The 72,089-nt window shown below is 36.3% G+C and overlaps 3 protein-coding genes and 1 pseudogene across 3 annotated transcripts; 1 reads left to right on the forward strand and 3 right to left on the reverse strand.

Moving 5' to 3' along the window:
- Positions 1-11,890: 11,890 nt before the first annotated feature.
- On the reverse strand, positions 11,891-17,726 carry LOC116140920 (ribonuclease H2 subunit B). Its single transcript, XM_031426488.1, has 10 exons — positions 17,518-17,726; positions 17,380-17,436; positions 16,560-16,661; positions 15,749-15,825; positions 15,384-15,507; positions 14,736-14,800; positions 14,264-14,333; positions 12,971-13,046; positions 12,734-12,827; positions 11,891-12,495 (listed from the first exon to the last, which is right to left on the reverse strand). Exons 1-10 carry the CDS (start codon positions 17,564-17,566, stop codon positions 12,379-12,381), a joined length of 831 nt encoding a protein of 276 aa, XP_031282348.1. The 5' UTR covers positions 17,567-17,726; the 3' UTR covers positions 11,891-12,378.
- Positions 17,727-25,394: 7,668 nt separating this feature from the next.
- Positions 25,395-26,270, reverse strand: LOC116140913 (annotated as a pseudogene).
- A 14,540-nt stretch (positions 26,271-40,810) lies between these two features.
- LOC116140914 lies at positions 40,811-41,774 on the reverse strand. Its single transcript, XM_031426482.1, has 3 exons — positions 41,648-41,774; positions 41,234-41,341; positions 40,811-40,884 (listed from the first exon to the last, which is right to left on the reverse strand). The coding sequence occupies exons 1-3, from the start codon at positions 41,772-41,774 to the stop codon at positions 40,811-40,813; spliced, it is 309 nt and encodes a 102-aa protein (XP_031282342.1).
- Positions 41,775-44,043: 2,269 nt separating this feature from the next.
- On the forward strand, positions 44,044-47,868 carry LOC116140915 (TMV resistance protein N-like). The gene is made up of 3 exons (XM_031426484.1): positions 44,044-44,482; positions 44,600-44,625; positions 46,765-47,868. The coding sequence occupies exons 1-3, from the start codon at positions 44,044-44,046 to the stop codon at positions 47,866-47,868; spliced, it is 1,569 nt and encodes a 522-aa protein (XP_031282344.1).
- The last annotated feature ends 24,221 nt before the right edge of the window (positions 47,869-72,089 follow it).

A 72,089-nucleotide genomic window follows, 5' to 3' on the forward strand; every position in this document is an offset into this window, starting at 1 on the left:
TGGGCTAGAGATACATGGTTAACTTTCAGTAAGTCTCTCCATAGTTCGGTTTGCGGGCGCACTCTGGTGATCAGGAGTGTTCTAATTGCCTCTTCCGGCATGTCTACCACTTTACTCTACCCCATTTGGAATCTTTTTAGGTACAAGGTTAGACCATTGCCCTTCTCCTGATGAATGTTGCTAAGGTAACTGATTGGCATGGTGAATCGCCTCCAAGCCTAGAACTATTAGAGGTAAAGTTCAGCAAACTGGTACCATGACTGGATTGAGTTCGTGGGGGAGTCTCTTATACCACCTCTTCATGTCGCCTATGAGGGTGACTAGAAAGCAACGACATTTGGCGAGGTCAGGGACCTAGTGTAGCTCCATTAAATCGTGAAAGGTGTCAAGGTGGTCTTGTGGATCGCCTTCCCCATTGAACTTGATGTTCAGGGTTTTGAATCCAAGGGTAGGGGTGCCAAACACATTTCTTCCAGAAATGGAGAGCCAAAGGCTACCGTTGCTTGCTTGACTTTCTAGATCCGCAAATTGACAAGCAGTCTTTGCATTTTGTCCAGTTGTATGTTAACTCAGAGGTTGCCCAAGGGTGTTAGGATGCCCCTATTTTGATTGAGCGAGTTGCGAAGATTAGGTTTCCACGCATTGAGGTGTTTACAAAGGTCCAATTCAGGATCTTGTCGACTTTCCTTACTGGCGCACTTGCGCGTGACAAGGAATCATAGTCGCTCGGATAATAAGGACTACTTAAGATAAACTCCTGTGATCTGTTGCGATTTGGGTACAACCTGCTGCACTGATCCGAAACACCATGGTGACGTGGGATATCATTTTAGCACATCCACTGGGGACGCGCTTACTTCGGATGTGGGGTCCCATCTCCATGTCGGGTTTGACCGCTCTCTTGTGGAGAGCGAACGAGCTCTCGGTGGTTCATTTCTTCCACCATCAATTGTTTTTCCGAGTGACGCCTTGGGTAATCCATTCTGGGTAATCTTTTATCGATGAGTTGATCTCGCTGTGGATTGCTCGTCGTGTCAACATACTTTAGACGGCCCTACGCTTCTAGCTCAAGGTCAATGAAGCGACGCCCCGCGGGCTCGGTGGGTTATTTACTACCCGTCCCTCTCTTATGTCATTCACTTCCATTGGAGATCGCCAACCGCGTGAGTGATCTTCCAAAGCATTTCTATTACTTGTTGGTTTTCCAGATTGGATGCATGTGCATTCTGGTGGTTCTCCCCTTGAGGAAGTGGGGTGACTAGCGGAAGATCATTGGCGACCTCCTGGATATTCTCAAGGCCTTCAGTTTCTAAAGTGTCGATCTGATTAGCGCCAGTCTGACTCTTGGTCATTCTTGTCTGTTGCGCCATTTGTGAAGGGGATGAAACGACTATTATAATGGTGATGATTTTAACTGGGATTGGAAAGGACTTTGACTGGAGTGTTCAAGCCTAGAGCCTCCTTCCATCTTAAAATGTTGATGCAAAATTCCATATTGATTAGGATATTGAGATAGAAGCTCGCACCAATCATAGATACTCGATTGATTACGAGGGAACCGAACAGAATGGATGCATGATTATGGGAGAGGATAAATGTGAGTAATTTGGACAAGATTGACAATGTATTGACGAGCTTTTAAAGTGGCTCGGCCATATTGAGAATAGGGCCTACATCCACTTATTCTTTTTCTTATTGTGCTGGGTGAGTACAAGAAAATATGAGAATCCGTGGGATTAATTGCCCCCTTTTTCTCTAAAATTTTTCTCTACCCCCCTTTTTCAGGGCTTCAGTTTGGTATTTATAGGGGGTTCAATGGTAGTCATTCGTGGGATACGTCAGCAGAATGATTATTACTAACCTGAGCATGTCAGGGAATGATTACACTTAATCCCTGTTGTCCCTGTAATTAACTCTAGTTTGTCAGAAGAGACTCATTGGTTAAGAAGGCAGCTGCATGTGTAGCATGTGGCGGTCATATGTGGCTTAATAGGTTCTCCAAGTGTCACTACAATCGTTGAAGTTGTTGACATCTGGCCTGTCCATCGTAAGTTGACGCTTGTCCTTGGCAAACAATTTTTGCGACCTGCTTGGCATAATGCCCAGGCTGGGATCCCCGGGCTTCTATTGGGCTCGAGTTGGGTGTTTATTCCCGCACAACATATTTACATAGATTGTTTTGAGTTTGTTGACAGGGAAGGAAATGGTGATTGATTGTTGGAAATGGGTTGGAAAAGATTAATTTGAGCTTTATTTCTGTAAGTAGATTTTTTTTTTTTTTTTTTTTTTTGGGTTCGAACTTTATGACAAGTGGAATTATGGGGCTTATACTGAGGTTTGAAATCGAATATTACTAAGACAATATATATATATATATATATTTTCTTTTTTTTTTTTTTTTTTTTGGTGGTTTTGAACTTTAGTGATGGTGGCATTATGAGGATGGCGTAACTTTTATGTTTTTTTGGTCGGGATATAGATTTTTTTTTTTCGGGTTTTGAACTTTATCGACGGTGGAATTATAGGGATTTGCCTTACTTTTTGTGTTTTTTCTGGAAAGGATATAGATTTTTTTTTTTTTTTTAAAGGCTTTGAACTTTATTGACAATGGAATTACGGGGATTTGCTTTGTTTTTTGGCGGGATTGGGAGTAAGTGGAGGGTGGGCTAGGGTTAAAGAGTGAAAATATATAAGATTTTTTAAAAATTAATTAACAAGGGTATTTTAGTAATTTCTCAAAACCTGGGTACTAACTGATAAATTTTTAAATTGTTTTGTTTGAGAGCAGTTTGATAAAAATGACAAGAGTTGGAATTCATATAATCATTTCAAATAAATACAAGGAGGCTAGTGATTTTTACCCAAACAAAACTATAATATTTTTCTTTTGGGCAATATTTGTTGAAATATGATAATTAAAAATATATTTTTGACATTTTTCTATTTGCACAATATTTATTGAGATTTGACAATTAAAATATATATTTCAGACACCAACCCTCAAATTTACAAAATTCATAACTAAAATGAAAAAATTAAAAATTACTCCAATTCATAATCCAATCCAACATAACAATGAATATTAAAACAATTTGTTACTATATTATTTATCAATATAAAATAAATTTTATCACATAAAAGTTAAGCTAACATGAGCACCTTTGATGTGAAAAAGTAATATAATCAAATAACATTTAACCAATGTTTTAAAACCTGGCTCAGACTGACCGGTCGAACTGGTTCGACCGAGACCTGGCTAGTTGAGGCAAAAAAACCAGCATACTCCTTCTGCCCAGCTACGCCCGTGGTTGGATCGGCACACTGTAGCAAATCGCCAGTCCAACCGTTTTTTTTTTTTTTTTTCGAAAAACCGGGCCTGTTTTCAAATAAACACCATCATCCCCTAAACCCAAATTCCAGCGATCCACACTCCCTCCAACAATCCCCCCCCTATTTTTACGCCATCGCCATTTCCCTTCATATTTGCTCTGAAAATCTTCCACCGTGACTACCCTTCACGATCGATTTCCTCTCTTCACCATGGACTTCCTCCTCTTCGTCATCAACTGGTACCGAGACTCTTTTCCTCTCATTTGTGTGACTCCTCTCTTCAGTCTTCACTATTGATCTCATATGTTCATCTTCGATCTCCTCCTCTTTGTCATCAACTGTAGCTCCTCTTGCCCAGGTGTCATCGTCTCTTCCTCCCATTTGCACGATCTCCTCTCTTCACCATCAAGCTCCACCTCTCCAACGTCAACTGCAGCTCATCTTCACCAGGTAGCATCATTGTGCTTCCTTTGTTCTCTACTCCCTGTTACTTTAATTCACTGTTGGTTATGCATAGTCAAGTTGTCAATCCACCATTTTGCCATTTCTTTTGACAGTTTGCGATTTTCCGACATGTGTAATGTAAGTAAACCAATGAGTAGATGTAGCAGAAAACAAAAATATTTCCCATTGATTACTCTGATTATGCCAAGATCAGGGTCTGATATATATATATATATGTGTGTGTGTGTGTGTGTGTGTGTGTGTGTGTGTGGTGTGTATTTATATGTATATGATATCAATCCAGACAAGGATCAGAGACTTATGCACATTTGGAGGCACCTTCAAATGTCTCTAATTTACTTCGCTACCGATCAATGTAGAACCTAACGAACGATGATTCACAAGAGACAATTTGAAGAACCAATTAGGGATTTGCTAGATCCACTAATTGGCTTCAAGAATCAAGTTTGAATGAAAGAAAATCTTTGATTCAAAACCAAGGGAGAACTTGAGAGAAAAGGTGTAAGGGGCTGCCTTTTCTTTTCCTTTTTAATAAATGAAAATGAATGATTTCTTTAACTCAACTTGCACTTACATAGTGCAAGTTGTCAAAACCCAATTCCTCTAAGGAATAGACATAGGCTCCAATCCTATCCACCCTTGTATCCAAACACCCTTGTTATGGTATTTTATATTTAATTAATTATTATAATTAAAATCAATTAATATATTTATAAAATTTATATACATTTATTATAATAACAATTCATTTAAATATATGTGTACATATATTTTAAATAATCTCACTAATTTACTTAACATTAAGTTAAATATAGGCAACAACTTCAAAAAATTTAATTGCATTGTGAGATTACCAAAATACCTTTTCATCCTAAAAGACAAATACCCCTTGCACAAATGATTCTTAAATTATCTTTTAAGTGTGTGAACCATAGGCTCCTCATCATACCGGCAGTGGTAGTATCGTGATTAACACCAATTAATCGTCTCTTACACACAGACCAAGATTAGACCCAAGCAAGGCATCATGACCACCTAATAAATTCGGATTCAGTGAAATAGCTATCTATCAACGATATGGTTTCGTGCAATCAAATCTTTTCATTATCTGTTATCTCATCGAGACTGAGGTACAAAAATAATGTCAACCTCAATTATCTCGATGTGTTTGTATTCAGTTACTAGAAACATGACCGGAATAATAAATTGGATTGGGCAATACTCAATCCCACTGTGGCCACAGCTTTAGTGTCATTTCCATATACTAAATTGTGCCATGAGATAACTTCTCCCATACTCGGGGGGGACGAATACTCTGTCAATCCAACATAATCTTATATACTCCTCTATGCATTCAATCACTACCATATTGATAGTTCTAAATAGAACTACGTTAGGTAGTGTCAACATACCAATCGGTGACAAGGTGCTCTAGTGATCTCAAGTCTAAGGATCACATGCACCACTATTCGTTAGAGGATTTGTTCCATGGACATTGGGGTTCCATCTATATGGAATCCTCTTGGTTTTAATGAACTTGCCTACAGCAAGCACCCATGTGTTTCACCAGGTTATTGGCAAACAATCTTGACAAGTGAGCCCAGTCATTGTCTTTTGATAGGGTCGTTCAACACTATGATATCCTACCTACGTTATTATTTGTGTCCTTGGTCAGAATAATACTAGGGCTATAGACATTTCTATAATGGCCACCATATGTGTCATAGGCTTCTCACTATCAAAATTTGAAACACTTGATACCCTCATCACGGTTCTACCATCCTAAGGACATATATCAATACTATCAATATGATTACACCGATATAGAATATGTCTTTTATTGATTAATTAACAGTATACAAGAGTCAATTCTAAAATAATTTATCGGCTCTAGGGCACTTACTCTAACATGTAAATATGGATATGCTCCTCAAATTAAGGAAAAGTTTAACAACCGCGTGGAATGATAAAAGTAAATATTATCATTAAACCTTTGATGGATTGAAGTTTATAGATATGAATGTATTGTCGGGGAAAACTAGCCATTACCGAATCTATTAAACTTCCAGTCAAGCCAAATTAATAATGTAAGAAGTAATGAAACCATGGTATGTGCAAGAAGTTGGAAGGAAAGTGAGAATTACAAGTGTTCATAGTGTGTGATTGGAGATCAAATTATGAGTTTAATTTTCGTGATTGTAAATAAGCAAAAACATTGTTTCAGGCTCATAGTAGAGTGGTAGGAAGATATATATTACTAGTTCTTAACATTGATATATTTGATTAAACTTATGTGTGGGAGCATTTGTTTGACTGTGATTATCTATTATTTTGAATTGGTTCTTGTAACTTAGTTGGCATCATTGCAAAAAATCCTTGCATATTTCTTGCGTAATTAAAGTAAAGCAATCTTTAATTTAATTTCTTCAGTTATTTTCTTCTCTTATGCACATGATTTCTATAAATTCAGTATAAAAATGGAAATTTTTGGTTTGTTATGTTGTTTAATTATTATCGATACCAACTTATTTGTGTCGCCAGGTAGAATCAAGATTAAAGACAAAGAATGTCATCATCTGGGTCTTGTCAACAATATGTTTCCATGGATGTTTCACATCTTTTCAAGGAAGGAATGATATAGCATGGAGACATGTTCATGAGGGCGTAGATGAAAATTGGAAAAGATATTAACATGTCTTTATTTTTGGCAAGATAATCAGAGGTAGAGGTATTATCGAGTAAAACTGCATTAGCGGGTATAAGGGGGAAGTTGGAAATTGTTCTAAAGCTCCTTTTGATGTTAAATTCAAGATTGAAGAAGCACTAAATGAAATTGGGGCAAAGAACAACAAAAGTTGAACTTCGTAAGAATGTCATCCCTATGGAGCTAGTGTACAACAATTTGAGGGTGATATGTTAGATGAAGATCAATTTTGAAGAGGTTTCTCCATGTCCAGCTCCAGTTGAAATCAGAAAAGATTTGGCCCAAGATAAAAGGCGTTCATCAGCAATGAAAGTCCTTGGCATGATCTGCTGCATTACTCCCGATGGTCAAATCTCAGCCCGGGCTCCCTTCGGGAAATGGGAAAGAGCTTTCCTTGTCTCGAATTGAGAAGAAAATGGAGGAAGCCAATCCGCCTAAGACAAAGACGTTGGCTAGCTTTTTCCCCTTTCTCTTATCAATGGCGAAAGTATACCTTCACTTCTTCTTTGCCTGCTCTTGTGCGAAAGGCGAAAGGAATTCTCTCTTTCTTTCGGAGTCTCCTTCGGCGCCGTGGATTAGAATTTCTCATCGCTTTAACCATCGGATAGGAAAGACTATAAGCCTCTTCTTGCTCAGTATGAAAAAACACTCCTTGCTCTAGCGTCCAAGACAACACGCACATGTCTTCACTTCGTGAGCGCAATAGTTCATCAGAACCAATACAAGAAGTCAATCCCGTGCAAAGAGAAAACCAATACAAGAAGTCATCCTGCGCAAAGAGAAAAGGGCTTCCTTCTTACTACTTTCTCAGTGAAAAGAGCCCGTGGCTGGAAAAGGTGAAAAGGCAAACTAACAAGAGTTTCAATCAATCTCAAAATATAACATATGCCAAGAACTTCGGGTTTACTATCTCCTCAAGATTCAAGTCAGGTTGATTGAAAGACCTCATTCTTTGGAATTAACGTACCATCGTGATAAGTCAAGGGGATGGCAGGACCTAGTGTAAATGAGATCTTCGCCCCGTAAGATCGCAGCAGGGTAAAGGAAATTTGAAGATGCGCCTGGCAGAATAATTCTATGTTGAAATTGCCCTAACGCACTAGCCCAATAGAAGTTTTGATCTTCAGTTTTTTTGGTACGAGCCAGGGGAATGCACCACGCCTTAGTGCCCATCTAGAATCACATAATGAAGGGCTTCTAAAGAGGAGAGCGATATCTTGCAGCTGTTCCCAAGCAGGCTGTAACTGTAATGGATGATGTCTTGCCTGTACCCCCTAAGAAAAATATAATTATCCTTCGTTAAAAGTAGGAATATTTAATTAGATACTCTACCTAAACTACACTACATTCAAGTCCTTCTTTATGGCAGAGAAAAAAGATTAGAAATGCCTGTCCTTCTACAAAAAAAGGGAAGTCAGGGAGCGTGACCGATATGAAGGCATCACCTTACACCTGAATACAGGAGTCCTAGTGCTCCAATACCCAGTAGAAGTTATTCTTATTGCGACAGATTCTCTTTTCGCTAGTGGTTGCAGGTCAAAACCATTTGGTAATACAGCTTGCGAGTGGTGCTTACTTGCCAGTTGCGATAGGACTCTGTGCAACAACTAATTTGCGACAACCTTATTTACCTAAGTTAAGGTGCGATAGGACAGCTGTTGCGACAACTGCAACTCATACACAGGAAATATCATTCAAGAAGCCTCAGGTAAACAAGCCCCGAAGGCTAACTAAAGTCGAAGGGAGAGAAACGGAATTAAACCCCTTCTTTTAGGTTATATTCCCTCTATAGAGTCAAGTAAGAAGGAAAGAAAGGTCTTTAGTTATATTAGTCTGCCAGCCAGTATACCGTAGTCAGAAAGCTGAAAGCCACCCTTTTAGTAACTTGAGAAGGGTATTGCCAACTTTAGCCAAGTAAGAGAGGATAGAACAATCTTTCTTACCGGTAGTAGTCAGAAAGCCGAAAGCCGCCCTTTTAGTAACTGGAGAAGGGTATTGCCAACTTAGTCGCCAAGTAAGAGAGGATAGAACAGATCTTTCTTACGGCTGGCTAACCAGAAAACTAGTCAATAGAAGAGGTATTATCCCTTTTTTTTTAAGGATCTGGATTGAGTATCTGGTGGTGGCTTGGTATTGGACCACTTACCCTTATGCTTCCTCTTCTCTTTCAGACCCTTATGTGTTGTAAAAGATATGCTTCTGTAGATGCACCTATATACACAAGTACCCGACAACTTTATAACAACAGCTCAATATAGCGATTTGATACCATTGATTTATAGCAGCGTCATTCGTGACATGGGAGCTCCACTTTCAATCCTTAACGAGTTCATCTATATGAATATTATTAACCTATTGTAAAAAGGGAGTCAGGTGGACCAATTGAGGGTTGCTTTGCCTGTAAGGTAATCCCAAAAGAGAGGCTTCATTATTACTTAAAGCTATGTACCTGAGAACATAAGCAAGAAGATGATGGCAACTTGGGAAGAAAGGATCTCAGGAATACTGACCTCTTCGAGAACTATACTCGTAATGTATGCAGTGATTTTCAATCCCCTAGGGATTGTTGGCTAGCTCATAGGAAAAGTGGAATAAATTCAAGTTAAAGCTAAAAAAGATGGAGGAAGGTAAATATTACTGCGTAAAAACTTGGGAGGATGTTTGGATGTACTTTAATGGCTGATGGTTGGACAGATAATTCACATAGGTCGCTGATTAATTTTCTAGTGTATTGTCCTAAAGGAGTGTGTTTTGTGAAATCAGTGGATGCTTCAAATGTTTAAAGGATGATGGAATGGAACATTGTTCAGCTTGTTTGAGGAAATGGCTTTATGGTTGGACCAACAATATTGTCCATCTTGTCACTGACATGGAGCAATTATAAGCTACTAGAATATTGTTGTGTGAAAAATATAGCAGTATTACTTTCGCTCCTGTGAAGCACCATTGCATTAATTTGATGTTAAAATACATAGCGGGATGAATCACATAGTTAACTTTCTAGACTGCATCTAGGTTACAAAGTTTGTGTATAATCATTCGTTTGTGCTAGCTTTGTTGAGGAAAAAACAAGTTATATACCTTTACCTCTTATTTTTATAATTTACATTGTCAAGTCATATTATACATATACATTTTTTTAGTAATTTACTAAGTACTAACATCTACTGTCTATTACTTGAATAAGGTTGGACAGAAATTGTACGCCTAGGCGTAACTTGTTTTGCCACAACTTTCATTGCATTGAGCAACCTACATCAGCACAAACATGACTTGCAGTCTACGGTGACAAATAGAGATTTTGTGGAGTCTCAATATACAAAAACTAATAAAGGCAAAGCATTTATTTCCATACTTCTAGATAACCGATTCTAGGATGACATTGGTATAATTTCAAAAGTTGTGAGTCCATTGATGCTATGCTTCAAATTATAGACTCATATGAGAGACCTTCAATAGGATATGTGTATGATTGCATGTATAGAACGAGGATGGGGATCAAGAAGTTGTTTAAGAATAAAAAAAAATTGTGCAACCTTATACAACAATTATAAGATACGTTGAAGATGTTGCGCCGTGATATTCATGCAGTAGCATATTATTTGAATCCTGCTTTTAAATATACGAATATATTTTTTCCAAAAATACTAGATGTCATGTATGTTTTCTTGACACTATTAATAGTAAAGCAAGTGCATTTAAAAGGAGCAAGACAACGTTACTGGAGGAGAGTAGATTATATTAAGATCATCTAGAAAGCTTTTCTTGTGAGCTTGGTCTTCAAATTTTCAAAACTACACGTCCTGGTATGTAATAGTTATTAACTTTTTAAGTCTAACTTTTCAATTATGAAATTGTGTTTATTTCTTATGTTTTATACTTTTATTCTCAATTAGATGAATGGTGGAGGACATTTGGGTTTAGTGCTCCAAATTTGCTAAAGTTTGTAATCAAAATTCTAAGTCAAACTTCTGTCTCTTCGACATGTGAGAGAAACTGGAGCCTTTTTGAACGCATAAATACTAAAAAGAGGAATAGATTAGAGCATCCACAGTTGAATGATCTGGTTTTCACTTATTATAACTTGCATTTGCAAAATAGGTATAAAGCTTTCATCATTTTTCTTATTAATTATTATCACTTATTTTATTTTAATTGCTTTAATGGTTATGATTTTAACATTTAATCCTGGTCTTTCAGGAGTTGTTATAAGAAAATTACTTATGATCCTATTGATTTTAAAAGTCTTGATAAAACTGAATGTTGGATAGTTGATGAGAAGAGGAGGTTGGTAAACTTAATTATGATGAACTGGAACAACCATTATATGGAGAAGGAGCTATTCTTGTAGATGGTGGTGATCACCCTTCTTATTATGACTCAACAGATGCTACAGAAGGTTGTTTCCAATTTTTTAAGCAACTTGAATTTAGTAGTAACTAGTTTAAATTCAGTTAGGTTAAATGGGAAGATTTAACTTATGATTTTCTTTTTTGTTGGAACTTTTTGTAGATGATGTTGCCGATGTTAATAATGATGATGATCATTTGTCAGATGATGTGTGAACTGTGAAGATTCAATTGAGGATGGAATGATGGATTGAAGACCATTTGGTGAAGATCATTTTTTACTAGAATGTTGATCAATTATTATGTGATTTCTTCCTTAATTTTGTTATTTTGATTTGTAATTAGTTGTAATAGAGATTATATTGATGTAATGATGTTTGATAATGTCTTGTTAAAAACTTTTTATTCCGGAATTTGTGATTTGGATCCTGATTTCTAGAATTCTAGACTCTGTGAACATTAATTTTGCTGACATTAACATGCTGACATCACCAATTGAACCAGCCAGTTGAACTGGTTCAACCGATCAACCCGGGATCCAACCATCTTGCCGGGTTTTACCCCATGTCGGTTTTTAAAACATTGCATTTAACATATTAATATATTATAACAATACTTAATATTCCATTATAAAACATTACCGTTTTTCACGAAAGCAAAATCGCATGCACTCTACAACATGTTAGCAAATAACTCTGTACACATTGTCAGTTTGTCACAGTTCAATTAGATTGAAATATTTGAAGGGTTGAGATTGAATTTATATTATGTCATTTTCAAATACATTAAATATACAAGTTGCATTAAATCTCAACCGTTCAAAGTGGTTAGATCTAATGGTCTAAAAATTATGTCATAATTTATATAAAATCATAATTAGAACACTAGCATGTCACAAATTAAAATTTTTAGGTTTAATTTGTCATAACACGTATCATTAGGTAAAAGATCCATATGTGAAAGTTCATGGCAAATCCCTCTCAAGGCAACCTTGACAATATAAAAGGCTATCTAAGAGAAAAATAAACAAACTAAAGCTGATCACAGAGACACAATAAATATCTTACCTCCCATAATAAGCATAAGGGGAAAATACAATCAAACTTTTTTAACAAACCCTTAAGAACGAACATCTCTTATAAGGACTGAAGTAATGTTTAGACAAAAAGAATCATGACTTGGTAGATCTAAAGTTAAGCATGCCCCAAAGGAAACTTCTATTCTAATTCTACGTGAGTACAAACACTTGGTCAAATTTTAGGTTTTCCCTTGAACCGAATCATATACCTAAAATTCATGTTAGCATAATAAATTCTACCTCATGTTTTCGCCACTGGATGAACCTCATTCATAACTAGACAGAGCATTGAGAATGTGTGGATACAGCTCTTGAAATGGGCTCAAGGTGTTTTTGGATATACAATCTCTTGAAATGCACAAATGAGAGAATTGCTTATATAGATGTCCATGTTGAAGCAGCCAGAGCATCGAGAATGTGTGGATACAGCTCCACTTCTTCAATAGAGACATTCAACTTCCCCTTCTTGATGCCCTCGAAAACATGTCTTTGATGTTCCTTGATTCAGTCTCCACTTTCGCCTTTTTGGCTTGCTTTCCAGTTTTGGACTTCTCGCTTTTGTTCTTGTCCTGGTAAATTATAACACGTAAATAGATAAATGAGCAACAAGTAAAGAGAAGCAACAATTTATGTATAACTTCTCGTGCCAAGTGGATGCTACCCAAATATATAGAACTAAGATTCTCTCCAAGTATGATTTTAATCTGAACAAAAATCAAGGTTGTAATGGGTAAATTATAACAGAACAAATCTTAGTAATAATTCGATATTAAAGTAAGATTTTCAATACAAGGAAACCTTAGGTACCTGTAAGAGATTGGAAGACTTAAGGTCAGTATCCACTGAATTAGGAAGAACTTCTATCTCTTGTGATTTTATACTTTCCACTGGAAAATTTAAACTGCAAACACATTTCATGACACTGTTACTACAGTTGATAAGAAAGCATTCCAAAGTTGTTGAATTTGGGATCCTTCCTAGGTTTATAGGACTAGGCATGATTTCATTCTGAAGGGAAAAGAGCTAAGGAATTAGACGTGATACTTCAAATTGTCACACAAAAGCTTCAACCAAGGTTCATCTTTCATGTACTCCCCGATTATTGAAACTGCATCGGCTACTGTAATATTATCAAAAGACAGCAATAAATTAAGAGGAAAACATTCAATCATTCATGATATTAAATCTGCAACTCTTTTTACAAGCAACATCAATGCAATCAAGATGCTTATTGAACATATAAACTAGCATTACCATCAAGCATCTACGCCATAAAAATAGCTCTTCCCAGATCAGTTCAATGCATGCACAAACACACATACATCATAGACACCCATACATAACTGTATGATCAAAGATATAGTGGACTTAATCATACTTGGAGACCAAACCTGATCTCTGACACAAAGTGGTGGAATAGTTGAGAGACAGATAACAATTTGAAGGATAACAGAGGACATAGATCAGAGAGATATATATTGTTCTTTAATATTGGACCCCTGAATACAACTAGATAGAATCTCTTATCTCCAAAACTACAATTACATGGAAATTTCTATCTTAAAACTCTGTGCGGCAACAGTCTCCAAATAAATGGCCATTTTAGTGGTAACTATATTTATGAATCCATTGTGTGAAACGTTTGACATCTGTGACAATGATTTAAGGGTAGTTTACTACTAAAACAAAAGTGAACTTTTTCTTTAATAAAGTATATCTAAGCCAAATAACTTACTGAACTTTTCATTCCATATTTTACCTAGTGAGTAGCCATTGTTCGTAGACACTTATATGGCTATTAAGAAAGGTCACCTTTTAAGCTGATGGATAGACAATGAGATCAAAACAACTTATTGGCCTTCTATATCTCGCAACCAAAATGACAAAATACAAAAAACAGTCTACCAGGACATTGTTATGTGCTAATCTTGCTTAAGTACAATAACATAAACAATCAGCTTCATGAACCAACTTTATTTATTAACATATGTTATTGTTAGCTCAGAATTTTGGCTTCTCAGTGTGATCTTAAGTCACACCATATTCAAGAAAAGATATATTTTCTCATTTTTGGTTTCCCTTTGTCTACAAGTTGTTTAGATTAAATCAACAATTATTACTTTAAGGTTCGAATTATGAGTTTTGATTAACTTGTCATCAAGTAGGACAACTCAAAACTATAGATATCAGTTCATACATGCATGCTATCATGCAAATGATTCCTTTCAGCCAATAAGTTCACGGACAATTATCACCTTAAGTTCACCACTATGCTTATTTCAACATTAAAATCAATTAACCAAAATAAGGCAATAAAATGTTTTGTTAAAGCCATACATGTATCCTTCTCATCTCGAGCAGCATAGTTCTGGTCTAACACTGGAAGAGTCCCTTTCAGTTTGCATACCTGAAATCCCAGAGGCCCAAAAATAACAGAGTTAGAAGATCTCTATCTTACAAATGTATAAGATATTATAAGATGTTATAAGGTTCTGGTTCATACAAGGAAATCACTAAATCTGCATAAAAACTAGATGGGAAAAAGAAGGGCACAAAATTAACAGATAATAACGATATGTGTGCAAAATGGCCAAAAAGACTGTCAAATTTCAATAAGATAATTGATGAGAGCTTAAGAGAGATCTAAGGAGATCCATGTCATCACAAAACCAAATCTTTCATGCCACAAATACAGCTTTGGTGCACAAATAGAATTTGGTTGTTTTACAATAAAATCCAGCAAAATGGTTATTCACAATGTCATGCATCCTAATGGATTAAGGTATAGCTTAAACAGAAGAGAACAGACCTTGAAGGATAACCAAGCTAAAACCTTAGAATCGGCAAGCCTAAAGAATCTCGATGATCCAATTTCTGCACAGTCCCAAAAGGAAGAAAAGAGTGTATTTTTAAAAAGATACTACTAAATAAGAATATGTTATCTTCATTTTGCTGTATTAAACCATATATATGACCTTAATATACATTCATAAAATATACTGGAACATTTTGATGGTATCAGGCATCACACCATCAACTGTGAAGCCTCGCAAAGAGGAAATTATCTTTGAGTCAATATCAATATTTAAACTGCTTAAACTCTCCAAAGATCAAGATACAAGCAAGTGTATCTCCTATTGTCTCCTAGAACATTTTGAACTTCCAGTCTATAGAATATATTCCAAGTCAAGTATAATTTCAAATTAGGTGCAAACCTCCGAACTACATACCAGAGGTACAAAATAGAATGCCAAATTATGGATTCCTTATTAAAGTTTCCAAGAGATAATAAGCTTTATTTCATATATTTTAACCAAAGAACAAAATTCTCCAATGAAACCAGTTGCGGGTACTAGAAATTTTTTTTATATTATCATGGAATTATATACTTTACTTAACATGTTTTAGTGTGGTATTAGGTACTGTTTGTAATAGGAGAACATAGGTAGTAAGCAACCTTTGGTTTCACAGACAACACGCATACAATTCTCAGCAACAGGTAGCAAATATTGATATCCAGGGTAGCCATTAACAAAAATTATCTCTTCTAATAGCCTGAATTTCCCAGGATCATCCCCCTTCTGCATCCACTCAAAGGTATACAATTATTATTGAGAAAAAATAACTAAAGAAAAGATTGACAAAGAATGAAGCAGATATTATTTATGAATGAATAAATAAAGAACCCATATTGCTGAGGGATAGATCCTTCTAGCTGTGCATACAAAGTTCTTCCACCAAAATATTTAAAGCAAATGTCTAAAATGGATGTTACTGATACCAAGTGACAATTAAGATCACAAAGGCAAGAGATGATTGTACCTTCATTCTAGCTTCTTCAAAAAGGGGCAACATTAGGAATACAGGATCAACTGGAGTAGCAGTAGATACACGCCCATCTGCATGAAGATAAGTGAGGAATAAGAAAAACAATAAGAGGTAACAAACTGAAAGTAAATAAAACCAACTGCCATAATTTTGATAGCAAAAATTAAAAAAAAAAAAAAAAAAAAAAAAAAAAAAAAAAAAAAAAAAAAAAAAAAAAATCCTCTCAGCAAAAGGTTAAGCGAATAATTAACTACTTGGGTTCAACACCAACAACACTGATTGAGAGTTAAAAAATTAAATATAACAGGGAGGAGCAAGACAGCTACTTTGACACGTCATACAGTGACATAACACTTTCAAGCATGACTAATAACACTTAAAGTCAAATAACATAACATGAGAAAGTAGTCAACAGAACAAGATTATGGGGGAACATGTTCATAACTTAGGTCCTTAGTAGGTAGAAGCTAATGGAATCAGTAAATTATCCAACTACTTATTACACAATTATCAATACCTGTCAACCGTCACAAAGACAATAGCCTAGTTGGTAATACCAACCTTGGAGCAGGAAAGTTAAATTGTGTTCGTTAAATTGAGTTAGATTAGCATGTCATCCTTCTATGCTATCTTGTGGCAATATTCCTAACCATAATGCACATACAAACATACACACAATGTAGAATAGTAAAATGGCACAACAGGTAAACTTGTATGGTAACTCTATCTCAGGAACATGAAAATGTAATTGACTATACTGAATCAAATATTACACTTTCTATAGCCATTAGAATATGTCAACTACCTTCACAAACGTAATCACCGAGAAACCAAGACCTGTATGACTGCTTAAACCAATTAAGTTCTAGAAGCACCCCGTTGATAAAAATATAGCATGTTGTGTTTCCTGCAAAAAGATTGAACGTTTTAGAATATGCAAAATGAGAGCTGTTTGTGCATAGCATTTAAAAATGATGGTCTTTATAAGATTGTGCTTAAAAAGAGAACAAGATAAGAACTACAACATGAATGCATGTAACATTAATCGCTAGGAACCTACCCATGCTGTTTGAGAAGGATTGTGAAACATAAATGAAAGATGACAAACAAAGAAATAAGTTGACAAACAAAGAAATAATCCACAAAATTTGAGTTGTATTTCAATATTGTTAATATCTGAAAATGTGTTTAATAAACTGAGAAACCGACCTTTCCTAGGTTTTCAACTTTTACACTAGTTTCTCGGATTGTATACAAATACTGTTCAGAAAAACATTTCAACTCATTTCATCCAAAAAAATTTTTATAAAAATTCTTGTATCATTTATTTCCAAAAACCAAAAATTTTATTTAAATATGAAAGCAAAAATATATCTAAATCTTATATTCAAAAACTATTATGGATAACATTTGACACTAATTCCACTTAATGCGTTTTCATAAGATTTTCTTGTATAACTTGTTTCCAAAAACTAAAAAATAAATAAATAATTCAAATTGTATACCACAGATAGACAATTTAAATTAAACGAAGGCATGACAAGCATAATATATCAAAAGAAGGTAACAATGAACCCTAAAAAAATTAAAACAAATAAAAAAAAAAAGAATACTCAAGAAATTACCTGATTTGGGATGGCGTAGAGATAGTAAACGTCCTTTGCTTCCAGTAGCATCGGAATCTGTAATGATAAAATAAATAATTAAAATAAAAGAACGAAAGAACGAAAATGACGAAGGTAATAAGTAAAGAAAACAAATACCTGGAGCAATGAGAAGACGGGTTCCATCACAACTTTCCCACCAACCCATTTCGGAGCTTTCCCTTTGAAAACAAGCAGAGAGTAAAGTAGTGATAGCTCAAAGCGATGGCTTCCCGCTACCAAATAAAAGAAGACTGGTAATTATCATCCATGTCGACAATCAATGTGTAATTATCATACATGTACACAACTAGGGCAGGTTTGGTTTAGTAACCTGGTATTAGAATATGGAGAATGTTATATTAATAGGAATATTTAGGGGTAGTTTGGTTCGGGGTTAAGTGGTATTAGTGGGGTAATGTCATCTTATATTACTTGATTACCACGTTTGGTTGTCAAGTAATATAAGATACCAGTAATCTTCAAATACCAATAGTGGTTACTATTGGTAATATAAGAGGTAATCTGATTACCTCCATTTTCTTAGGTTTTCGCGCTTACTATGGGTATCTTTTTTTGTTACAATTTTATCCCTATTAATAAAAATTTTGGACAATAATACCCTATTTTAAAACAAATTTACATTAATATCTATTTCAATTTTACCCTTGTTAATAAAATTTTAGACAATAATGCCCTTATATTTAAATAATTTACAGACCACACTGCCACCAAGCCACCACCACCCAAGCCACCCAGCCACCACCGCCGACAGCGGGTCAACCACCAGGACACACGCCGAAAAATTACGGAGTCCCTAAAAACACTGGAAATTATGTGGGAGGTTCGATAGCCATTTTTGGCCATATTGATGGCCGAAAACGGCCATATCGGGCCAGATCTGGGCGGAAATGGCCAGATCTATTCTGGCATTTCGGCCAGGTCCATGGCCGTTAACGGCCAGGTCTGGTCCAGACTTGGCCGAAAATGGCCAGGGATCTGGGTTAATGGCCAAATCCCCGATCTGGCCTGATATGGCCGTTTTCGGCCATCAATATGGCTGGAAACGGCCATAACGAAGCCTTTCAAAGCCTCCCACAGAATTTCCTTCTTTTTAGGGGCTCCGGCGATTTTCCGGAATTGTGCGGTGCGGGCAGGCGGCGCAGGAGGTGGGGGTGATTTCGTCATGAATTAAAGTTTTTTATAAGCGGGGGTGTTTTAGCTAAATCTGAAATATTGGGGGTTAAAAAATCATTCAAAAATTAATAATAAAAATAAATTATATTAATATTTAAAATAGGGTCAATTTAGTAATTTAAATAACATACCCACAATTTATTCCCATAACCAAACATATTAATTAACATACCCACCAAATAACCAAACATATTTTCTTAAAGATTCCAGAGTATCTTCCAAGGTAATCTATCTTTCCAGTAATCCAATATTCCAGTAATCTATATTCCTGAAACAACGCCCCCTTAGGACAATATATTTTGTTGTGTGAGAATAAACCGTAAATATCTTTCAGTATAATCAGGCCCAGTTGAGAATGCTACTAGAAGGGTTCGATTTAGCCCATCTACCAAAGCAGGCCTTAATGGAAGGAACTATTGATCTTCTAAGGTTGGTCTAGCCCACAACCAGGAAGCCCAAGAAGATGACACTCTAAAAGATTTTTATGATTCTATCGAAGTGGATAACTTCAAAGATTGATAAAAATCAAGAGGATGGAGATTTGGACAACCGAAAATGTCCAACACTACTACGGACGTGTACCCAAAAAGCGGAAATAATACGGATTAGTAGGTATATTATAATTTATTAATGTCTCATTCTTAAATATTAATTTTTTTTTTATTCTTAATTTTAATATCTTTAACCCCAATGTTTGATATATTACTAAAACAATCAATAACTAAAAAAGTTTAAAACTTAACAAAAATACTCATCACCCCAACCACTCTCGGTGCCTACCAACGTTGATGCGGTGAAAGTGGAGATTTGGTTGTGAAACAATGGTGTTTCACAACTAAATATTTGGCTTTCACGGCTAGATTTGTGGTCGTTTTATGGTCATATCTTTGCCGTAAAATAGTCGTAATCTGCAATGTTTTTTTACTGATGGCGGTGGTGGCCAAATCCAACCACCACCTTTGAGTAATTTTTTTTTTCAATTTTAGAGGTATTTATGTCCTAAAACTTTGTATATAGGATAAAATAGTTAATTTGTATTTTGTAAATTGTTTTTAAAAAAAGGATATTATTGTCCTAAAATTTTATAATAAGAGATAAAATTATAATAAAAATAAGATAATCAAATAATCTTAAAATACCTAAGAAAATAGAGATAATTAGATTACTCCTATTACTAACATTAACTATTATTAATATTTAAATATCGAAATCTTAATACTTAACAATCAAATATGGTAATTAAATAATATAAAATAACATTACTTCGGTATTTATATATAACTAGGCCTGCAATCGAACCGAACATGAACGAACAGGCCCGTTCGAAAATTGTTCGATAAGCATGTTGATGGTCATGGTGTGTTCGTGTTCGAACGAACACAGGATGTGTGTTCGTGTTCGTTCGATTAACAAAAAGCTCGTTCGCGTTCGTTCATAACTCGTTGTGTTCGTTCGACTAACTTGTTCGACTAACTCGTTCGATAATTTTAAATACCTGTTCGAATAACTCGTTCGATAACTTGTAAATAATAGTTCGAATAACTCGTTAGAATACTGTTCGAATAAAAAATAACCCAACTTTCCAATTGATGCTCTAAAAAAAAAAATATGCAACAATTATAATCATAACCATTTAATTCAAATTTGAAAATAAACCAACTCTCATCTATATTTATTTTAAACAAATCAATAAAAACTCAGTGAAATTAAAATAACTAACATCATAAATAATAAAATTTCAAAATAAATTAAACAGAACAAAAATCATTCAAAACAAATTTAGTTCCATATCAAACATGACACAAACAAAAAGAATTTGTTTACATATATATTATTATCATTACATAATTATCCTAAATATTTTAAATGTTTACATATATATTTATATCAACGCGCATAAATTTATAGTGAAATGAAAATTATTGTAATATATGATCAATACATATGTGTGATTAATAGAGGTGGAAAATATGGGCCGGGTTAGGCGGGCCAACCTAACCCGGCCCGCAAAAAAGAGGGCTCAAACCGGCCGCCTTCATGGCGGGCCGGGTTGAGCCCAACCCGTCAGCCACCACCGGGCGGGCCGGGTTACACTATGGTAACCTGCGGCCGCTGGGTTGTATTTGGCCTCTTTCGAAGAGGCCCGCAACCGGGGGTTGTGGGGGTGGCTGTTGCCAACGGCCAACCCGCGGGTTGGCCCAAAAAAAAAAAAAAAAATTATTAATATTTTTTATTTTTTTCAATTACACTTTTACCTGAATATAGCCGTTTTATAGGTTGGAGGGGTCTTTTTCGTCATTTTCTTTCCCTATTTTTTTCTATAAATTGACCTAAAATCTCATATTTTTCTCACAACTCAAATTCTCCATTCTTCATATTCTCTATTCTCTCAACTCTCAAGTCTCAATTATTCATTTATTCTCTTATATTTTTGTTATCAATTTGCTTTTATTTTAATTTTTTATTAGGTTTTGCAATTTTCAATTCATATTTCCAATTTCAATTCCAAATCTCTTTCTTTTTTTATTTCTTCTACATCTTTTTTTTTTCAACTACAAGTCTACAATGGATAGATATTTCTCTCCATCAATTTCAATGAGGAAGAAAACTATTATCCTAGTCCTAGTCCGCTGATTTTACTATGAATGCAGGAGATTCAATAGTCCCGCTGTCCCAATCCCAGTCTCAGAATCCGATACACCTCAAAATATGGCGTCGATTCCAACAGCGCCCGGTGGTTCTAGAAGTCGTCCTCGTAATCGTCGTCCCGTCCAACTTCATCTCAAGCTGAGGGGGATCATCAACTGCCGTCGAAAGCGAAACAGACACACATCAGACGTTTGGGCGCATTTCGACAAGTTTTATGAGACAGAAAATGGCGTTCAAGTCAAGAAAGCAAGATGCAAATATTGTGCAAATGTTTATAAAGCTGATTCAGGTAATGGTACTAGTACTTTAAAAAGGCATGCTAATAAACCTATTAATCAAATGGAAAGAGAAACCAATCAACTCAAATAACTAATATGGGTACTACTTGGCGTTATAATTTGATGTATATAGGGAACAGTTAGCTTTATTATTGCTGCATCTGATCAACCTATTAATATGGCAGAAGATAAATATTTTGAAAGATTTGTTCAAAATTCATTTCTTCCAGGATTTAAAAGTTTTCTAAAACTGCAACTAGAAATGATTTAATAAAATTGTTTAAAATGAAATAGAATTAAAAAATAAATTCATACTTGCATATATTAGTGTGGCTTTAACTGCTGATATTTGGGGGGGTAGAGCTAAACAAGATTATATTGTGTGATTAGTCATTATTTTGATAATGAATTTAAATAAATAAATCTTTATTAGGATTTAGATTAATGGATGTGGATCATAGTGGTTTAGAAATCTATAATAAAATTATTGAAGTTTTAGAAGATTATGATATATTGATTAAAGTGATATAGTTTAACTTTAGATAATGCAAGTTCTAATAGTAAAGCTATAGAATTTTTTCAAATAATTATCTTTATATAATAATTTGAAGTTTTTTCACCAACGTTGTGCATGTCATGTTATTAATTTAATTGTGAAAAGTGGTATGAAAACAATTAAAAAAAATATTGATAGAATTAGGGAATCTTTAGCTTGGATTACTAGTAGTAATAAAAGAAATGTGAATTTCAAGAGTGTGATAAAATCAAATATGTCTCCTAGAACTTTTGCATTAGGTATGCTGTTAGTGGAATAGTACTTATTTAATGTTGATTCATGTTTACCTTATGCTAATATAATTAGTTATTTTGTAGCAAATAATAGAGGTCCTCATCATTTGGTAGAAAATGATTGGAAGATAGCTAAAGTATTTCATTCTTTTCTCAAATGTTTTTACCAAGCCACTTTACAACTTTCTGGTGTGTATACCCTACTAGTCCATTGGTAATACATGCAATTATAAAAATTTCCGAGTTATTTACAAAAAACAAAGATGATGAAATTTTACATGCACCAATAAAGGTAATGGAAAATTTTTTTTTGAAATATTGGAGACCCGTTCCTTTTCTTTATTGTTTAGGTGCTATATTTGATCCTAGAATTAAATTAGCACATTTGAAAATGGTCTTGACAATTTAAGTGAAAATTTACAAAACGAATCATATATCAATCAAATAGGAGAGGTAAAAAATAGTCTTTTCGAAGTATATTTCCAATATGAAAACAGGTATGGGAACACGCAGTCGCAAAGAGGCGAAATATCCAGAGAAGCTGTAGCAGAAGAAACAAATGAAACTTATTCTCTTGGAATGCACTGAATAGGCCGAAGAGGACCGAGTCGAAGCACAGCCTCTCTTCAGACGCACACCACCAACAACAACAACAAAAAATATGCTGTCCTCCATGGAGTCGCAGAGTAATGAACTTCAACAATATTTGGCAACCCCCGAAATGTTTTCAACAGGTCACTTTGATCTTTAGAGTATTGGAGAGCCAGAAAATGTATTTTTTTCGGTATTATCAAGACTTGCCTTGGTGTTTGCTGTTCCTGTCTCAACCGTCTCATCCGAACAAACAATTAGTGCAAGTGGAGATTTTAAATGAAAGGAGGACTAAACTTGCTCCAAAAATGATTGAAGTCCTCACATGTCTTGGAGATTGGGAACGATCGCGCCATCAAGATCAATACGAGGTTATCGACAATGTTTAATAGACATTTCAATTTTGTAATATAGATGATACAGATGAGGGAGGTCCTAGTGAACCACCCAATTTAGTTGTTTTGTAAAATGTAATTTGTAAATTAATGTCAATTATTGCACCTTTTTTCTTTACCCAGTTTTCTCCCATTGGGTTTTTCTTGGTGAGGTTTTTAACGAGGCAATAATTGTTGTAATTCTTATTTTATTTTGATAAATGAATAAGTCTAATTTTTCTTATATTACAATTATTGTATTAAAAATGAATTAATATTTGAAATGTTAACAAAAAAAAAAAATGAATTGAATTGAATTATTGATATTTGAAAAGTTAACTAAAAATAATTATATTATAATTTTTTATTTGAAAAGATAAATAAAAAAACCAAAACAAAAAAAAACACAAAAAAAAATATAAAATCGGGCTAACCGGCCCGGACCGTGCCTAACCCGGCGGTTAGGGCTGGCGGGCCGGGCCGGGCTGGGCCAGCATCTTTCCCTTAATTGGCGGGCCTAACCCGGCCCGCCTTTGTTGGCGGGCGGGTTGAGCCCAGCCCGCCAAAACAAGTAACCCGCCGCGGGCGGGCCGGGCCGGGCGGGTTACTTTTCCACCTTTAGTGTTAATTTGTTATATATAAATATATATATTATTACTGTCTACATATAAATTTTGTATCAACACCCATAAATTCATAGTGAAATGAGGGTCTATATAATATATGATCCACATATATGTGTAATTAATTTATTATATATAATGTATAATTGTGTATATACAAAATTATTATTATAATATATAATCATAGGTTAAATATGTTATGAAATTATCAAAATATAGGTCATCATTATTTATTATCATTACATAATTATCATAAATATTTTAAATGTTTACATATATATTTTGTTCAACACTCATAAATTTATAGTGAATGAAAGTCTATTTAATATATGATCAATACATATGTTTCATTATGTCTACATATATTTTGTATCAACACCTATAAATTCATAGTGGTATGAGGGTTTATTGTAATAAATGATCTATACAAATGTGTGATTAATTTAGGTTTAATTAAGCTATTATATATTAAATTTGTTATACTATACATCGCTTGATTATACATATGTTATGTTTATCAATTTACCATACATATTATTATTTTTTAATTGAAATGCTATCTTATAATATTTAATTATTGATTACATTTAGAAAAATATGAAGTATTAGTTAGGATTACTATAATATATCACTTGATTATACAATCTTTATGTTATTAAATTTGTCATGCCATGTATCATAATAATTTATACTTTTAATTAAAATGTTATAACTTATATATTTATATGATGACATTTGTAAAAAAAAAAAATCCAAACATATTATATAATAAGAAAAACAAAAGTATCATAATATTTTATATTGATTACCATTAAAAAAAAATTCATCCAAACTAAATCAAACATAATATAAAAATGAAAAAAAAAATTAAATTATATAATGCATAACATGTTTTTTGAACATAAACGAACGAACAATCGAACGATTGTTCGCGAACGGATGGATTAGTCGAAAGTATAGTGTTCACGAACATAATCGAACGAACAACCCCTGTTCGAAAATATTATCGAACGAATATCGAACTGTTCGCGAACAAATATTCGCGAACATTATCGAACAGTATCGAACGAACAACAACGTCGTGAACTGTTCGGTTCGTTTGCAACCTATATATAACCGTAACTAAACGCACCCTTAATGTGTATTAACAAGAAATAAAAAAGAGCGGCTACATGGTATTAATGAAAAGAGAAAACAACTTTTTCCCACCAAGGTTTGGCTAAGAGCACTTTCTCACCCAAAAATTTGAAATGACAGTTTACTACCTATATCAGAGATGTTAGTAAATTTATTATAAAGAAGGGTATGATGATCAAAAGTTTGGTATAAGTAAGAGCAGGATGGTTAATTAACCTCATAAAAAAAATCAAAATTTAAAATTCGAAGTCCCTTTTTCTTTATTCTCTTCTATCCTCTTTCTCTTTCTTTTTTTCTTTATTATATCTTCTCTCTTCAATTTTTTTCTCTTTTGCAGATCGGCCAGCCGCTCTCTTTTTTTATTTTCCCTCTTCCCTCTTTCTCCTCTTTGTTGTATCTTCACTCAACACGCAATCCGCAATAAACGAAGCCAAATCCTGCTCACTTATCGGCTTGCAAGCACAGAACCTCTCATCTGCAAACATCACATAAGGCTTCCCATCTTTCACCAACTCAACCTGTCCCCCTAAGCTTTTGAAAAATGCAGTTGGCCTCGCTATACTATAGGTAAACCTACTATCCTCTTCGGCCTCTTACACCAATTCAGCCTCAAATTTCAGCTTTTGCACTCTGAAATTCAAGAAGGGGTTTTTGCACACATATTGCAGAAAGCAAAATAAAATGTGAAGCCCCATGATTTCTACCAGCAACAAGACTATTCCTTGTTGCTTCATAATCAATCTTCCATGAATATTTCACCCCACCAGTACGACTAGCAAGGCAAGACACAACAGCATCTCTTAAAACTCCTAAATTTTCCAAATTTTTCTGTAAAGTTTCCACATTTGTCACATTAGAAAAGCACACATTTGCTCCTTGTAACTCATTCAAGGTCTCTTTCTTATCATTTTTATCTCTAATTCCACTTCTTTCTCTAGCAATTGCTATAACATTAAAACCTCTATTAACCAACTCTTTCAATACAAACTTCCCAATATACCCAGTTAAACCCACCACCACAATGTTAATATCTTTCGGATTCTTGTTTCAAAATGAATATGAGCTGGTTTCAATAGTTGTTGTTACTGAAGCTGTAATGGGGTTGAATCTTTACTACTAAACTTAAAGGGCTGTGATAAATTTACATGCGGAAAGGAGTTTACATTGATTTGATGATCCAGAAGAGAGGCGACTGCCGGTGAAACTTTGACACTTTGAATGGAGAGTGAAGACATTGTAGGAAAAAAAAAAAAAAAAAGAGGAGGAAAGAGGAGAAAAAAATTAGGGATAATTTGTAATTTAATGTTAATAAAAAAATTTCAAAGTCAAATAGAAATATAAACCATATTTAACGGAAGTTATTAACATAACATAACATTGGGTAGTAAAGTGTCGTTTTAAAATTTTTTGGGTGGGAAAGGGTGGGTCAAACCCTGGGTGGGCAAAAGTCGTTTACTCTAATAAAAATATCACTAAGATTTTTAGAAGAGCATACGACATGTTTCCAATCCCATCCAAAAATTAGCAAAATAGCAAGTTTTAACCCATAGTTTCATTTATTCTAAATTCCTGCCCTCAAAGTAACATTGTTAGTGGTTGTCAAGTCGCAACACTAATACAAAGGGTGTTATTACCAAACTATCCTCCCATTTTCTTCTTCATCTCTAACCACCCAGCCATTCCAGATTCAAGATTAGGGTTTTTCACATTTTGCTGATTTTCGGCCGACTTCGGTAACCCAAATCACAATTGACACCACCTTTAGCCTCATAATCAACTCCTAACCCACAACACTCATTGATCGCCAGCGAACGCCCACTGCGCTTTTGCACAATTTCTCCTCTTTATAGCCATTTTTCGGTCATTTTTTACATCAAAAATCCTCCCCAACAACACCAAACGAACCTCCACCCTCCCTTCTGCAAAACCCCTACCTCTTATGGCTCCCCCAACTCGTTGTTTGCCACTCGTGATTTGCTTTTGTTGCCGCAAGAAAATCGCATTTTTGCTACCCCAACTATCTGAAAACAGTCGGATTTTTGGTGTTCATTTGTTGTGTTGCTAATTGAAGTGTTTGGGTTACGTTTGTGTTGTAATTTTTTGGTCGCCGACCATTCCCCCATCATCTACAACCTTGTTGTTCCTCTGTGCACACCACATGTTCGAGTTTATTCCCCAACTAAAAAACTAGAACTCCCCTCACCTGCAGCATGCTTTCGTGCGCGCCTAGTGCTAACTAGTGTGCACATCTGACTTGTGACGCTAAAGGGAGGTCATGGGCGGCAAACAATGAGTGGAGGGGGTCAGAGGAGGTTAGGGTATAGAAAGGGAGCATGAAGGTTCAAATGCTGAACGGTCGGCGGTGGCACTAGCAGTGTAATGGGTTAGAAATCATGCGGGGTTTTGGAATGACTATTTTAACCTTTAATCATTAAGTTAAAAAAAAAAATTATGTTAATTTAAAAGTGAAAATCTAAAATAAATGAAACGCTATTCTTTGGTGGAAACATGCGGTTTGCTCTTTTAAAATAATAAAAATTCTCAACTCCCTTAATGTTTAATTAGTAATTTATTAACATTTACCTTATTGATAAATATTACAAACTTACTTTTTCACTATTCATTTTATCCAAAATTTAACATAATTGAGACTTCAGTTATTTTTGAAACCTCAAGAGAAAATTTTTATTTCATTATATCTTAAGGGAACTAATGTTTATCTCTATTAATAATTTTATGTCAAAAAATTCTACAATATGTGATAATATGACACCAAATAAATGGACAAATTACTATAAAAAAAAATTAATTTAATAAATACACTATATGTTGATACAGAAATTTGCACTAACCAGCGAGATCCGATCAACCTTATCGGGATCAGAACTGATATGTGCGTGATTATGGGTAATCAGTTATGGGTAAACGAAAGTACTAGAAAATAAATGGCAAGAATGACTTTTAAAGTGGTTCGGCGAAGTTAACAATCTGCATCCACTGTGTTTTGCTTAGTTGTTGTGAGAGCTTACAATATAACTTCTAAACTAGAATTTTGTATCCCATTCCTCATCGTTTTAGAGGGTATATATACAAGATTTAAATAAAGGAAGGAGCAAAAATAAAGGGATTACAATTGATTGGGATTGCAACTCCGATATTCTTGTGATTAGGCGCTAAGATTGCGCAAAGATTGTTGTTAATCTGATCATTCCAGTAATATCTGGGATCTGAAGCTATCTAGGAATTGATTGAATGATCATTCGGGTTCTCCGCGACTAGCTTGTGCTGGGTCGAGCTATGGCTCAACGAGCTTATGCTGGGTCGATCAATCATACTCACCAAGGTCATTCTGGGTCGAGCTATATCCTAGCGTCAACCTGAGCTTGGCAGAAAGCCACACACAACATCTTCCCCCTAATGTTTGATGCTCGTTTTGGGCTTTAGAGACTATTGCTCGATTTGACGCCAAGCTCGACTTTAGTAGTGAGTCTCTGAGAGTATGCTCGATCGGGCTTCCACAATCGATCTTACATTTGGTCGATGTTCTTCACACTTGGACATTATTACCTACGCCATCTGTCAAAACTCAGAATACTAAAAGTCAGGGTATACATGTAATTTTTGTGTGGTTGTGTCGCATTAAATGAATCAGCCTTTGTCAGTTAAGTTTCGTCGCGCATGGTCGATGACAATTGTTCACGTGCGAAGTTGAGACGTTGTGCAGCGACGGTTGTCATTTTCAACAGTTCATTGCACTTCATGGATGTTCAACATGTGGCCATGTCCAAGGGTTGAGATCACTCAACGAACGAAGGGCTAGGATCGATTGTGAGTCAATGGTCAAGATTGAACTTTGCGCTTTCATCTTCCATGCAAAAATCACTATAAAAGGTGGTGAATATTCAGAATAATCATTCTGAAAATTCATCCACCCTCTTGCTTTTTCTTACCATTGCTCTCTCGTCGTCGCGGTAGTCTTTCTTACAAGTTCTCAGTGCACTTCTTTAATCCAGTAAGATTTCTTTCCCTTCTTTACTTAATTTTCTAACTTTTGTGCTAAAGAGTGGCCACTGTAGTGGCCACATTGGTTGTTTTGAGATTTTATAGGGTTTTTGGGGTGCGTTTTCAGCCGTCTCGGGTGTTAAAAGGGTTTAACCATGGTGGTCGCCAGTGTCCTGGGTAGGTCGCATGACTTTGTTATGTTGCGTGAGCTACTTTGGGTGCTTGAGATGGAAGTAAATGTGGAATGATCGCCGAGTTGTTCGAGCTCTAACACATGTTCGCTTCTTTTTTTAGGTACTTAGATTCGAGCTTTAACCATGTCTTCGTCTAGCAGTCGCACAATAGATCGGATGTTCGACTTTCCAGTTGGCTTGTCAGTATTAGGGGACGTGCCCCTCGAGATATCTGAAGAGTTCATTGCCAGAAGCTTGGACCCCGAAGTTGCAGGCTTGTCTGACCGTGCTTCGATCCAACTGGCTTAATCCCCGCCATATCTATTTCACAGGCTACGGAAAGAGCCCCAATCCTCGATCACCCTCAAGGATCTTGAGCGCATTAAGGCGGCCTATGTGCCGCAGCTCAACCTGATCGCCCCGGGGGAACATTCTCGGAAGAACCCTCCAGCCGGATGGGTGGCCAATGTCGAGACTCTCCTCAAGTGCTGGGTATCCATTCCCCCACTCCCCTTCATCGACAAAGTGTTGAAGAGGTTCGACATCGCCCCTCTCCAACTGACGGCCAACTCCTACTTGATCATTACCGGGGTATACATCGCTTATATGATCACCAAGCTCGACGAGCCATTCGTCGAAGAGCTTATGCACTTGTACAGGCTCAAAAAGGGGCAAGGCCAAACGTACTACCTTTCTAAGGCGAGGAAGGTAAGTTTCAACGGGTTGATCGACGTCTCGACAAAGGTCCTGCACTAGGACTCCCAATTCTTCTTCTACAAAGTCGGGACGAGCGGTGTCTTTGCTCTGGAAGTAAATAAGGCCTTGGTCGCTCGTGTATGCGAGGATGAATTTCGAACTTGGCTTCATTATTTAACCAAATTTCTTTTCATTGCAATTAACGTCGAGCAAAACTATCTCCCTACAGTGAGCTTGTAGAGGCTGCGGCATTTCAGTGATCTTCCTGACAACTCACGCAATGTCCACGAGCTTCTTACACTTCCACACCTAAAGGCGTACAACTTTTGTAGGGACGAGGCCAGATTTTTAGTGCTATTGGAAAAAGGCAAGTTGTTGCTTGCTCGTGTTCGATTTCCCCTGCAAATTGATTGCTAACGCGTTGACGGCGGATTTAGATACCGATAGATATAGTAGCAACAGCTCGCCCTAGATGGGCTTTGACAACAAAGAGGGCTGCCCAAGGTGTTCTTTCAGCTCCTAGAAGGCTCTCTCACACTCATCGGTCCACTGGAAACCTTTCTTCTTCTTCAAGGTCTCAAAAAATGGTAAACACTTGTCTGTGGCTAAAGAAACGAACCTACTGAGCGTGGCCACACTTCCAGTCAGACTCTATACCTGTTTAATGCAACTCGGGCTTTTCATGTCGAGCAAAGCTTGAATCTTGTCCGGGTTAGCTTCTATGCCCCGTTGGTTAACGAGGAAGCCTAGGAATTTTTCGGAGCTCACTCTGAAAGCACACTTCAATGGATTGAGCTTCATCTAATACTTTCTAAAGATGTCGAACATTTCCCCCAAGTGCTCAATATGACCTTTGACGACCTTTGATTTGATGAGCATATCGTCGATGTATACTTCCATTGAATGGCCGATTTGATTAGCGAACATCTTGTTCACCAAGTGTTGGTAGGTCGCGCCAGCGTTCTTGAGGCCAAATGACATAACCCTGTAACAATAAAGTCCACGGTCAGTAATAAAAAAAGTATGCTCTTCGTCGGGCTGGTACATCCAGATTTGGTTGTATCCCGAGTACGCATCCATAAAGCTAAGTAGTGTGTTTCTTGCCATTGCATCTACAAGCTAATCGATCCATGGTAGTGGGAAGCTGTCTTTTGGACAGGCTTTGTTTAGATCCATGAAATCGATGCAAGTCCACCACTTGCCATTCGGCTTCTTAACTAGGACTAGGTTGGCGAGCCAGTCTGGGTACCTAACTTCCCTAATGAAGTTGATTTCTAGGAGCTTGTTGACTTCATCTGTGAGCGCTTGAGAGTGCTCTACATCTATGGCCCTTCTTTTCTGTCTTATGGGCCGAGCCTCTGAGTCGAGGTTTAATCTATGGCATATCACTTGAAGGCTGATCCCGACCATATCAGCATGCTTCCATGCGAATATGTCGAGGTTTTTCTTTAGGAACTCAATCAGTTTATCGACCATCACTCTGCTCAAGCTGGTGTCGACCTTCAGTATGTGAGTCAGATCCTCCTCACTAACACTTACTCTTATCAGCTCCTCGGTCAATCCCACATCAGACTCTTCTTTGTGACTATGAGGATCAATGGAGTCTTCTAGTGGTCCAGGGTTTGGCTTGGATTCTGCGATGATCATGGTCTTTGGATACAACCATTTCTGTGTAACGTTTATGGCCCGATTATAACATTCCCGTGATTCTTTAGAGCAGCTCCTGACTGTCGCGACTACCCTGGGAGTCGAGAACCTCATTGCTTGGCAGCGCACTGACGTGACTGAGCTTAAATCATCCAAGATTGGCCTTCCAAGGATGACGTTATATGTGGTCGAACAACCCACCACCAGGAATTCGACCATCACATTTCTGACCTTTGGTTCGGCCCCTAGAGTTATCGGGAGGTCGATAGTACCTTTGGGAACTAGATTGTCCTCGGTGAACCCATAGAGCGGCAAAGGGCACGCTCGCAGATTCTTTTATGTGAATCTCATTCCTCGAAAGGCTCCAAAGAAAATAATGTTCGTCACGCTCTTGTTGTTGACCATGACCCTTAATACTCTCGCATTGCCAATCTTTGCCGTGATTATAATCACATCGTGATTGTGATGAGGGGATGTTTCGCACTCGTTGACTGTGAGCCCGACGACCTCACTTTCCTGTTTGAGCCACTTGGGCAACTTCTGTTCGTAACTCATTATTCAGGGGACCGAGTCTATTTTGGCATCCCGAGCGTATTGCTCACGGGCTCGCCTCGAGCTTCCCGCTATATCTGGTCCTTCGTAGATTATGTTCACAAAGACCTTATTGGGTTTGGCGAAACCTACTGACTCGGGGTCTGCATCTGGCTTGGGATCGGGTTACTTTGTTCTCCAAGATTCTCTCGAAGTGGTTCTGCCTTAACAAACTCTTTCAAATGACCTCTTCTTATCAGTTCCTCAATGGTGTCCTTCAAAGCCCGACAGTCATTCGTATTGTGCCCGACATCCCTGTGATGCTAACAATATTTTTGCCGATATCTTCTTCCTAGAGTCTCCCTCATTCTTTCTAGAGCGGGCAACCTCTTCGCATCTCGAGATACCTAGAAGATGTGGGTGATGTCTTGAGTAAGGGGGGTATACTCTGCATACCACGGGAAAGGCTTCCTGTCTCCACGGTTATCCATTCTCTGTTTCTTTGGGAATCTGTTACGATCCCTGTTGCTTCACTCTTGGCCCCCACACTTATTCGATGGGCGATCTTGTCTCTTGTCTGAGACCCCCCATGTTGAGCTTCCGGCTAATGCCACTAACGAGCCATGTAGTAGAATTTGGTCAAGCTCACATGGTCTTTGCTCTGGAGCTCCTTCAATAGCTCTGTGTTGGGTTTGATCCTTATGATCAGGAGAGTTCGAACAGATTCTTCGGGGGCATTAGCGACCTTTGCCTACTCGTTCTGGAACCTCTTCAGATACGAGGTTAGTAATTCGTCGCACTCTTGGCCAATGTTGCTCAAGTAGCTGAATGGCATTGTGAATTATCTATTCGCTTGAAACTACTGCAAATATAGCAGGGAGAATTGTTGCAAGAGTTGATGGAGTTCGCCTTGAGTCGTTTGTACCACCTCTTGGCATCCCCGACTAATGTGACTGCGAAGCACCGGCATTTTGTTAAGTCACTAACCTGGCGTAGCTCCATCAGGTCATTAAAGTTATCGAGGTGATCTCGGGTCCCCTCTCCCATTGAACTTGCTCGTTGGTGCCCTGAATCCTTGTGGGAGCGGGGCCTGGCGAACTTCCTCCATAAAGGGGGAACTTACTATTTCCTCCGCTAGGTTATTCTGGCGAGCTTTTAGATTGTCCAGCATATTTGGCATGCGATCCATGTCTTCATTTTGGTTCCCTTGGTTGACTCTATTAAGTTGTACCTCGAGCAAGTGAGTTCGCAAGTCTGTTGCTTGTGAAGCTCCCCCAAGGTGCGCGTTGACACGCAAGGTTAAGTCATGATGGCTGGGTTGGTAGGTGTTGTCATGCTCGTCAGTGCGTTGCTCGCAACGTTGCTCATAATCGGAACATTGATCATTGGCAGAATGACGCACATGGCTCGCTTCGCAAGCCTATGAAGAGCGATCTTGTCTTGGGCATGGGTTAAAACTGGCATGCTGATGCTGGGGATACCGCCAAACTTGTCGGTGGTGTCTGTCGCCTTCACTTTCCCTCATTGGCTATTTCCCTGGCTATCGCCCAGGGTTTGTTTGCCTGCGAGACTCTCGCTCGTGCGTGAGGGGTTGCCTGCGGGGTTGGCGTCATTGTTCGCCCCCTGGCGGTGACAAAACAGATTGTCGACCTGCAGAATTCATAGCTGTTGGGGTAACATTTGTAAAGCGCGGTTGGTCAAGGTTCTAGGTGATTAGCTATTAGTTCCTCAACTCAGCCATGTTCTGTTGCATCGTCTGTGCAACCATTGTTCTGATAAGCTCCATCAACTGGTCATTCTTGGGATTTGACGTCCTTGCCCCCTGATCGTTCACGGTGTGTTGATCCGGAGGCACCAGTGGTCAGCGTCCAACGTTCTCCTGTTGCACCTCCTGATGGGCAGCTTCCATGTTTTCGTGATTTCTGGGGGTAGTTTTTGATTTAGTGAAAACCATTTTTGTCCTGGGATGGGTAAATCACGGTGAAAGTTTACTGGGATCTTTGAAATAGCGGCGGAGGCCCTCCTTCTAGCGCCAAAATGTTGATACAGAAATCTGCACCAATTAGCGAGATCCGATCGAACTTGTCGGGATCAGAATTGATGTGTGCGTGATTGCGGGTAATCAGCTATGGGTAAACAAAAATTCTAGAAAATAAATGGCAAGAAGGACTTTTAAAGTGGTTCAGCGAAGTTAACAGCCTACGTCCACTATGTTATGCTTAGTTGCTATGAGAGCTTACAATATAAATTCTAAACTAGAATTTTGTATCCCCTTCCTCATCGTTTTAGGGGGTATATATACAAGATTTAAATAAAGGGAGGAACAAAAATAAAGGGATTATAATTGATTGGGACTGCAATTCCAATATTCTCACGATTAGGCGCTAAGATTGCGCAATGATTGTTGTTAATCTGATCGTTCCAGTAATATCTGGGATCTGAAGTTATCTGGGAATTGATTGAATAATCATTCGGGTTCTCCGCGACTAGCTTGTGCTGGGTCTAGCTATGGCTCGACGAGCTTATGCTGGGTTGATCAATCATAGTCACCGAGGTCATTCAGGGTCGAGCTATATCCTCGTGTCGACTCGAGCTTGGCGGAAAAACAACACATAACACTATAAGTATAAGACTTCTTATATGAATTTTGAAGTTGCTTATTTATCTTTTTGTCTAAATGCTAAATGTGTATGCTAATTGAATAGTGAATATTCGCGATTATATATGTTGTGCGGGAAATCTAGAGAGGATAATTTCCTATTAGGAGAGAAAATATTTAGATTGACTCAATTTGAAAGGAAGATATTCAGATTTTTCTTAGATTTCAACTAAGGTAGCCGAAGATCATGTAACTTCTTAATCCTACATATTTGAATCTTACCTCAACTCTATCTATGTAAATGGGTGTTATATAAACCTATCATAACTTGTTTTTAAGGGGCAGGGCAATTGTTCTAGGAAAAGATTCATCATTTGTAATTCTCATTTAATAAGAAAAATAGTGGACGTAAACTCAAGATTCAAACTTGCCGAACTACTTTAAAAATTGCCTCTTGTCATTACTTGTATTTCCTCTTTAATTGTTCGATTGCTAGTTTTCATTAAATCACGCATATATCGGTTCCGATTCCACCAAGGTCAATCAGATCATTTGGGTTAGTGCGATTTTCGTATTAACAATATAAGTGTTTGAATTATCTGTTTTTATATATGGTCAACATACTAAAACTAGTTTTTTGACACGAATATTTAAAAGTATTATATAATTCTATTTTTTTATATTTTTAATTATCAAAAAATAACCAGCCTTTGAAGCTGTATACCTTTGAGTACAAATAGTACTAGTTTACCCATTTTGCCCTTTTATAAAAGAGGAAATTTCTCATTTTTTTGTAAGTTTCCTCGTAACTGGAATTGGAGTCGCGGACGTTCTCAAGCAAATCGACGACCAGATTTCGACAAGTTGGCGAGGGGAGATCGAATACTTGAGTTGTCAAGCATCAAATCAAGATGGGAAAGAAGATTATTTGTATTTTGAATTGAAAAGTTAGTGCTTGGTTTATATTTTAGGTTAGGGTTTATGTTTTTGTTAGATTTGTGTTAGACTCTTTGTGAAATGGTGTTGTTTTTGGTGTTAGAATGGCATATATGAAAGGTTCGTGTGAGGGATAGGTTGATTTTAGCTTGAAAAATGGTTTGATAATTGATTGGAATCGATCCGCAGTTGAAATCGATGGTTGCAGGTCGCTGCCCAGTCCATGCAAAATTTTTGCGCAAACTAGGCAGTTCGTCACAATTTCACACGGACTGAAAAATTTTGCACAGATTGAAAATTTCGCACAGACTGATAGAAACTTCTAATATAGAGAAGTGCTAGTCTCATAAAAGAATAAAACAATGGGTAAGTAGTTTTCTTCCCCTCATACTTGTTACAAAGTTTGATATTAGTTTAAGCTTGATAGCTCAAACATAGAGGTGGCACAAATGGGTCGAGTTAGGCGGGCCAATCCTAACTCGGCTTGTATTAAAGAGGGTTCAATCTAAACAGCCTAGTAGACGGGCCGGGTTGAACCCGACCCGCATGCAACCCTTGGGTGAGCCGAGTTGATATATGGTAACCTGGCGACCCGACGAGTTGCTATTTTGTTTTTTTGGAAATAACCCGCCGGGTTGACCCGCGGGTTGGCCGTTGGTTTGCAAATTTTTGTCCCTGCTGAATCGGATTTCTCCACTAATTAAGTAATCTACATAATATTTAATATAAATGATATTCCACTTCTTCTTCACTAATTATAACATGTGAATTAAAAGCAAGCCACATGGGTTGTCACATGTTAGGCAGTTAATCTCATAATTATTTATCCTTCTTTATAATTAAATTTTAAGGCTTGAGATCTAAAATTTTTTAATTTTATATTTTCGAATGAATATTATAAGTTGGTATATGATCACAACCCTTTATGTAAGATTTATTTATGAATATTTAAATTAAATTAATCCAAGTGTCCCAAAGGCTCTTTGTAAAATCTCTTTAATATTTCCTTTCACATGATAATTCATTTTTTGTGGAAATCTTNCACGAAAGTTCGAGGAAACTTCCTCCCGCTTAATGTGATGTTTGGAAATTCGTACTCCAGTAAGATAACAATATAGGGTGCATTTGGTTTCTTGTTTTTATTCATATTCTCAATCCTGTTTAAACGTTGTTTGATATGTTATTTTTAAAATATTAGTATATTTTTTTAATTACGTTAAGACCTTATAAGTTTTTTAATTTTTTTAAATACCCCCTAGAAAATAAGTTTAAAAACTAATAAAAATACCCCTATCTACCAATACCTGCCAGATTCCCACAACCACTACCGGTGGTAGTCAGAATCTATCACAATAGTCACACAGCCATCGGAAATAGCCAGTAATGGCCAGATCTGGCATTTTCTGGCCAGATCCACAATGGATTTTGCTAGAAAAGGCCAAATCTGCCGTCAACGATGGCTAAATCTTTGTCGTCGTTGACAGACAACGACGGCCATATCTTTGGCCGTCGCTGACGGCCAAAGATGGCCATCGTTTCAGCCTTTTCCAGCCGTCGCAGCCACAGCAGTTCGTAGATATGGCCTTTTCCGGTCAAATCTGTGGTGGATCTGGCCGGAAAAGGCCATAACGACGCGTTACAGCATAGATCCGACCGGTCTGTGTCGTAACGAAATTTTTCGGTCAGATTCCAACGGTGGTGGTCAGATCTGGCACTGTAGGTGGTGGGGGTGTTTTTGTCATTTTATATATTAGGGTCTTTAATTAAATTAGTAAACCTAAGAGCTTTTTCATAAATTTTTAAAGTTTACCTCGTAATACTCCCCTATCCAACAATCCAATATTATCCCCAAAATCTTATCCAAAATAATAAACCAAATGCACCCATAAAAGTTACAGTATCCGTTAGTTAATGACCTATCAAAACTTACACTTTGTTTTTCTTTAAAACCACCCTCTATTAATCACACAAATTTTTTTTCACCAACTCTTAGGTGGCAACACCCAAACTTTTTGCTAATAAATTTTTCAAAATTCAAAATCCATCGGCAAAAAACAGGAAGCTACCATTTAATGATTGAATCAGAGAGTTTGTAAGGTTACGTTGTGAACCAATCTTTATTGATACACTTTACTCTCTCACATTTTTTAAATTCATCTGAGCTATTGAAACACNTAAAATAATCCCAAAAATGATTGAAGTCCTCACATGTCTTCGAGATTGGGAACGATCGCACCTTCAAGATCAATACGAGGTTGTCGACGGTACTTTAATAGAATCATTTCAATTTTGTAATATAGATGATATGGATGAGGAAGATCCTAGTCAACCCCCAAATTAGTTGTTTTGTAAATTATAACTTGTAAATTAATTGTCAATTATTGCACTCTTTTTTCTTTACCAAGTTTTTATTCCATTGGGTTTTTTTTGGTGAGGTTTTTAACGAGGAAATAATTATTGTAATTTCTTATTTTATTTTTTGATAAATGAATAAATCTAATTTTTCTTATATTACAATTTTATTGTATTAAAATTGAATTAATATTTGAAATGTTAACAAAAATAAAAATTTAATTGAATTATTGATATTTAAAAAGTTAACTAAAAACAATTACACAAAAGAAAAGAAAAAAAAATTAAATAAAAAAAGGGGGGGCTAACCCGGCCCGGCCCGTAACATAATCCGCTGGGTTAGGGTTGGAGGGCTGGGCCAGCCAATCCTAACAACAAAGGTGGGCCGGGTTAGGCCTGACCCGCCAAAAACACTAACCCGCCGCGGGCGGGGCCGGGCGGGTTACTTTTCCAATATTACTCAAACATTTAGATCAAGGGATTACTTAATATAGGCTCGACAGTTTTCTTCTCCAAATGATAGTCAGTATCGGATGTTTTTGTCAAAATGTATTTGTATTTGGTATTTGAAATTGGGTATGTTCAATCTAAATTTGGGTTATTCCTCATAATATATATGTTAGCGGACATGTTAGCAAAAGGGTTTACTGGTGATTACTTTACAGTACTTACCATCTTTATTGTCTGATTGAGAAAGATTTTCCACAAACAATGAAGAGTTAGAGAAAGAAGAAATTCCAAGATATGGGGCATAGACCTTAGTAGAATTATGAAAAATGCAAGTCATCAAAAGAAAGAACACAATAAATGTGGTTTAGCAAGATATATCAACATTTGTTTTAAAATGTTTATGGACCAAGTAATCTTTTTGGCCTTGCAGGTATTGTCAAACTTATAGATTAACTGAGAAGAGTGATGTATTTAGTTTTGTCGTTGTTATTTTGGACTTGATCATAAGCTGACTTGTTATTACAAACACTGTACTAATGACAATAATCACGTAAGCTAGTGGGTTGGTTCCATGATTGGACAAGGGGATATCAAAATCATTGTTGATCCAAGGTTACAAGGAGACTTCGACATTGACTCTGCCTAGAAAGCTGTTGAAATAGCAATGCTTAGTATGTCTCAAACTTCCACGGAAAGGCGAAGTCTGGATCATGTAGTGAGGAAGTTGAGTCAATGTTTAGACATGGAGATTACTCATAAGGGAAGAGATGGGGCTAAACCCATGAAATGGTCTCTCTGAATCTAGGAACTACACTTAATCCTTCAGCAAGGTAGTACTTTCCGGTCAAGAAATTAAGACTAGGGGTGGGATAAACCGGTTNGAGTTAACGATCCCATCTTGACCATCACTTGTCCTCACACATGAATAACATATGAACAAACTGGCTTATTACACAAGACGTGACTAGTCTCGTGCTTATACTCCATATGAACCATATGCATCCTATGTTGAATTCAACCGTGATGTCTCAGGTCTAAGGATTAGTGGTACACTAGCACGATCCTATGATGCATCATTGACCACGTCCATGTGATTCATCGTAGTCTGTCATTTTTGATAAATAGTTCACTAACCATTTTTCCATGCTAATGTCTTACTGGCATACCTCTTATAATCACCCACACTAATACCATCACATGATATTCATTGGAGACATTCAGCATGCCTACTATGCAATGTTATTGCCCAATTAACATTACTTGCATAGGGAATTCTTCCATGATGTGATCTTCTCATTGGATGATCCACCAAAGCGTCTTCTTCGACAACCTTAGAATTGCTGGCGCCGTCGGAGTCTAGGATTCAGAGTGGGGTTAGCCTTTCCTCTTCTTTATGAATATCAGCCATGGTTTTGTGTATGAAAGCTTTAGGATCGAATACCTCACTCTATCAGATTTTTGAGTTGGAGTAGATTCCCTCATTCCGAGCCTAATAGAACAATTTGTGCAGCTAAGGTTTGCTTTGCGCAAACACCCTCTTTTTCCTTTCGGGAGTCAAGCTCTCCATTCTATAGAAATTCCCACGCATTTCGGATCTCAGTCTTCTCATTTTATCCTATGATAATTCCTTTATACGGAAATTAGATCCAATTCTTTGTGAAATTAAGGAGCCTTTTATTATTATGGATTTCTCGTTGGCATTTACCAAACCAATTGCAATTAAGTCATTCTAACCTACTTTCGAAAAATCACAAGATTTGAGCGGTTAATGGAGAGCACCAAAGTCATGCGTTGGACAAATCCCTTAATTCTTTGATCTCGCATTTTTCCACTTATCAAAAAAATCTCTTTCCATCACCGGAAGGTTTCAAATATTATGTTCAGTTTCTGGTCAATTTTCAATCTTATCTTGACTTGCAGATTTCCCCTGAACTTTGCCAAAACCGTCATGGCCGCCGCCTTCCTTGATTTCGCGTTATTGTCTGCCGCCGATGAAACCTTTGTACATTTGGACTACCAACCAAAATAGGTAGATATTAGATATTCGTTTCGGGGTAATAGAATCTATTCTATTTCTTTCCTAGGTGACCAACCACTCCTACCCTTGTTGCTATTTGTCGGAATTAGGGCACTGTTGTTGCCAAAAATCGCAGAGAAACAAAATGCGTTTGGCAGTCTTTTTTGGGTATATGGCTCGATTAAACGATTTTGAAGGGTGGGGGCTTGTTTTAAAATTTCAAAATTTAAACAAACGTTAATTATATTTTACCCACATGTGTTTAAATCTTATAAGTTTAACCCGTTTTACATGTTTAATGAATCCTAAGGGTATCTCTAACCCACGCTATTGCTATTTTGGTGTGAAAAACACCAAAAAAGCTTGAAACTGCTACTCCAATGCAGCGCCATTTACCGTACCAATTTGGTGCGGCTGAACAGCGCCACGCCAAATTTGGTGTAGCACTGTTCATCCACACCAAATTGGTGTGGTACTGTTCATACAATTTTATTTTTTTTTTGTTATTTGTATTTAAGTTATTTTGATTATTATTCATATTAATATTTATGATAATAAATTCATAATAATTATATAATTCAAAAAATGATGAAAAATTAAAAACAAAACTTTATTCAATGCAAATATTAAACTAGAATAACTCAAAATAAAAATTAACACTAATTTAAAAACACTAAAATTAAAAGAAAATACAACATAAACTAAAATAACTAAAGTGTTCCGATAGATTAGTTCCGAATCCTGTAAGACTATCAAAATATTGGAAAGAATTAGAGTTCTTTTGAGGTCCTTGACCTTGTTGTTGAGCTCTTTTTTGTATAATTCTTGATTGCTCATTTTGAAAAAACTCACGTAGGATTGGATCGGTTATGGATTTCAAATCCTTGAATAAAAATTTGTTATCTTCTCAATATTCTGCCAAAGGCAATTTTTTCATTTGGATTTCATAATTTTGTGCCCTAGCTGAGTTACCCTGATTGAAAATAGCAGTGAGCTGTCAATTTTCTTCAGTAATAGTTTCAAAACTGTTTAGAACTTCTTTATCATTTTTCCTTTTAAATTTTGCTTTCTTCACACCAGTGGGTCGTTGAGCTGAACTACCCCTAATATTTTCATTATTTATGTTTAGAGAATTTGACGACATGTCACAAGGCATTGATTGGGGAGACTTTCAAGTGGGAGTCTTTGATTCTTGTGATACAAACCTACCAGTTTTCCTTTGAAATACTTCTACGGCGTTAACATTATCTGCAAATTTTTCAATATCCTTAAGTATAGGCCACACATGATCAAATCTGAAACCTTTCTTGTAACTTTTATCTTGTGCTAGTAACATTTTGGCTTGAATCATCTACAAAACAATGTACATATAACGTTAAAATCAATTAGTTAAAGAAAATTAATTAAATGTAACAAATACTCACAATATCTTGCTCAGAAGCACCACTTGNTATCCGAGAGTGATGAATCCCTTGTCGATCCACCATACTCTTGATACACTTTTCAATATAGCTAACCACTACCGTTCTGATAGTCCTGAGAGGACTACGTTGGGCTAGTGTCAAACTACACTAATCGGTACACAAGGTGCTCCAGTGATATTAAGTCTAAGGATCACATGCACCATTATTCATTGAAGGATTTATTCCATAGACACTGGGGTAACCATCTATGTAGAATCCTCCAATGGGCTGGACCAGTGAACTTGCCAACAGTAAGCACCCATGTGTTGCACCAGGTTGTCATCAAATAACCTTGATAAGTGAGATCTGTCACTACTTTTTAATAGGGTCATCAAACACTATGATAGGTGTACTGTATTATCTATGCCCTATGTGATATATTGTCTAGCTAGTAATTCTTTAAGAAATATATGATAAAATCCACTAAATAACTTTTGCAAACATATATACATAGAGGTATATAATGTAACATCCGAAAATTCTAATTTTACTTCATATAAATATATACACAAAATAACTGATATACTTTAATAAGTATAAGGTAGTCTTGGACAGTGCCGCCAAACTCCTCCGCTTCTTGATGTTCCACCCGATCGTAAATCATCAAGTACCTACAAAACTATGGGGCTAATCGTCCGGATCGGAAGAGAATAAGATGAACTCATCTTATGGCGAGTCCTATTCCTAAGTCATAAAGAAGGGCTTTAGCCTTAACGGCCTTATCCATTGATTTCATACCTTGGTCTAGTCGATCATCAATAAATCTTGACTATTTTTTATATTTCTTGGGATCAAGTTAACTCTAGAGCTAGACAGTGAAAGGGAAGGGGCTTTGCTCGGAGCTCGCTTAGGTTATGCTTTGCGTGGGGCTATTCCTCGCTAAGAATAAGAAAAGAAGGGCTCTCTTAGGAAGCAATAAAGTCCCACAGTCTCCTCTATGCGTGAATCCCATTCGATGCATCTAGGGTTCTGGCTTTAATCGGAGTAACGCCTGCTTTCGATGGCAATCAAGGTCGGAAGAGGTGCTTACTGAAAGAGTTAAACACTAAGCTCATTTCGTAGATCTACGATTTCTCCAAATAACTAAGTGAGCACTAATTGCTTAGTAAATAAACCAAAGTGCATTACTATTTTTCCTCTATTACTCATGTTCTGATTTTCCTTTTCTCACTTTAATCTTTAATAATATTCTTCATTCTTTTCTGATATTCTGCATTCTTTTCTGATACTCTGATTTGCTACTTAACAACGTGCAAAGACAATGAATAAAACTGTACATCGTCGAGCACATAAGAAATACTGAATCATGTAAGTAGCATAATACATATGCATAATAATAAACTGTATTGAAAAAGAACTTTTTTTTCTTTTCTGTTATCTATATATTATGCTGTATCTTTTTCTTTTCTTCTCTGTTTCTCTTTCTTTTCTTTTTTCTATTCTGGTTTGCCGATCGGACTAGGTTGATGCATGGATTTGGAACCCTGGCCATGTGAGTGGGTACAGTCTTCATCTACATGCACTACTGATGGACTGTACAAATGTTGTATCTCTCTGCTGTGGCCGCTCACTAATGGCAGCGTGCATGTAGGTATGCTCTGCTGGGTACATTCCTCATCCACATACACTACTGACAGACTGTATAAATATTGTATCTCTCTGCTGATGCCGCTCATTGATGGCAGCGTGCATGTGGGCATCTCTGTCACTCACGGGTTCCCCATCACAACAATCTTCTTGCCTTTCTCTAACCCTTTCTTCATTAGGGTTTAGCCAACTCATGCATGCATTTTCTCTTTGGATTTTCATCAAACACTTCACAAGCACTTGCATCTACCATGTTGGCTACACTTCCACATCTCTTTAAATCNTAAAAGAAATTATTACCATAAAAGTAATTATTATTTAATAAAAATATCATTCCTAATATTTAATTAATATATACCAAAATAATAAGTGAAATAAATTAATTTTTTATTATTACCATAAAAGAAAGAGAAAGAGAATATTCTAAGGAATATATATATGTATATAGGAGGGGCGAGGAGAATGTCAATGAGTAAAGGGTATGGCTACGATGCATTCACGAAAGGTTAATAGGGGGGGCGAGGAGAATGTCAATGAGTAAAGGGTATGGCTACGATGCGTTCACGAAAGGTTAATAGGAGAGGCGAGGAGAATGTCAATGGAGAGGGCACTAGTGAGCCAATAGTGCCGGCTATCAATGCGCCGCTTAATAGTGGACCACCTACGTCTACCCAAAATGCTTCTGTTTTGGATGAGGCTGTAATCAACAAGATGATTCATGCAGCCATTACTGGGGCCTTTAGGGGGAATGTGAAAGGGAAAGGACATGAGGATGTCTTTGTCGCCTTCACCGGCAGGGCCAATAAAAGGCCCAAAAAGCAACCAAAGAAAGGTCCAAATTTTGGACCCAAGAATAAGGGCTTCAAAAAGCCAATGGTGAAGGCAGAGAAGACCAATGCAAAGGGAAAATATTTCCACTATGGAGAAGATGGACACTGGAAGAGGAACTATCCTCAATACCTGAATAGTCTGAGGAAAGGCAAAGGAAAACTAGGTACAAACCAATGTCTTATGATTGAATATGAATTAAGTGTTAATTAAGACAGTCATCCCTTTCACATTCCTCCTAAAAGCCTTAGTAATGGCTCCTAAATCATCTTGTTGATTGCAGCCTCCTCCAAAACAGAAGCATTTTGGGTAAACGTACGTGGCCCACTATTAGGGAGCGCATTGATAATCGATGCTACTGGCTCACTAGTGCCCTCTTCATTGACATTCTCCTCGCCCCTCCTATTAACCTTTCGTGAACGCATCGTAGCCATACCCTTTACTCATTGACATTCTCCTCGCCCCTCCTATATATATATTCCTTAGAATATTCTCCTTCTCTTTCTTTTATGGAAATAATTTCTTTTATGGAAATAATCAACAATTAATTTATTTCACTTATTATTTTTGTATACATNAGGACCCAATCAACTGACTGGGTCACCCTCCCAGGCTAGGTTTTAAAACAATGCTCATGTTTGCAAACCACAAGCTATGAAGCAAATTTTCTCTTGATTTTGTACCATCCTCATCTGTTATCGTTTTCATTCTGCTATTTCTATGCAAAGGGGAGGGAAGACTTAAAGGAGGGAGAAAAAATTTTCTCTCAACTTTGGGATAGATGCCGACGCTACCGCTAGTCGTTTTTCACCATTTTTTGGCGCCAAACAACTTTCCCAAATTTTCTTGTCAGCTTAGCCACCTTTACCTACCTATTTGTTGCACCGTCAGGCTTCAAAGTCATGCAATTGCACTTATACTAGCCAACCGCTCACACAACCCACTTTGTGCGTGACTATGGTTTAGGTGAACCAACACGCCCAATTCTCCACAATCGCATTGCCCCAACGCATGATTGTGTGCTACTTGATGGGCTTCGAGCGCGACCTACCCTACTACACTGCGAGCCAATGTGCCTTGACTGCCTTGCATGGTGTTTGCTTTTGTTTGTCACCTCCATGCCCAAAATGTGCTTTGTGGAGTTGATTGATTGTTGTTGAGTTGAGTTGTGGAATTGATTCTGTTTATGGAGTTATTTTGGTTTGTTTGTTGGAGTTGGTTGAGGTTGGGTTTATTTTTTACTGCCCCCCACCTGCTCGACGAAAGTCCTCACCCAACTGTATAAGGTATCGTTGTAATTTATATGAACAGTAGATGATATATTTGTAATTTATGTGAAAAGTCATTTTATTTAATATAATGGTAAGCCGGGTCAATCTGCTATTCAGTTAAAAAACCTTGAATTATGCTTTCTTAACTTCCGAATTTCAATTCGTATAAAAGTCGATGGATGCGGCGTGGTTACCATAGCTCATGCATTTATTTGAATCTCTGGAAAAGAGTACAGGATACCTGGAACCAATAGGTTCTGGTTTTGGTTCTAGTTCCGGTTCCAATGTTTAGGAACCACACAATACCAGTTCCGGTTTTGGTTCCTAAAACTCAGGAAGTAGTACTGTGCAGTTTCGATTCCGATTCCCTCTTTTGTGGCCAGGTACCCAGACCTGCTCAGCCCTAGATATAATGACATTATTCTTAGAAAAAGGAAACTTGAGTTTATTAAATATAATTTATAAATTTTAAGGATGATTTTGCAAAATTTTAAAAATATTGCAACTCGGCTTATGATATTTGTTAATGGTTGAGATATGCCTCGTCGTTTGTGTGTTTCTGAATAAGCTGTCTAGTCGTCTCGTCAGTCAGGGTGGGTTCCCTTAAAACTATCTACCCGCTACAAGGAAATCCAGTTGGGCAATCATGAACTTCACTTTAGCGCGCTTAGTACTCAACCTTGAAGTCTTTTCAAAAACTGCAAGTATCGGGAGAAACTATGGCAGCTACCTTCTTTTCACGTCCCACTTCCAAAAAAGAAAGTTTTCTGCTTTTGCGTTGAACCCCAAACGTGAAACAGTGACTTATTTAACTTGTATTTGTATATGCAAGCAGTTTGGTTGGTTTTTGTTAAGAAAATGGAATTTTTAAGACCTTTGCAGATTTTTAGACCTCAGAATGATTAAGATATTTTAAAATTTTCACTTTAAAATTTTCTAGGAGTTATTTTGTTTACACTTAAGCTATATATAAATTTTTAGATATTTTAAGGTGTATTATTAATGAAAAAAATATTTTGTACTACTATATTTAATTATGAATATATATTATTGACTTAATTTGTAAAGCACTTAGGCATTTTAACTAAAAGTTATAGAATATTTATTTTAATTTAAATAGAATTACTTTTCTCTTTGATTTAATTAAACTTACTATTGTGTTTTATATTTTGTTAAGGATGAAGCTGACTTGATAGAAAATACTATCGAATTTATTTTCAAAATACTGAATCATAAGTCCGAAATTGATTACAAAGGCCTCGTTGGAGTAAAATCGAGAATCAAGGACATTGAATCACTACTATGTATTGAGTCAAAAGATATTGTCAAATTGGTAGGAATTTGGGGAATGGGAGGTATAGGCAAGACAACTCTTGCTCGTGCAGTATTTGCCAAACTTGCAAGTCAGTTTGAAAGTGCCTACTTTCGAGGAAATGTGAGGGAAGAGGTGAAAAAATCTACATCAAATTATTTGAGTGAAAAACTTCTTTCTGCATTATTAGAGGACCGATGGGCCATTTTAGAGTCCACCTTCACTAAAGATAGGCTTCGTAGTAAGAAGGTTCTAATAGTTTTTGATGATGTGACATGTGTAGAGCAAATGAAAAATTTAATCGGAGATCCTGAGTGTTTAGGTCTTGGAAGTCAAATAATAATAACATCAAGGGATAGACAAGCACTTCAAGTTTGTGGAGTGAGTCATGATAATATATATGAGCTTAAGGGATTAATGGATAATGAAGCTCTTGAACTTTTCAGTCGACATGCCTTTAAGCAGGAGTATCCTCCAATAGGTTACGAGGAGCTATCAATAAGGGTAGCAACATTCGCTGATGGTGTTCCATTAGCTCTTAAAGTTTTGGGTGGCTTACTTTTTGGCAAGCCAAAGTCAGTATGGGAAAGTGCCTTGTGTGACTTACAGGGAAATCTAAATCCAACAATCCAAGATGTGTTGAAAATAAGTTACAATGGACTTGATTGTCAAGAGAAAAAATTATTTCTAGATATTGCATGCTTTTTGGAAAAAGCTAAAAACAAATTTAAACGTCTTCCAATAGAAATTCTTGATGTCATTCAGTTTGTCTCCGACTTGAGAGTAAGTAATCTCATTGACAAGTTTCTCGTAACTATAGAATACAATGAGATAGATATGCATGATTTATTACAACAAATGGGGCGAACAGTAGTCGAGCAAGAATCTAAAGATCCAGGTAAACGCAGCAAATTATGGCGTCATGATGATATCTATCAAGTGTTAAGAAGAAACACGGTGAGAGACTAACTGATTAATTTTTTATATTATTATAAATTGGAAAACATCATCCATTTATTATTATTAATTTTTAATCGTCATGCATCATGTACGTCCACATTCTATACTTGCTAATTTATTAGTTCCTACAGGTAAGGGTTAAGTTAGACTTGGGGCATGCCTACATTTGAATTTTACAAAAAAGAATTCCGAGAGAAAAAAAATAGATTATAATTTTATAACTACATGTTGTAATAGTAGGCTTTGACATTTATTTAAGATACTAATTTATTGTCATTTGATTGTTAGGGAACTTAAGCAATTGAATGCATCTCCTTGGATATTTCTAAAATAAAAGAGAGAAACTTGAAGTACGATGCTTTCTTGAAGATGCAAAACCTCAAATTCTTGGACTTTTACTCAAACTTTTACTCAGACTTTTACTTGGCCTTTGAAGAGGATTACTTTGGAGACTTCACGTACTTTTATTGTAGATGTTGCTTAGATAAATACGAGTGTCGTGGCGGTTTTAGCTGTCAATATTGCTCACCGAACGAAGAGAATGAGAATAAGGTTCATGCTTTGCAGGGCCTAGAATTCAGTTCATATGACATAAGGTACTTTCACTGGTTTGGATATCCTTTGGATTCATTGCCATCAAATTTTGAGTTGCAAAATCTTGTTGCGTTTATCATGCCTAGTAGCGAAATTAAACAACTCTGGAATGGTCTCCAGGTATAAATATTTATCTTGATATTCTCTTTTTTTGTAGAAAATCATAAAGCTAATCATATAATTTATGTTACTTCCTCATCTCCTTAATTTATTGTTTGCAGCATTTAGAGAAGTTGAAGCATATTAACCTTATCCACTCCAAGCACCTAATTAGAATTCCAAATCTCTCAATGATCCCAAACCTTGAGAGTTTGATTCTAGAAGGTTGTATAAGTTTGATTGAAGTTGATCCGTCAATTCAATATCTAAAAAAGTTGAATAAGTTGAATCTTAAAGGTTGCAAAAGCCTTAGAATTCTTTCCATGGACATTCAATCAAAATTTCTTATAGAACTTATGCTCTCTGGTTACTCAAGTCTCGAGATTGCTCCAACCATCACGTGTAACGTGATTGAAGTATATTTAGATGGAACATCTATAACAAAATTGCCTCGCATCGAACGTCCATCAAGCCTATTCCTCTTGGATCTTGCATTCTGCTTGAAAGTCTCTCACGCGACATTTGTGAGTTGAAGACTCTTATGTACCTTGATCTCACACCTTCCTCAAACCTCCATAGATTCCCCAACAACTTAGGACAATTAGAAGATTTGGAGGCACCCAAGCTAATTATACTGGCACAAGAGAACTACCACATGCCATATCATCTTTGAACGGTCTTAAGAGGTTACCCTTAGGTGAACCTATTCCAATCACGAGGTTTCACGACTGTGTTGGCACAATTTTTTGTCTGATCGCCAACAATTTATTGTCTTCGACCAATATGGTAAGACAGAGGTGAGGGACGAGAGTACTGACTTGGATATGTTTCAATGCTACAGTGTTATGTCACATAATGTATTCCTGACACATATCGATGAACCTCAGTTGGTTAGAAAAGAAATCCGGTATGTTACTTTTGATTTTAGTGGAGAAAATTACAATGTAAAGAAGTGTGGCCTTAAGATATATTTCAACGATGGTATTGATGGACAAGTGAAACAATACGAAGGAGATTTCAGCTTAAACGTGGAGGAGGAACCACAACCCAAGTGACAAAAATTTGATGTCTCCACCACTCTCAGTCTCTAACGAAATTGCAATCTGCTTGACTGGTGCAAAACTTTTCCCTCTAACAATAGTTTCATGCTCAGACCCATTTTACGAAAAACCTCTCCTCATTGCTTATGGTTTCCAAGTCAGAGGAGAGCTCTGTTGGGTCAAGATTTTCTTGTACTTTCGCTAAAGCCACCTCTACCATTCTCAATTTCAGTGAGCGACATGGATTGCAATTTCTTTTTTGTTTTATCTTTAGAGTGGTGGTGGTGGTGATTTGCTTGTGGGTGGCAGCTGTACATAGTGGTTTGTGATGGGTGGGGTTTAGTTTCTTGGTGAACGGCGATGTTTTGTGGTGGCTGTGCGGTAGGAGGCTACGATTTGCAGTTGTGGTGGGTAGGATGTTTTTGGAAGGGTGGGTCAATAATACTACTACCTTCTCTCACAATCCTACGTGTTGCCACTTCAATTGCCACGTCATCCAATTGCCACATCACTTCCCAAAATTTAAAAAAAAAAAAAAAAAATTCAAACCCACGTGTTAAGGGCTATCGTCTTCCACCACCGTCATTCTCTCTTCCTCTTCCACTACCGTTCAATCCTGTACAAAACCCACACGTTTCGGGCTTCGACCCCCACCAGCGCCATCTATCCGCTACCGCTACCACCACCACCGTTGGCTGTCCTCTTCCAACACTAGGTGAGACTTTGATGACTATCGGGCGGGATTTGAAAGTATTAACTTATGTCATATTACATCTCTGAAGCTAAAATTTCTTGAATTTTATATGTTAAGTACAGATAATGTTGTAACTACTTGAACAGATTTAACCAGAAAGCAAACACAAAATCACAAAAGGATTCACACACACACAACAACCAGATTTACCGTGGTTCACTTGCTCGGATATGAGCAAACTACATCCACGTTGAGCTCGAGAAACCAGCAAGCTCGCTGCACTATATTTATTTAGATTACAGAAACACAACTCAACCTAGAATCAAACCCTTACACCGATCTTTCCAGAACCTGTAATACCCTAGAGAAAACAGATCTAACACCCAAGATACACTGCAAATTCTAGTACCCTCAAATGGCCTGCAGACCAGCCACTCAAACACCCTGTTACAGATTCAAGATCAAGACTGTACCCCAAACCCTAATGGAGGCTTATTCGTTTTACAGAGAAAATAGAAAACACGAAAGAAGGGTTTCAACTGTTGAGAAAGGGACTGTTGCAATGCTTTTATACTGTTGACTATCAGACTGATTTTCCACCGTTGGATGCTCAGCCAGCCAATGGATAGGATTTGTCTTTGCTTGGCTCAAAACGACGTCGTCTCACTTAATAATAAAACATCACCGTATGAGCCCAACACTCTAACAATCTCCACCTTGATGGGTTCATCCGTGACTATAGTGCAGCTTACTCTTTATGGAATCCTTCATTGCTCTGTCACTCTGGTTTTACTAGATGNCACTGATGACGCCACATCAGTTTCTGCAACACCAAAAGACTGCGGGGTTTTCAATTCTTCTACTTCCTCTTCCTCTTCCTCTATCTCAAGTTCTTGGTCTTGTTCTTTTTCTTGTTCTTGCCATGGAAACTTCTCTCTTGGTGAACTTATTTGCGAAGACCATTTATGGCGAATTTGCTGGAAGAAGCTTGGTTTGAGCTTCTTCTTGGTCCTCATTGTCTCGGCTTGAGCTTGAATGACATGACGAGCACAACAAGTTGCAATTCTAATGGTTTTTGAACAGTTCGAGGAATGGGTTTGGGGTTCAGGAAGAAGAGGATGCAGAGAATAATATTTGGCTTCAAGCGCCATAGCCATAGTGAATTTAGGGGTGTTCAAAAGAACCGGTTGGAACTGGAACTAGTGGGTGCCCTGGATTTGATTCTGTTCCTATCCATAATCAATCGTCAATGGGTAGATTCTGATTTCAAATTTTTGAAACAGTTACTGTACGATTTCGGTTCTGATTCTTATAGTTAAGAATCGGAACCGGAACCAAGAACCAGAAACTGAGACTAATATAAAATAAAATTAAAGATTAGGGGGCTAATAAAAGCTTTTGTAGAAAAATTAATGTGAATACATTTATATTTATATTTCATAACATTTAAAGTAAGTTGGTTTGACTTTTAAGAATCTACCTTTACAAAATCATGGAGTTTGTAATTTTGAATTTATAATTTGTAATTTTATTTTTGTTAACAAGTGCTAGGTTGGGGGGAGGGTGGTATTTGTATGTTTTTAAGGGTTTTTTTCATTTTAAAAACTTTTGGAGGGTCATTGTAATTTTACAGGGTACCTAGAACCAGAACCGGAACCATTGTTATAGGTTCTGATTTTGGGTACCTAATTTTAAGGAACTGTCAGTTCTGGTTTTGGTTCCGGTTTTGGTTCCGATTCTTCAAAAAAGTGTAGGATATCCGAAATCGAACACCCCTAATAATGATGATAATCATTAATCAATACAAATTATCTTGTTTCGCTTTGACATAGGTTCGTTTCCACAGTGACTTTGTTACAGTGTCCACCAGTGACCACTTCAATAATTACACGTGTAATGTTTATATTCACCTGCCTATATAGATGACGAGCCAAATTAAATATTAATATCATCACGTTCATTAAGAGCAATTAAATTTTGATTGGATCCAATAAGTTTAGAGATTAGAGTTCAATATTATTTAATTGATTGTTGAGGGAACCTCATACTAAATCTATATGGAGGAATGCATGGTGCATGCTTAATCTTACCCTCTACAAGGGTTTTGGTTTGCCGAGTTCAACGTCTTCCTTCTTTCATTCTCTAGGTTTCAATTTTAGGTTACTTCTTCAGCATACATTAGGTTTTACTGCTTTTTGGTTTCGTCCGTGTTTAACTTGACTTCGGAAGCTAATTGAAGTACGCACACACGGTCTTCCAAATATCTCGATTAAAAAAAAAAAAAAAAAAAAGGGTATATTTCCCTTACTTGTCTTGTGGCCCAGATATTGCTTACCTGATATTCGGGCACTATTCCTGTAATCACACACCTCCCAATGCCGTTGTTGCGCAACATCCTCATCTACTATAACTTTATGCCGCTGACTTTATGCCGTCTGCACTTCATGATAAAAAAAAAAAACAATATTTGATTGAGATAAAAAGCCGGATAAGCAAAAGTGTATTCAACCAAAAAATATTGTGATATTTGGAGACACTTGTTTCAGCTCCTGCAAAAGAATGAAGTGTCATCATATTTTTGCATTCTTAAGTTGTGTAAAAATACGAGTTGAATTGATCGGAGGATAGTTCACTCACTCCGCTTGGCCTGGAATGAATGGAAGGACATATGTTAGAGTTTTAATTTAATTAAAATTATATATTTGGTCCTGCCGTTCTTATTAAAATATAGTTTTAATAAATAGATAACTATGACAGTTGTCTTTGATGGAAAGACAATTGCATATATAATGAGACAATAAGTACCTATTGTCAAGGGCTGAGATATATTTGGATTAATCTTACCATATTATTAGGAGTTGTTTGACGTGGGCTATTATTTTTCATTTGTTTGTTCTGTTAGCCTATACAATAGCCAAGTTTGTTCTTCATAAAAATGAATTTTCTCTTAAGTTTTATATCCTTTTGTAAGTCTTTTTTTGGTTCCTAATGTCTGGTTTCGAAGCCACATCGCAGGGCCTAGTTAAATTAAAAGCCGCAGTCTTCTACGTGTGTAGTAATCGCAGTATGATGACAAAGAGTTCATTTGTTCAGCCAATAGTTCCAAAATTTGATGGGTGCTGGGTGTTTCCTACAACATGCAAATGTAGCAAGTATACTAATCGCACAAGTAATAGAGTGATAAGTGAGTATCGTTCCCACGAGGATAGTGTTACTAAGTACCAAATTTTCTAGTTGAAGTCCTAATTGAAGCAAGAATAAATTGGATTGATGGAAGATTAACAAACTAAATACAAATGCAAAACCTAACAACTTAACTAATTAAACAATGCTAAAAAAAAATGCTAGGGTGTTGATTTCACCTAGATATGCTAACCCAAATCATAGAATCTATTACCCAAGTTCTAATTCCTTGATTGAAAATCGAATTTCTTAAGTTGTAAAACATGCCTTCTTAGGCTACATTTCCCTACTTATCCCTATTAAGCTTCCACACCCAACAAAATGAAGATTAATAGTTCAAAGGATTTTAAGCTTTGTGGAATTCTATCTAGATTTCATAGATCGCTAAACCTATCTCTAGCGTTTGCTAATGTATGGTATTTATCCCAAGAGGCACAATCACAAATCACTTCTCAGTCTCATTGTGAACAACACACATTTGAATGGTGATCAAGTATCCAAAAGTCATTAAGCAAAGAGATAAACACTCAATCATGAAATTAAAACTCAAAGTAAATCAATTCATATAAATTTGAATCATTATATCAAGATTACATCAAACCCTAGCTAAACAACTCAGTTCATAATTAAAAACGAAATAAAAGAACAAAAACAAATTGAATCAAGATTCATCATTGAAAAACAAGCAAAAGATGGAGAAATCTTCTCTAATTTGAAGCCTAAATCTTCAATAATCTTCTCCTTCCATGAGCTACCTCCCAAATGACGAACCAAGACCCCTTTTCTTTCCTTTTCGCTCTAATTTATACCTCTCTCACTTAAGGACGAAACCCTAGCAAGCCAAAACGCGTCGTTTTATTTTTTACATCTGCTGCAGTTTTTCGCCGCGGCGAAGATTTTTCCTCGCCGCGGCAAAGACTTTCGGGCCAAATTTGAGCATAAAAGAATATGAATCTAGAAAAGTGTTAAACATATGAATTGTAGCCCTTAAAATTATCTTTCTGGTAGTTCAAGAATCAGCACAATCCGAGATCTACAGATCAAGTTATTGCAGAAATACCAAAGCACGTCCAAAGACATTTTTCTTCAGTTCCCAGCATACTTTTCAGGACTTCAAGCCACGTTTTCACCCTTGTCCAGTCAGAATTAGGAAAAACCCAAAACATGAAAGTTGTATCTCTTCTTCTCAGCTTTCCAAAGCTTCTAAATTCAGGTCATTCCGAGTTTCCAAGCTCAAGTTACACAATTTACGCTCAAAACTGTCATTTATGCTAAAAATCATCGTTTAGGCCTACAAAGACAAATTAATAGAATTAGGTAGCAATTATGGCCCAAATTGTATGAAAAGTATCCTAAATCCTATCAAAATTCAACGCAAAATCATAGTGTAAAATATGATTATCAATGGGCACTATGATCATGGAAAATTTCTTGCCATCAAAAGAGTACTGGGGCTTGGTGGAGAATGGGATTCCTACAGCAGCAGAAGGTGTTGTTCTCACAGATGCCCAAAAAAACAACATTGAAGATCTGAAGTTGAAAGATCTGAAAGCAAAGAACTATCTCTTTCAAGCACTAGATCGTTTGATCCGAGAGACAATTCTCAACAAAGATACAACAAAGAACATATAGGACTCTTTGAAGCAAAAATATCAAGGTACAACTTGAGTTAAGCGTGCACACTTGCAAGCTCTCTGGAAAGAGTTTGAAACGCTCCACATGCAGGTAGGAGAGTCTGTGAATGAGTATTTTGGTCGGACTCTTACCATAGCTAACAAGATGAAAGCAAATGGTGAGACTAAGGGAGATGTCCATGACTCCTAAGTTTGCCTATGTTGTGTGTTCCATTGAGGAGTCTATAGATACAAACACCCTAACCATTGATGAGTTGCAAAACAGCCTGCTTGTGCATGAACAACACATGAGTTCTCATGTTTAAGAAGTACATGCCTTGCAGATTACTCATGATAATCAATTTGCAGGAAGAGGTCGCAACCATGGTAGTTTTAGAGGAAGGGGAAGGGGAAAAGGTAAACAAACCTTCGACAAGGCCGAAGTGGAGTCCTATAATTGTCACAAGCTAGGACATTTTCAATGGGAATGTCCAAGCAAGGAGAAAGAGGCCCACTATGCAGAGACTGAAGACGAAATGTTGTTGATGGCGTACATGGATATGGATAAGGCCAATAGAGAAGATATGTTGTTCATTGACTCGAGATGTAGCAATCATATGTGTGGGAAGAAGGAATACTTCTCGGATTTTGATGAAAACTTCAAAGATTTTGTGATGCTATGGAACAACTCAAGCATGGCCATACTAGGAAAGGGTAATGTACTACTACAGGTGAATGGAATAGCATAGATCATCACAAGAGTATTTTATGTGCTAGAGCTAAAGAACAATTTGCTTAATATTGGGCAATTGCAAGAAAAGGGCTTGCCATTCTATTTCAACATGGAAAGTGTAAGGTGTGTCATCCCGAGAGAGGCTTAATCATGGAGCCAAAGATGTCTTCGAATCGAATGTTCATACTGCATGCTATATCTCAGCCTAAAGCATCTGCTTGTTTTAATACAATTGCAAAAGACATGGTGCAACTTTGGCACTGTAGATTTGGACACTTGAGCTTTAAGGGCTTAAAGACTCTTAAGCAGAGGAAGATGGTGAATGGTTTACCACAATTTAAGTCTTCCTCAAGGTTATACAAGGATTGCATGTAAAACAACTATCTTAATAGCAATTTTATCAATTCCATGAATGGCAAAGAATCAACAATATAATCATATTTCTATGCCCTAAAATTGCATAATCTTAAATCCCAAAAATCAGAAACTTTGATGCATTTTCACTATTTATAAAACCAATAAAACATACCTGAATCCATGTGTAATCTTTAAATGAGATTGTGAAAGAAGACATTATATATCTCTCCCTTTGTTTCCTTATTATCAATCTCTTCTTTTGATGGATAAAGAAAAATATATGTAATGAATTTATATGGCAGTTCAAAAACTCCCAAACTGCAGTAACCTCTCCATCAAAGGTAAATGACCATCATGCCCTTCAATTAATTTAATTATTTCAAAACAATTATATCATAAAATTAATACATGGACCACCTTATGAGAAATGTAAAATATTTCTAACATTCTCCCACTTGGTCCATGAAAAAATAAATAACTTTATAGTTTATAAATAATACATAATGTGTACACAATAATAATTAACCAAAAAGGCCATTTCTTATAATGGTCAAGCATATAAACATTATTGAGCAAGAACTCATAAGGATCATGGCAGTCGTATGTCATTGAATTAACAAAATCCCTTCCATGTATCACATTATAAATTCTATACCCAGAATAATCTATAATGATTCTTAATGGTCCAACAATAATGTCCTTATCAAGGACAAATTCTGTCATCTTTATCATTTATGTATACCAAACAACATAATATAAAGAAACACACAACAAAATAATTTATATGAATCAGAAACAACACATCAAGAGCTCAGAGTGTCCAAAACACGAGGATCATAATGTAAATCAAGAAACATATACAACACATCATAAATCAGTCATGACGGGCAATAATACTCATCCTCTCAACGTGCTCACTATAGGTCTTAGGTGACAACCCTTTAGTCAGCGGATCCGCTGTCATAAAATTTGTGCTGATATGCTCAATAGTCACTCTCTGTTTCTGAACTTCTTCTTTAACAGCAAAATATTTCAATTCCATATGTTTAGCACCTTTTGAATATTTGTCATTTTTTAGAGAAGAAAACTGTTGCGACATTATCACAATAAATTTTCAATGGCCTGGCAATACTTTCGACAATCCTAAGCCCTGAAATGAAATTCCGCAGCCATAATCCCTGAATTGTGGCCTCAAAGCATGCCACAAATTCAGCCTTCATAGTGGAAGCAACAATGACAGATTGCTTCGCACTTTTCCATGAAACTGCTCTTCCAGCTAACATAAATACATACCAAAATGTGGATTTTTTGGTGTCTACACAACCAGCAAAATCTGAATCTGAATATCCAATTACCTCGAGATAATCAGATCTCCTGTAAGTAAGCATATGATCCTTTGTCCCTTGTAAATATCTCAAAACTTTCTTTGCAGCTCACCAATGATCCATTCCAGGATTATTTTGATATTTGCCCAGTAAGCCGACCACAAAACTAATGTTTGGTCTGGTACATGTCTGAGCATACATTAAACTTTCGACAGCAGATGCATAAGGAATATGCTCCATTTGCTTACGTTCCAATTCAATTTGTGGGCATTGCTTAAGGCTCAACTTATCACCTTTCTGAATTGGAACTGGACTCGCAGAGCACTTATCCATATTATATCTCTCTAGTACTTTATTGATATAAGCTTTTTGAGACAATCCCATCAATCCTTGTGATCTATCACGAATAAATATCCTTCATCTCAAATTTCTTAGAGAGAAACTTCTTGGTTTCATACATCATACCAAGATCATTAGTAGCAAGCAAAATTTCATCAACATATAGAATTAGAATTACAAATGTGCTCCCATTGACCTTCAGATAGATACACCGATCAACAATGTTTTCCTTAAATCTAAAAGTGGTAATGGTATTATGAAACTTGAGGTACCACTAGCTAGAAGCTTGTTTCAGTCCATATATTGATCTCTTTAATTTACACACCATGTGTTCCTTCCCTTTAATTGGAAGACCATCAGGTTGTTCCATGTACACTTCTTCTTCTAAATTCCCATTCAGAAAGGCAGTTTTCACATCCATTTGATGAAGCTCCAGATCATAATGGGCTACCATTGCCATAATAATTCTAAAAGAGTCCTTGGAGGAAACCAGTGAAAAGGTCTAGTTGTAATCAACACCATCTTTCTGAGTAAAACATTTAGCAACAAGTTTGGCCTTGTACCATTCAATATTGCCATTAGAGTCACGTTTGGTCTTAAAGACCCATTTACACCCAACTGTTCTACAACCTTCACGCAATACTACTAAATCCCAGACTTCGTTGTATTCCATTGATTTTAACTCTTCTTTTATAGCGTCTAACCACTTTGTAGAATTATCACTTTGAAGGGCTTGTGAAAACGAAATTGGATCTGCTTCTATTCCCAAGTCCAATTTTGACTTCTAAAGATAAACCACATTATCATTAGTAATGGCAGATCTCCTATATCTTTGAGATCTTCTTAATGTCACTTCTTATTGTTCATTTACTACTTCATGTGGTTCATCCATTACATGTTCATTGATTGCTACATTATTATGAAGTGTTTGCTCAATTATTTATTGTTCTTGATTGTTATCAGAACGTCTGCCAACTACAAGAACCACAACCTCAATAGAAGCCATAGGCGCAGGAACCTGTACCTTGACTTCTTGAATATCCACTTTACGTGGTTCAACACTCCCACTAGTTCACCATTCTCAATGAACCTTGCATTTCCAGTTTCAACTATTCTCGTACTATGATTAGGACAGTAAAGACGATACCCTTTAGATTTTTCTGGATAACCAATAAAAAATCCACTGATCGTTCTTGAATCCAGTTTCTTTTCATATGGATTATAGATTTTGACTTTTGCCAGGCAACCCCAAACATGTAGGTGCCTCAAACTGGGTTTCCTTCTTGTCCCAGTTCAAAAGGAGTCTTTGGAACTGCCTTACTAGGAACCCTATTTAATAAATATACAGCAATCTTTAATGCATACATCCACAATGATAAGGGTAACGAGGAGTTACTCAACATAATCCTAACCATATCCATTAACATACGGTTACGCCTTTCTGCAACACCATTTTGTTGCGGTGTCCTTGGCATTGTGTATTGAGCACATATGCCTCGACTTTTCAGGAATTTAGCAAATGGACCTAGACACTGTCCAGATTCATTGTATCTACCATAATATTCACCACCTCTATCTGATCGTACTACTTTCACCTTTCTATCTAATTGCCTCTCAACTTTAATAATGAATACCTCTAGGATATTAACAGATTGAGATTTCTCACGCAACAAATAGACATATCCATAAGGTGAAAAGTCATCTATAAAAGTGATAAAATAACTTTCCCCACTAAAAGAAGGTACGTCAAACGGACCACATATATCTGTGTGTATTAGTTCAAGGAGTCTTGTGCTTCTAGTACTTGCTTTCTTAATTGTGGATGTGGTTTGTTTTCCCTTAACACAATCCACACGAATGCCAGGATCAGTAAAATCCAAATTTGGTAAAACTTCATTCTTTACTAATCTTCGCATTCTTTCTTTTGATACATGGCCTAAATGTTTATGCCATAAATAAGCAGATTTCTCATCTACAGAAGCACGTTTTGTTCCTATACTATGATGCAGGGTCAACAATGTCTCAGCAAATAAACTATCAAGATGTAATTTATACAATCCATCACAAAGCACACCATAACCAATTAAACAATTATGTTTAAATAAATTGAAACATCTATTCCCAAATTTAAAAGAATATCCTTCTAAATCAAGTTTAGATAAAGATATTAAATTACGGGATAACTCTGGTACATAAAGAGTATTAAACAAATCTAAATGATGTCTAGTACTTAAAATTAAACGATAGGTTCCAACAACGTCAACTCGTGCTTTGACCCGATTTCCCATGTATACAAATCTTTCATTGTCGTTTATGGTTTGGGTCATAAGGAATCCTTGCATAGTATTAGAAATATGAGTGGTAAATCCAGAATCAATCCACCAAGTTATAAGGAACTTCTGATAAATATGATTTGAAACATATAAAAGCAGTAGGCTTACCTTTCTTTTCAAACCATGCCTTACGTTTTAGGCAATCCCTCATATAGTGTCCAACTTTCTTACAGAAGTGACACTTTTCTTTAGTCTTATCCTTCTTACGGATTTAGGCAGAAGACTCTTCAATCTTCAGTGGCTTTTTGCCCTTTCCATACTTCTTGTTGGATTTCTTCTTAACTCCGGATGAGCCCACAAGATTAACTAAATGAACTCCTTGTTTCTTCAATCTTTCCACCTCTTGTACTAGCTTAGTTTGAAGCTCAGTCATCATCCATTTATCTTTAATTGTATTATAATTAATTTGAAATGGACTAATTTGAGAAGGTAAAGAGTTAATAACAAACTGAACTAGGAAATTTTCGTCCACAGACATTCCCATGTTCCTAATTCTTGCTGCTATATTTGACATCTCAGTCACATGCTCACACATGCTCCCAGAACCATCATATTTCATGGTGGTCAGCCTACTCATTAATGCCCCAGTACGGCACTTGTCAGCGGCCTCAGACTAAGAAGTCTCTTTGGCTAATCTCATAAATTCCCTAGCATATTCTATGGCAGGAAATGAGGTCTTAATTTCACTTGCTATTGTCATCCGTAAAAACTTCAGGCTCAATCTATTCGATCTCTCCCATTCTTTATGGAAAGACATCTCCTCATTAGTGTTGTTCTCAGTGAGATCAGTTGGTTTCTCTATCATGAGTGCAAGCTCGAGATTTTGAATACCCAAGTAATGCCCGACTTGCTCACTCCACTCATTATAATTGAACCCATTAAACTTAACATATAAGGCATGAAGAGCAGATGCTACAAAATCAAAATTATGCTTACACATTAATGCTTTGAGTTTTATACCTACTACATAATTTTAGGTTCAGATATTAAAAATTATTATTATTAAAACATAAATATATATTGAAAATCTCCTTTAGGAGATATAACGATATACGATAATTAAACTTAATTGATGCAATTTTCTTAATTGGTAATCAAATGTACTTTCGTTAGACATGTTCGTTATCTTTGGATATACTAAACACACCCAGTCAAGTACATTAATTAAACACAATTATGTTCATAATTATAGGATTAATTAATCTACCTTTGGGCGATCTTTAACTATCCTATAATTTATGAACTTCAAATTACTCATGTCAACTACATCATGTCATCTCTTTAAAGCATCTAACGATCATGAGTAATTAAATCTAACTTAGTTTGATATCTATAGGATAACCATTCTAATTTGGCCACTTTGGTGACCAACAAATTATACATAATATAGTATCAAACTTAAATAATAACTATAATACTATCCAAGGTCAAAATTGGGTCAATTCGACTTGTTGACTATTAAATTTGATGGTTGACCGTTAAATTTAATGGTTGACCATTTAGTCAATGGTTTGACTTGTTTATCGATCTGAATGTTGATTGGATCGGGTTTACCCGTTTGACTAAATGAGTTGGGCTTCTTGATGGTTTATTATTAATGGGTTTGGGTTTGAATTTTCTTAATGGGTTTGTGTTTGGGTTTGAATTGGGCTTACTTAAAAATAAATATGGCTTGGGCTTCTTTTATTTGGGTTTATATAAACTAAAACAAATGGACTTTAAAGGAAATTGGGCTGGATCAACATATGGGTCAATATTTGACCGGATTTCTGGAAATTTTTTATTGAAAAACTAATCTAGAAAATCACATTTCATCATGAGAAAATTTGATTTCGGCCAACTTTCCAACCACTTAATAGATTCATAAACTCAATCAAATTTACAAAACCCAATTGAATTTAACAACTCTTATATTTGTCAATTTCCAAACCCAATTCAATTTCTTCATCCCATAAGAACCCTAATATATTACAAAACAACTTAATGGAAAATACATCAGTTTCTAAACCTAATGCTCTGATACCACAAGGAAAACAACTATCTTAATAGCAATTTTATCAATTCCATGAATGGTAAAGAATCAACAATATAATCATATTTCTATGCCCTAAAATTGCATAATCTTAAATCCCAAAAATCAGAAACTTTGATGCATTTTCACTATTTACAAAACCAATAAAACATACCTAAATCCATGTGTAATCTTTAAATGAGATTGTGAAAGAAGACACTGTATATCTCTCTCTTTGTTCCCTTATTATCAATCTCTTCTTTTGATGGATAAAGAAAAATATATGTAATGAATTAATTTGGGAATAGAGATAGAAAACCTCTTTTATATGGCAGTTCAAAAACTCCCAAACTGCAATTATTTAATTAACTGCAGTAACCTCTCCCTCACCATCATGCCTTTCAGTTAATTTAATTATTTCAAAACAACTATATCATAAAATTAATACATGGACCACCTTATGAGAAATGTAAAATATTTCTAGCATTGCATGGTAGGGAAGCAACAAAGGGACTTGTTTCCAAAGAAAAGCATTGGGAGAGCTTCACAAATTCTTCAATTAGTGCATGCTGATATTTGTAGACTGTTCAAGCCTATCTCTGATAGCAAAAAAAGGTATTTGTTTACTCTCATTGATGACTATAGTTGAAAAACATGAGTTTATTTTTTGATAGAATGTAACGCCCCACATGAGGTACGTTGTCATTGTTTCCTCTTCCGCTCTTATTTGAAATTGGTTGAGAATAGAAGAAGTTTAGTGTACCAAGCTTCGCCGCGGCGAAGATGTGTTGAGACCACCAGAAACTCTCTGGACGGTTTCGCCACGGCGACAAAAACTTCTTCGCCGCAGCGACGGGCCGATTAGAATGTTTGTTGAGTTTTAGATATTTTCTCCCCTAAGGGTAATTTGACTATTCTACCCCTAATTAGCAGGAAAAGTGGGGAGTTAATTGTAAGGATTTTTCATGGAGAATATGTTGATATGGGGGTGAGTTTGTAATGAATCAAAGGATATAGATGGAATTCCCAAAGAAGGGTAAGGGCAAAATGGGAATGATTGTATATATATTTCATTAAAAGGAATTAAGAATTAGCAAACCCCTCATTCTTCTTCTCAAAAACGCAACTCTCCATTCTTGTTCATCTCAACTTCTCTTTTCTTTTGATCAAGGAATTCCAAGGGGTTTTTGAAGTGATTTGGGGTAAAAAAGCAACCTAAGGCTTCCTAAGGTAAGGATTTCTACTTAAGTTGTGAGATTTGTGAATTTTAGTTTATATTGAAGTTTGAGGGTTTTTGTTATTTTGGTTAAGAGTAGAGAAAAAGTCAAGCAAAACAAGTGAAAGGAAGAGTTGGTGAAGTCTCTCCATAACAAGGTAAGTAAACCCCAACCCAAGTTGAGATTTGGGAATTTTCTTGATTAGGGTTTTGATAGCACTTATGTATGTGTGTTATATACATGTTATATGCCATGTTATTGAGGCTTAAATAGAGATTTCTAGTGCTTTGTGATTGTTTATACCTTTCAAATATAAGAAGTGAGTTGTGGGTTGGAAAGGTAGTTTGAGATGGAATTGAAGGGGTATTGTGGAACCCTTTTGGAAGTGTCTTTCTTTGGCAGGTTTTGTGGCTATGTGAGGGGGTTTCTCCCCATTTTGGATGGTTAGAGAAAGATTTAGAATCATTGCTATAGTAGAGTTTTATAATGCACTTGAGTTGTTTGATGAAATGCCTAATAGAGGTTTGAGTATGAGTAGTGAACCTTAATTCTTGCAACATTGCATGTTGGCATTTCATAAGTGCATTAGTGGAGATGAACCATCCATAGGCACTAATTGTGCATTGAAAAGTGACCTAAGAAAGAGTAGGAAACTTTGTGTATACAATTACTCTATGAGTAGAGAGCTTGGTGGATGCAACTACTCTAAGGGTAGAGAGAATGAAAAATGCTAGAATAGAGTGAATTAGAAGAGTAGTAGAAATGGGTTGATGCTTTGTGATCATCACCCGACAGTTATGGGAATCGGGTTGATGCTTTGTGATCACCACCCGAATAGCCCTTAGAGATGGGTCGATGCTTTGTGATCGTCACCCGATGAGTAGTAGAAATGGGTAGATGCTTTGTGACCACTACCCGGTTAGTTGTTAGATAAGTGGGTTGATGCTTTGTGACCATCATCCAACATTTAGTAGAAATGGGTTGATGCTTTGTGATCATCACCCGACAGTGACTAGAGACGGGTTAATGCTTGGTGATCGTTACCCAAGAGTCATGAGAAACGGGTAGGTGCTAGGTGATCTCCACCCGATAGTTAGGAGAACCGAGTAGGTGCTTTGTGACCCCCACTCGGTAGTCACTAAGAACGGGTTGGTACTGTGTGAATTCCACTCGCTAGTCATGAAGAGTGAGATGGTGCTGTGTGAACGCCATCCGGCCGTACCTCTGGTAAGATGAGGCCATGATGTTTAGTAGAAACAGAGATAGAATCAGAAACAGTATAAGGAAAGAATTAAGAGTTATACATACGGGGACAGACAGATAGAGGGTTTTACTTACTGAGCATTATTTTGTGCTCACCCCGTTATTTTCCTTTGTGGATGCAGGATCTAGGTGATGATGCAGTCGGAGGGGCGTCGGCAAGCGAAGAGAAATAGCTACACTGTTTCCCCTGTTTGTCTTTTTAAAATGCATTTTTGTAAACAATACTCTTTGTGTATAAAAGACATATGAATTATAATGAAAAGAAATTTTTGGGGCCCAATTTTATATTGTTATTATGCATGCATTGTACTGGTTTTTCAGTAGATGTTACATAGAAAAATCAGAAGCCTTTGTTGTTTCAAAATTTTTAATATTCTTATTGAGAAGGAAACAAACTCATCTATTAGAGGATTACGTACTGACCGAGGAGGAGAATTCACATCATAAGAATTCACTAGTTTTTGTGATGCAAATGGTATACAAAGACAATGGACAATTGCATACACACCACAATAAAACGGAGTTGCAGAGTGAAAGAATATAACCATTATGAATATGGTTCAGAGTATGATTTCAGAAAAGAAAATTCTGAAAACCTTCTGGCCTGAAACAATCAACTAGATGGTGCATATCTTAAATCGGAGTCCAACATTGGCCATGAAAAATAAGACTCCAGAAGAAGCTTGGAGTGGAGTCAAGCCTTCGATTGAGTATTTTAGAGTTTTTGGTTGTCTCTCTCATGTTCATTTGCCTAACTGTAAAAGAACTAAGCTGGATAATAAGAGCTTGAGCTGAGTTTTGTTGGGCGTTAGTGAGGAGTCAAAGGCATATAGTCTTTATGATTCAATTTCATAAAGGATCATAATAAGCAAGGATGTTATATTCGAAGAAGACAAGAATTGGGATTGGGATAAAAAGTATGAAGAAGCCATTGTGCGTGATTTGGAATGGGGTGATCATTGGGAGGACATAGTTGTGTTTGATGAGAATGAAGAGGGGAGTGAATCTGATATTGATGCTGATATAGAAGAATGAGAGTTTTCCTCTGATTCCTTAACTGAAGAAAGCTCTCTTAGCTCACATGAAAGGAGGAATAGAAGACCACCAGTTTGGATGAGAGACTATGAAACCAGAGATGGAATTTCTGAAGAAGATAATGCAACTCATTTAGCCATGTTTGCAGTTGCTGATCCAATCCACTTTGACGATGTCGTGAAGAGTGCGAAATGGAAGACAACTACGGATGTGGAAATGGAAGCAATTAAAAAAAATGACACATGAGAATTGATGGAGTTGCCTGAGCGAGGATGAAGGTGGAGTTAAAATGGACAAGACCTATTATAAACAAGTTGTGGGTAGTCTCATGTATCTCATAGCTACAAGACCGGACATGATGTTTGTGGTGAGTCTTATTAGTAGGTATATGGAGAGTCCTATTGAGCTTCATTTACTGGGGGCAAAAAGGGTGTTGAGATATTTGAAGGGAACAGCTGGTTTTGGAATTTTCTATAAGAAGGGAGGAAATGAGGAACTTGTTGCTTACACTGATAATGATTATGCTGGAGATTTGGAAGATAGAAAGAGCACCTTAGGTTATGTGATTTTATTGAGTTCAAGAGCTATATCCTAGTCATCAAGAAAGCAACCAGTAGTAAGTTTGTCTACCATAGAGGCAGAGTTTATCGCTGCAACTTCGTGTGCATGCCAGGCAGTATGGTTGAAAAGGGTGTTGGAAAAGCTAGCTCAGAATCAAGGCAATTCAACTATTATTCGTTGTGATAGTAGCTCTGCAATCAAACTTTCGAAGAACCCATAATGCATGGTCGCGTTTCCATCTCCTTTGAGAGCTCAAAAAGGCTGGTATTGTGGGGTTGGTGCACTATGGCTCACAAGAACAATTGGCTGATGTGATGACTAAACCACTCAAGCTGGAAGCTTTCTTGAAGCTGCTCTGAGATTGATATAAACTGAGTGGTTGTGGCACTCAGTTTAAGGGAGAAATTGTTAGGTTATGTTTTGATTATTTGTTATCACTTAGTCAATAAGCTCCTATTGTCAAGGGCTACAGATATATTTAAATTAGTCTTACCACATTATTAGGAGTTGTTAGACGTGGGCTGTTATTTCTCATTTCAATTTGTTCTGTAAGGCTATATAATAGCCAAGTTTGTTCTTCAATAAACATGAATTTTCTCTTAAGTTTTATATCCTTTTGTAAGTCTTTCCCTGGATCCTAACAAGGTTATAGGTCCCCATTAACTCAATTTTTAGCCCAAAAGCCATCGCACTGAAATTTTAGTTAATGAAAGACTATGTAAAACTTTGAGGAGACAGAAACGTGAATCCATTATTGATACAAAAGAAGTTCTACAACAATTGCTATGATCGGAAGGTTAGTATTACATTGATTTACTTTCGCCGCATTTAATAAATGTGTATAAACATGTATATGAATAGTTAATAATGATTTTATACATGTTATTAATGTGAATGTGATTTTACATGATTGATTTAACAACATATTCATTATATTCGAAAAATCTGGTATGAACATAATGTCTACATAATCGATTTTGAGTGTGCTGCATCTGGAATCTGAATCCAATAACTTATCGTTTCTTCCATATGTCTTTAATGAGCAAATGTACTTTAACTTGAGTAAAATACTTCAAAGTTCAAACATACTTTCTTTTAATCAATTTAATATTATTACATAAGATTTTGAATTTCTATACCGAAATAATATATATAATGAATCCATAACATCTAAATAGGATAATGGAGGATGTCATGGTTTTAGAGTCGATTTATATATTCATTTAAATAATAATATTGCAAATTGGATGACTAAGAAGGTCAAGATAAAAGAAAATGGAGGTCAAAATTAGTAATTTATAGAGCATATGAATATGGGTTTATGGTTGAGTAATAAAGTAAACGACTTTTTCCCATCCAATTAATGGTTTAATGATATTTTCTCATCCACGTACTTTTAAAATACCACTGTATTATCTAAATTTATATTCCGTTTTCGATTTCGGCATCGTTGCAACCCCACACCACCACCATTCTTTTTCCCGATCATCACTCGCCAAAATCCCTCAAAACCTACTCCTGTCGATCTCACTAATTGCTGACAATCGAGCAATTAGAGGGTTTGCGCAACCGTCCCTCCCAAGTCAAATTCTAATAAATCTCAATCACCAAAATCTAACCTTCCACCACCAAAAAACTCATCGACCTCCCCTCTTCAAAAGCTCTAATATCCTAGACCAAGTTTGTTCCCTGTTCGCAGCTAAAATATAAATTTGAATAGCAAAATGATATTTTAAAAGTCTGTGGGTGAAAAAGTATCATTAAAAAGTATTTTAACTCTTGAATAATATGTTCAAAGTGGTTATGAATGTATCTTATATTTAACTGTAGTTATTATCCCACGTTTTCAAACAAATAATATCATTTGAAAATTAAAAAAATTAATCAATCAAAGTCGTTGGCCTACTTGTAGAATTTTCAATTAATTGATTAGACTTTTCAATTAAGAGTCGATATCCATCTAATATCAAGCTCTAGGTCTGTTAAATTAATTGAATTGGAACACCAGTGAAATAAAATTAATCTAAATATTTGGTTGACCAAAAATCAAAGAAACTGAATCGTAAATTAGATTACTTAAACAAGTGAATTGGGACGGTTTAGATTGGATTACAATACCTATAATTCCATAAAGAAATTGTTTCTGAAAAAGACCGGAAACAACATCTAATTGATCTTTGACACTTATTATCTGAGGAATTCATTTGGCATTAGAAAGTGTCCCTCCAACAGCCAGAGTACAAATAATCAATCCACGAAATTTGTTTAAGCCCTTTTTTTAAGTATAGCATTCAACAGATAAATCCAGACTCCATGGCCTGTCTACGGAGACAATGAGCAATGCCTTCAGCTGCTATATATATATTATTAGGTTTAGAACTGTTTGTATGAGAAACTTATAAGAGTATCGTGATCCATAGCCAGTAGAATTTGCATTAATGGAGTTCCCTACGGTCTGTATGAATCCTGTTACTAACTGAGCTGGGAGTGGTAGTGAAACTCCCAGCTGGTTGAGATTCCAGGCTTCATGATCGATATTATTATGAAACATGTTAAGCGTTGAATCTTTAATCATTCACACATAGCTCTAAAAATCCTCAGAAGCTCGAAGAGGATGTTAGACCATATAAGAGAATTACATCTTATCAGAAAAAGAGTTCCTATTGACTTCCTTTTTTCTAATCCGTCGACTGTAAGCTTTTGCTTTCAGTAGTCATATTAGTGGGTTTTCAATCCAAGATGGGCGACGCAGACGCTGTATTGTGTCAATGTATATGAACAGACAAATACCTTTTTGCCCTTGCTTAACCATCTTTGTGATACTTAAGGTAAGGGTCTTTGAAGCTGAAATTTATCTCTTTCAACGCAACGCAACAATCACAGTTTAGACGGAAAAGATATTTAGATGCATTTTCCGACAAGAACAAAGACGACCACTACTAACTGTATGGAGACAGTGACCAAGTTGCCTCTCTGATATTTTTGGTTTTACGTAATGTTTTTACGTTCTTTATACTTCTTATCCACAAAGAAGAAGAGTTTATATAAAGGGTGGTTACCACAAAATAATTGATGGAAAGTTACTAGTATGGGAGGTTAAATAATAAATGGCCAACTACATTGACACGGAATGTATCAATTCAATATTGATACATTCTCAAAATCTCTCATAAATAAAATATCTCATACCCAAAAAAAAAAAAAAAAAAAAGTTTAAATTGCCTAAATCGTGGCGGTAAGTCCTTTTAGAGCAAGTATTGCCTCCACATATTACAATACAACTTCTCTTTTGAGTGAGAACCATAGTGTGGTGCACAGCTTATAAATGAACTTCCAAATGCTCATTCAATGTCAACAACCAAAATTCAAAAATGCATTGTCATTCTCCAAACTTCGTGCATACAACTAAATAAGAGAAGACAAATATGAAAAAAATGGAGTCTCTAAATCAACAAAATGCGATACAAACATAAAAGGTACCTCAGTCACATAAGAAAAAAAAAAAACATAATATAACTGAGTCACATATGGCTCAACATGTCTCTTAAACTTATCAGCATAGGTGGTAAACCTTTTGTCCGTGGATCAGCAATCATCAACCCAATACTAATGTGCTCATAACCACTTTGTTTGCTTTGACGTGTTCTCGAATAACTAAATATTTAATGTTGATTTTTTACGACTTCTACTTTTATTGTTCTTGGCCAAAAACATTGTAGCAGAATTATCACAATAAATCTCAATGTCTTGGAAATTAGTCAACAACTCCAAGCCCTAAAATCAAACTCCTTAACCATATAGCCTATTATGTCACTCAAAACATGATACAAAATTTTGCTTCAGTGGTAGAAGTGGCAAACAAAGATTGTTTGCACTTCTATAAGAAATGGCCCCTCTGCTACTACAGAAGACATATCTGATGTCGACTTCCTTGAGTCAGGGCAAACAGCAATGTCAGTGTTTAAATATCTAAATTCAGAATGACAATATGTAAACTTATAGTCCTTAGTCTCCTGAAGGTATCGTATGACTTTCTTTGTAGCTCTCCAATGGTCCAAACTTGGGTTACTTTGATATCTGCCTACATTCAAACTGCATATGCAATGTCAGTCTTGCACAAACTAAGCATAAATTAATGACCATGGTAGAAGCATTAGGAATATTCTTGATCTTTGTTCTCTTTTAATTATTTCTTGGGTTTTGTTTCAAATTGAATTTATCACCTTTGACAATAGGTGCAACACTAGATGAACAATCCTGCATACAAAATTTCTGTTAAAACTTATTAGTATAGGCTTCTTGAGACAATCCTAATGTTCGTGTGGGATTTGTCTCCCTCCATTTTTATGCCTGTGACATATGAAGCTTCTCCCATATCTTTCATATCAAATTGCTTCGAGAGAAATGCTTAACCTTATGAAGTAAGCCCAAATCACCTGAAACGAGTAGGATATCATCTACATATAAGCTCAAGAAATATTTTGCTCCCACTTACCTATGATATATACATTGATCCGTAATATTCTCTGTAAAACCAAATGAAGAAATGACATTATGAAATTTTAAATACCATTTGACATGAGGCTTGTTTATCCATATATAGATTTCTAAGCCTACAAACCAAATGATTGTTCCCCTCTAAAATAAAACATTTTGGTGTTCATGTAAACCTTTCCTCTAGATCTTCATTGAGGAATGCTGTTGTTTTCACATCCATTCAACGTAGTCCATATCAAAATGAGCCACCAATGACCATGATTATCCTAAATGAATCTTCTTTGAAATAGGAGAGAAAGTATTGTGATAATCAATTCTTCTTGTTGAGTGAATCATTTGGCCACAATCTTGCCTTATATCTTTTAATATTGCCTAAAAAGTCTCGTTTGGTTTTAAAGACCTATTTACAACCATGACCTCTCCTCCTTTTAGGTAATTAACAAAGATCCGAGACTTGGCTATTAGCCAAGGAATCTAACTTATCCTTCATGGCATCATACCTAACGTGGATTTATTTCCATTACAGCCTATGAAAATGTAATAGATTCATCTTCAACACCAATGTCCATGTCATAATCTTGCAAGTACACAAATAATCAAAGAAATTGCAAGTTTCGTAACTCTTGAAGATATTCAATGTACAATAGATCTCAGCTAGAGAATGTGGAGTACTAGATCTATAAGAATATCTCATGGTGTGTGTGTTTCAATGATTGGTTGTTCCTAAGTTATAAATCCTGATGATTATCACAAAACACATTTTCTTGTCATTAAGGTGCTCACTAATGCCTTGTCAGAAGTCTCAAACTGATCTTTTACAACTTTGAGATATTCTTTCACTTTAGCACCATCAGTGATGGATCCACGAATACTTTTTCCCAATATGAAACCTTATAAACATCAAACTCAATCGATTGGATTGCTCCCTGTGTTTTCCATCTTGGGTGCTTGATTTCGTGGGCTTTTGGTAGTTCATCCACCACAAAGTGTCAAATCAAGGTCCATGCACTCTAATGCTAGGAGAATTTCTCCTTCAAAGAACATAGGTAACACCACTTGAGGAGTAATTTGGAGAAATCAAAATTAGGAATAGATAAAGTTTGAACAACTGTAAAATAAACAACAACTTTACTAAAACATGCAATGAAGACTGTTTTAATCAATAATAAAAATTTGTCGCAAGAAATATGTAAAAAATTTATGTTACAATAGTTAAATTTAGACGGTGGATTAAAGGATGATTCTATACAGTATAAAATAAATGAGATGAAGTTTAAATATTAACAACATTAATTTTCAATCAAGTATAGAAAATATACTAAATAAATGCATCAAA

The sequence above is a fragment of the Pistacia vera genome, unplaced genomic scaffold, assembly GCF_008641045.1.
Source record: "Pistacia vera cultivar Batoury unplaced genomic scaffold, PisVer_v2 Contig387, whole genome shotgun sequence".
NCBI classification, from domain to species: Eukaryota; Viridiplantae; Streptophyta; class Magnoliopsida; order Sapindales; family Anacardiaceae; genus Pistacia; species Pistacia vera.

Bases quoted from the DNA above. Each gene is read 5' to 3' on its own strand.
- LOC116140920 (XM_031426488.1), bottom strand. From the start codon at position 17,566: ATGGGTTGGTGGGAAAGTTGTGATGGAACCCGTCTTCTCATTGCTCCA. The intron at 15,508-15,748 runs GTACAATCATCT...GAGTGGATGCAG, and splicing joins TTGAAGAAGCTAGAATGAAG to AAGGGGGATGATCCTGGGAA. The intron at 14,334-14,735 runs GTCTGTTCTCTT...CTGGGATTTCAG, and splicing joins TAGCTTGGTTATCCTTCAAG to GTATGCAAACTGAAAGGGAC.
- LOC116140914 (XM_031426482.1), bottom strand. From the start codon at position 41,774: ATGTTACTAGCACAAGATAAAAGTTACAAGAAAGGTTTCAGATTTGAT. The intron at 41,342-41,647 runs GTAGGTTTGTAT...AATATTGAGAAG, and splicing joins AGTATTTCAAAGGAAAACTG to ATAACAAATTTTTATTCAAG. The intron at 40,885-41,233 runs GTCAAGGACCTC...GTGGATGAACAG, and splicing joins AAAAAGAGCTCAACAACAAG to TGCTACACCAAATTTGGCGT.
- LOC116140915 (XM_031426484.1), top strand. From the start codon at position 44,044: ATGCGTTCACGAAAGGTTAATAGGAGAGGCGAGGAGAATGTCAATGGA. The intron at 44,483-44,599 runs GTACAAACCAAT...TGTTGATTGCAG, and splicing joins GAAAGGCAAAGGAAAACTAG to CCTCCTCCAAAACAGAAGCA. The intron at 44,626-46,764 runs GTAAACGTACGT...TATTTTGTTAAG, and splicing joins CCAAAACAGAAGCATTTTGG to GATGAAGCTGACTTGATAGA.